Below are 68,896 nucleotides of genomic sequence, written 5' to 3'. Positions count from 1 at the left end.
CTCTCTCTCTCTCTATGTCTATCATAAATAAATAAATCTTTTTTAAAAATTGAAGGGCAAACAATTGAAATGCACAACAGCTTAGATGAATCTCAAAATAATTATGCTCAAAGAACAGGTGTGTGGTTGCCAGCAGCCTGGGTGAGAGGAAGGAATGGGGGTAAAGTGGTCAAAACGTATAAACATCCAATTAAAAGGTAAATAAGTCCGGGAGGTATAATGTACAGCTTGGAAACCACAGTTAATAATATGGTATTGTAGATCTGAAAGCTGCTAAGAGAGTAGGTCTTAAGAGTTCTCATCACAAGAAAAAAATCATAATGATGTGAGGTGATGGATGTTAACTTATTGTAGTCATCATTTTGCAATATATGTGTATCAAACAATTGGTTGTGTACCTTAAAGTACAATCTTATATGTCAGTTGTACCTCAGTAAAACCGTGGTGGGGGAGGGGTTGTAGTCTCTATCCACAAGCTACACACACACACACACACAAAAATTATGCTGAGTGACAAAAGCCAGTCTCAAAAGGTTACATACTATATGATTCCTTTAATATAATATTTTCCAAGTGACAAACCATACTCAAGAGAGGACAGATCAGTGGTTTCTGAGAGGATTAGGGAAGAATGTTACTATAAAGAGGGTAGCACAAGGGAACTTTCTGGGGTGATGTTCTGTACCTGGATTATAGGACGTGTTAAAATTCATTGAAATGTACACTAAAAAACAAAATCTGTTTTAAAGTGTGATATTTTTAAATTTAGGGCCCTGGGTGGCTCAATCAGTCGAGCATCCGACTCTTGGTTTCAGCTCTGGTTGTGATCTTGGGGTCGTGGGATCCCGTGTTTGGCTCCTCACTCAACCAGAATCTACTGGAGATTCTCTCCTACTCTTTCTGTCCCTTCCCACTCTCTCTTTCTCTAAAAATAAATAAATATTTTTAAAAATATAAATTATACATATAATTTCATACATGTGTGTATATGGATATTATACATACACAATGTAAATAATTTTTAAAGATACACTAGCAGAAATAAGACTAAGACAAATACCATCTGATTTCACTTACAGGTGGAATCTGAAAAACAAAAATGAAGAAACAAACAGAAAGCAGAATCAGAACTATAAGCAAACCAATAGTTGCTAGAGAGAAGGGGGATACGAAGATGGGCAAAATGGGTGAAGGTACATGCTTCCAGCTACAAAATGAATAAACCACAGAAATAAAGGGTATGGTATTGGGAATACAGTCAGTGATATTGTAATATTGTTGTACAATGATAGTAGTTACATATGCAGTGTGGATAGCATAAGGTATAGAAATGTGGAATCACAGTGTTGTACACCTGAACTAATATTGCATGTCATACTCAAATTTTTTTAATGTAAAAAATAAATAAAAGATCCCCTAGCATCAAATTGAATTTTTTTCCTTGAAGAGAGAATTAGGAAAAGGATTGCATTTCTGCCTGGGTAATGCAAAGTTTTCTTTAATGCCATATGCAGGAACCATTACTGTTATGTGCTTCACATTTTGGGAAACAATGACATTGCCAGACCTTCATATTCTTTTTTTTTTTTTTAGACCTTCATATTCTCATCAAGCCTCATATTTATGAGTTCCAGAAACAGTATAGGGTCTGAAAATGTCACAGGGAGAAGAGATATCAGTGTCAATTCCTCCATGTAGTGATCTCTGAGACATGGAGAAGGGGAGGGACCTTCCAATGCCCCCATGAGTGGTTCAGAGGTAAACTGGCACCCAGATCTCCAGCTTCTGGTTCAGGGAACAGTGTTTCTTTCTTTTTTTTTTTTTTAAGATTTTCTTTATTTGAAAGAGTGAGAGAGCACCAGCAGGATGAGGGGCAGAGGGAGACGTAGACTCCTTACTGAGCAGGGAGCCCAATGTGGGGCTCGATTCTGGGACCCTGGGATCATGACCTGAGCCCAAGGCAGACACTTAACCAACTAAGCCACCCAGGCACCCCAGGGAACACCCCAGTGTTTATAAATGCCTATACAGCCTTTGAGAAGGAGCACAAGGTGCCCAGAGCTCCTTCTAAAGTGATGGAATACTCCAAGCCTTGCTTCCATCTGATTGAGCCAGAAGCAACACCACCAGGCCCTCCAACCATCCTCAGGAGGTGTGAGTCATACCTGGCCCCACGCCTGCACTAAATGCCTAATAAGGAGGGGAGAACCCACACTTTCATCCACCCAAGCAGAGAAATGAAAGCCAGTCTCAGTCCTCAACACTGGAAAAAATAAAAAGTCCACAGAAACCACAAAAACAGGCACGCCTCAGGCATATTCCAGATTCGATTCCAGACCACCACAATAAAGCTAGTCAAAGGCATTTTTTTTGGTTTCTCAATGCATATAAAAGTGATGTTTACACTATACTGTAGTCTAATGGCATTGTGTTTGAAATAACAGTGTACATAATTTTTAAATATTTTATTGCTAAAAAAATGCTAACCATCATCTGAGCTTTCAGCAAATCATAATCTTTTTGCTGATGGAATGTCCTGCCTCCATGCTCATAGCTGCTGACCAAACAGGGTGGTGGCAGCTGACGGCTGGGGTGGCCATGGCCATTTCATAAAATAAGACAGTAATGAAGTTTGCCACATTGATTGGCTCTTCCTTTCACAAATGATATCTCTGTAGCATGAGATGCTGTGTGATGGTATTTTACCCACAGCAGGACTTCTTTCAAAATTAGACTAAGTCCTCTCAAACCCTACTGCTGCTTTATCAACTTAGTTTATGTGATACTCTAAATCCCTTGTGGTCATTTCAACGATCTTCACAGCATCTTCACCAGGAGTAGATTCCATCTCAAGAAACCACACTGTTTACTCCTCCATAAGAAGCAACTCCTCATCCATTCAAGTTTTAGCATGAGATTGGAGCAATCCAGTCCCATCCTCATGCTCCACTTCTGATTCTAGCTCTCTTGCTGTTTCTATCACACCTGTGGTTACTTCCCCCACAGAGGTCTTGAAACTCTCAAAGTCATCCATGAGGGTTGGAATCCACTTCTTCAGATTCCTGTTCATGTTGACATTTTGACCTCTTTCCCTGAGTCAGGGGTATTCTTTTTTTTTTTTTTTATAAATTAATTTTTATTGGTGTTCAATTTACCAACATACAGAATAACACCCAGTGCTCATCCCGTCAAGTGTCCCCCTCCGTGCCCGTCACCCATTCACCCCCACCCCCCGCCCTCCTCCCCTTCCACCACCCCTAGTTCATTTCCCAGAGTTAGGAGTCTCTATGTTCTGTGTCCCTTTCTGATATCTCCCACACATTTCTTCTCCCTTCCCTTATATTCCCCTTCACTATTATTCATATTCGAGTCAGGGGTATTCTTAATGGCATCTAGATGCTGAGTCCTTTCCAGAAGGTTTTCTTTTTTTTTTTTAATCTTTTATTTATTTATGATAGTCACACAGACAGAGAGAGAGAGAGAGAGAGAGAGAGGCAGAGACACAGGCAGAGGGAGAAGCAGGCTCCATGCACCGGGAGCCCGACGTGGGATTCGATCCCGGGTCCCCAGGATCACGCCCTGGGCCAAAGGCAGGCGCCAAACCGCTGTGCCACCCAGGGATCCCTCCAGAAGGTTTTCAATTTACTTTACCCAGATCCATCAGGGGAATCACTATCTATGGTGGCTATAGCCTTACAAAATGTATTTCTTTCTTTCTTTTTTTTTTTTTTTTACAAAATGTATTTCTTAAAGAATAAGCTTGAGAGTCAAAATTACTCCTTGGTCCATGGGCTGCAGAATGGATGTTGTGTCAGCAGGAATGAGAACATTAATCTCATTTCGTGTCACCATCAGAGCTCTCGGGTAACCATGTGCATTGTCAACAAGCAGTAATATTTTGAAAGGAGTCTTTCTCTCCTTTCTTTCTTCCTTCCTTCCTTACTTCCCTTCTTTTCTTTTAAGCAATAGGTCTCAAACAGTGGACTCAAAATATTTAGTAAGCCATACTATAAACAGATGTGCTGTCATCTAGGCTTTGTTGTTCCCATTTCTAAAGCACAAATAGTAGATTTAGCATAATTCTTAAAGGCCCTAGGACTTTTGGAATGTTAAATAAGCACTGGCTTCAACTTCAGGTCAGCAGCTGCCTTAGCACCTAATAGGAGAGCCAGCCTGTCCTTTGAAGCTTTGAAGCCAGGCATTGACTTCTCCTCTCTAGCTATGAAAGTCCTGGACTGCAGCTTCTTCCAATAGAAGATATTTGGTCTACATTGAAAATCTGTTGTTGGATGTAGCCACCTTTATCAATTATCTCAGCTACATCTTCTGGATCTGTTGCTGTGGCTTCTACAACAGCACCTTCTGCTTCATGTTGCACTTTTAGGTTATGAAGTTGGCTTCTTTCCTTAAACCTCATGAGCCAACCTTCACTAGTCTCCAACTTTTCTTCTGTAGCTTCCCCACCTGTGACCCTTCATAGAATTGAAGAGAGTTAGAGCTTTGCTCTGGATTAGACTTTGGCTTAAAGAAATGTTGTGGTGGTTTGATCTTCTATCCAGACCACTCAAACTTAGTCCACATCAGCAATAAGGTGGTCAGTTTTGCCCTCTGATCACTCATGTCTGTTCACTGGAATAGCACTTTAATTTCCTTTGCAACCACAAGTTGACTGACTGGCACAGGAGACTTCACCTCCAGCCTCTCTCTACCTGAAGCCTGCCTTCCTCACTAAGCTTGATCATCCCCAGCTTTTTATTTGAAGTGACAGATGTGTGACTCTTCTTTCAGTTGAATACCTAGAGGTTATTGTAGGGTTATTAATTGCCCTAATTTCAATATTGTTGTGTCACAAGGAAGAGAGGCCTGAGGAGAGGAGAGAGATAGGGGACCAGTGGTCAGTGGAGCCATGAGAACACACACATTTATTGCTCAAGTTCACCTACTTATACAGGTGCAGTTTGTGGCACCCCAAAACAATTACAGTAGTAGCATCAAAGACCACAGACCACAGATAACAAATATGATAATGAAAAAGTTTGAAATACTGCCAGAACTACCAAAAGGTGACACAGAAATGTGAAGTGAGCAAACGCTGCTGGAAAACTGGTGCCAGGGCAGCCCTGGTGGCGCAACGGTTTAGCACCGCCTGCAGCCCAGGGTGTGATCCTGGAGACCCGGGATCAAGTCCTGCGTCAGGCTCCCTGCATGGAGCCTGCTTCTCCCTCTGCTTGTGTCTCTGCCTCTGCGTGTGTGTGTCTCTCATGAATAAATAAATAAAATCTTTAAAAAAAAAAACTGGTGCCAGTAGACTTGCTTGACACAGGATTGCCACACACCTTCAATTTGTAAAAATCACTGTGTGCACAGCACAGGAGAGGGAAGAGAGGAAAGCTACATGCAACCAAATGAGGCATGTCTGTGCTAAGTTTTTAGTACATTTTAGTAATTTATGAGTCATCCAGTTCCCAAATCTAAAAGAAAAATGGAAGCATCATACAAAAATTTTAATGTGCTTAATAGGACCTTTAAAATACAAATTGAAAAAGAAAAATTGAAACTGAAATCAAGCATCCTAAGGTCAGCTTTATTTGTAATAGTCAAAAACTCAAAAAGCAAGACATAACAAAATGTCCCCCACCAGGTAAAGGGCTGGACTATGCTACAACCGTACTATGGAATACTGTCACTGATGTAGTAGGCTTTGTTAGACATGCATATTATATTATATCTCATGTATTATAAAATGGAAGGCAATTATTATTGAAAATGCACCCCACTCAAATGTGTCCCTTCTTTCATCAAACCCAGAGGCTGGAGGGAATAAAAGAACTTTCCATTCCCAGAAGGGAAGTTTTAAGAGTAAATAATCATGAACACACAGTATCTAGCAATTTGTCCAAATTTTATTATTCTCTTGAATCACCCATCAAATCATCTGAGATGGAAATCTGGGAATGTCTCTGCTCTACTCTCGCTTTCTCTCCTCATCCCACATTTCCTTGGGGTTATGTGTAATCTCTCGGTTCCACAGGGTCCCGTCTCCCAGTGAACTGGTGAAGGTTGCTAAGAGCACACACCACTTAGGGCTGGATCCTGGCTTGGCTCTTCAGTAGCTGTGTGATACAGGGCAAGTTTTTTAAACTCTCTGAGCTCCAGTGTTCCTCAACAATACAATGGAAATAGTAATCTTGATTCATGGGAGGATACAAGTAATGTGTTGCTATTTGTCCACCGGAAATTATTCTCACCTTCCTCCTTTAAAAATAGAACCCCTCAGGGACACCAGACTGGCTCAGTCAGTAGAGCATGTGACTTCATCTCAGGGTTGTGAATTCAAGTCCCATGTTGGATGTAGAGCTTACCTTAAAAAAAAAAAAGTAATAAAAAAAATAGGACTCCAAAGGTGTGGCCTGGAACCTGGTAATCCACCCAAAAAGCATGTGTCCAAACACCCTTGCTGCCTGCTATGGGGTCATAGTTCCAGCCAATGGGACATGAACAGATGTGATGACTACCACATCCACACCGTGCCCTTAAGAGGAAAGGGCATGTGCTCCTTTGAGCCTCATACCCTTTCCTATATCCTGGGATGTAGAAACAATGGTTGGAGGTAAAGAAGTTACTTTAGACTCAAGGATTGAAGACATGGTTTATAAGGAGAACAGAACTACTTTACCAGCCCCAAACCAACCACCACCTCTAGACTGCTATATCCAGTTTCAGCTACTGTGTTTTGGAGCCTCTTTGTTATAGCAGCTCACACTATACAATAACTAATATAAGAATTAATGCCAGGGACACCTGGATGTTGCAGTCAGTTAAGCATTCAACTCTTACTTTTGGCTCAGGTCATGATCTCAGGGTCCTGAGATCGAGCTCCACATCAGGCTCTCTGCACTCAGCAGAGATTCTACTTGAGCTTCTCTCTCCCTCTCGTCTTGTCCCTCTCCACCCCAAATAAATAAATACATATTTTTTATTTTTTTAATAAATTAATTTTTTATTGGTGTTCAATTTACCAACATACAGAATGACACCCAGTGCTCATCCCATCAAGTGTCCCCCTCAGTGCCCGTCACCCACTCACCCCCACCCCCCGCCCTCCTCCCCTTCCACCACCCCTACTTCGTTTCCCAGAGTTAGGAGTCTTTATGTTCTGTCTCCCTTTCTGATATTTCCCACACATTTCTTCTCCCTTCCCTTATATAAATACATATTTTTAAAAGAGAATTAATGCCAGAAATGTCATTCTGCTATAATAAAAAACCCAAACTATGAGTCATTACCTTAACAATCAGGTAGTAGGTCATAAGGACACAGATACAAGGTGGGAAGTTGGTGATGCATGTTATGTTATAGCAAACCATCAGGTAAACTGTGATGTCTTGCATGACAGCCTGTATGCCTGTTGAGTCTATAGCCCTCTTGGGATGGTTAGAGAAGCCAGACTATTTGTGTGTGTTTCCTACTTCTTGCCACTGTTAAGAAAAAGACAGAGGTACTGAGGCAAGCCAAGATGGAAGGGACTATGGTACTATTAAAGTAGTGTCTCTCCATGCAGTTATAATTTAAATAGACTGAGTCTGGTAATTCGGGGCCTCACAGGGAAGCAGTGATACAAAGTCACCCGGAGAAGTCAGTGATAGCAAGAGACTGGCCCTTTCTCAGCAGCCTCAAGAAAGTGCCAAGGTCCAAGGCAAGGAGATAAATGAAGGCAGCATTCAGGTTTAAGACCATGTCAGGGGTAGTGGAAAGGGAGGTGGGCAGGGGGTTGGGGTGACTGGGTGATGGGCACTGAGGAGGGCACTTCGCGGGATGAGCACTGAGTGTTATACTACATGTTAGCAAATTCAACTCCAATTTTAAAAAAAATTTTTTTAAAAGACCATGCCAGATGGGAGTGCCTGGGTGGCTCAGTCGGTTGAGAGTCCAATTCATGGTTTCCACTGGATCCATGGTCTCAAGAGTCCTGGGATCAAGCCCTTTGTCAGGCTCCACCCTCAACAAGGAGTCTGCTTTAAGATTCTCTCTCTCTCTCCCCCCTCTTCCTCTGTCCCTTCTCCCCAATTGCCTGTGTGTGCTAGTGCTCACTCTCTCTTAAATAAATAATTTTTAAAAACTATCTCAGGGGCACCTGGGTAGCTCAGCGGTTGAGCATCTGCCTTTGGCTCAGGGTGTGATCCCGAACGGGATCAAGTCCCACATTGGGCTCCCTGCATGGAGCCTGCTTCTCCCTCTGCCTATGTCTCTGCCTCTGTGTGTGTGTCTCTCATGAATAAATAAATAAATAAAATCTTTAAAAAAACTATCTCAGATGGATGAAACATTTTTAAAAAGATTTTATTTATTCATGAGAGACAGAGAGAGAGAGAGAGGCAGAGACACAGGCAGAGGGAGAAGCAGGCTCCACGCAGGGAGCCCAACGTGGGACTCAATCCTGGGACTCCAGGATCACACCCTGAGCCAAAGGCAGGCACTAAACCTGAACCACCCAGGCTGAGCCACCTAGACAACTGATCTCAGATGGATAAAACTTCAGGACATAATGCTAAGTGAAATAAGGCAGTCACAAAAAGACAAATGTGGCATGATTCTATTCACATGTGATCCTTAGAGTAGTCAAAGTCATAAAGACAGGAGATAGAACTGTGGCTGTTAGGGCTGGTAGGGAGGGGGGAATGTTTAACTGGGACAGAGTTCCAGTTTTATAAGATGAAGAGTTCTGGAGATGGGTGGTGGGGATAGCTGTGTAACATTCTGAATGTATTTAATGCCACTGAACTGTACACTTAAAAATGGTTAAGACAGTCAATTTTATGTTATGTGTATTTTACAACAATAAATAAATGGAAACAAAAAAGGAACCGTGTGAGAGGAAATCTTTGTGCTTGCTTGTACTTGGAACTGTCTGGAGACACAAAGATGGACCATCTAGCTAATTTTTTAGAGAAACTAGGAGCCTGTAAAAGATTGTTGACTAGTTGGCTCATAAAACAATGCCCCAGGGTTGTACCACGAGGTCCCCAAAACCATAGCAGCAGGGAATGCACCGAGAAAGCTTCAGAAGTAGTGATGAGGGACAGGGGACAGTGAGGAGCCTCACAGAGGGCAGAGCCCAGAACCACAGAAGACAAGGGACAAAGAACTGGCTAAAAGCAAGGGGAGGAGTCTTCACCAGCGCTGCCTAACACAAATTTTAAGTTGCTAAGTTCAGTGACCTGTGTGTTTCCCATGCTTCTGCTTATCCTGAGGTTTATTGTTTGTTTTGTTGTTGTTATTGTTCACTGTGGTTTTAACATTTATTTCTCATTGAGATTGGATTTTTTTCTTAGGTTTATAGGTCACCAGAATGCAAGAAGCCACTGCAGGGTGTGAAGGACAGACTTCAAACACTACTTCAAATACTATGCAGCAAACAGATGACTTGTTAGACTACATCCCCAGGCAGGGGTGCTGGATGTATGAGAAGGAGGGGTGTGTGCATATTATATGATACTGAGTACAGTGGTACCAGTCCTTCTGGTTCTGCTTGTCTAGGGAGGTGACTTCAGATCTTTCAGTACCAAGACATCTGCAAGACAAACAAATCTTTCTCTTGCTAATATTGACTGCCTCTCATAGCATAACTGTTTCTTTTCCTGCCCCCCCCAAGGATCTTTTATTGGATGTTAATTCTGAATTACAGTATGAAAGAATTCAAGGGTGCCAGACAAAGATTATGGGCAGGAATGCCAAATGTACTTCCACACTGGGCCCTCCTCGGTGGTAGTTGTGTAGCTGCTCATGTTTGAGTTCCTTGTGACGACAGTAGTTGAAAAGCGCATAAGCTGCCAGCACCATACAAATCCCAGCAATGTCCCCTGTTTATTAACGGGGGGACGGGGGGGGGCATGAAATGCTCCAGCAGTGCTCTTAGGGGTGAAATCCCACATCAGTGTCCAGATTGGCATCTCTCTTAGTTTCACATCCTTGAGATTCTTGTCCTTCACCAGTAAAAAAAAAAAAAAAAAAAAGGAATCTGAGCAAGGGTTAGGAGGGACCTCTGTAACACAGCCTTTCACAGGCTGTGATAAGAATGTTGGCCAGGACTGAGATCTCATCTGAAGACTCAGGTGGGGAAGGATACTTTTCCTCACTCACTTATTTGGTCTCACACTGGATTGGGCTCTTCAAGACCTGTTGAACTCAGGACCTCAGGACCTCACTGTTGTCTGGAGGCTACTCTCAGTGGGCTTCTCTAACTCTTGCATGCAATTTGCTTCATCAAAACCAGTAAGGGAAAGAGTCTGATAGCAAAATAGAAGTCAAAGCCTTAATAACCTGACCATGGATGTGACATACCCTCAATATTTTCATATTTTGCTGGTTAGAACAAGTTACTCAAGGGGAGGCAATTACGTGAGGTTATAAGTACCAGAGATAGGATCATTGGGGAAAATCTTCAAAGCTACCTGCCATACTGTACCTTCTTCTGGATTTCCAGACTCCGGTACTTGGCCATTTGTTTCCCCCAATTTCTACCTGCACCCTCTCTCCTTCTCTTCTCCTGGTCCTGGAAAGGCATTCTCCCTCCAATACCTTTCTGAAGTAGGCATCACCCTCTTTTTTAAGATTTATTTATCCATGAGACACACACAGAGAGAGGCAGAGACGCAGGCAGAGGGAGAAGCAGGCTCCATGCAGGGAGCCCGACACAGGACTCGATCCTGGGACCCTAGGATCATGCCCTGAGATGAAGGCAGATGCTCAACCACTGAGCCACCCAGGTGTCCCAGCACCACCGCCTTTTTTCTGTGGAACCACAATGGCAAAATCCCTCCAGGGAATGCCGAGGATTTCAGTAAACATATCTGTTTGGCATTTTTAGAATCTTATCTCTCAAAGAGTCATATAATCATGTACAAAGTTAAATACACAGAACGAATAGCAGAGTAAGAAAACAGAAGAGCAAGGAGAGGCATCTCAGAGGCAAGGCACAGAGGTCTACATGAGAAGTCAGGGTTGTTGAAGATGGTGGCTTGGTTTCCCCAGGACAATCAGAGGTACATAGATATGGGAAGTTTCCTAAGGTGTTTTCTTCTTTTTTAAGGGATTCCACCTGTAAGTGTATCAGTAGGATATACTAAGAAATGGGTGATGCACTCTTGCTGAGTACTACAGGGGTAATTTTTAAAGGGGGCTGTTTGTAAAGGTGTGAGCAGAGTTAGGGGCTGGAGCAGCACCCCAGAGCTAGCAGCCCTGGAGAGCTGTTAGCACCTGCATATCTGAGGGCACAAAGAAGACCATGGTTATTGCCACCAGAAAGAGTGGTTGTGTGGAATGCACTGTAGCCTCTGAATAAAAAAGCAGCCAGCCATGGGTGCATGTAGAGAGAGATTAGGGAGAGAAATACCTTGGCCTTTCTTTCCTCCTGCCCTCCATCTCCTGACAGTACCTCCCACTGGCCAAACCCAACCAGAAGCCAGAGAGCAGAGAACCCATCAATGTGATCCATACCAGTTGATCTCCTGAGACAGAGATGAGTGCAAAGGGTAGACTTGCTCTGGTAAATGGAAGATATAGCATATTATGCACAGCCCATATTTTTCTGGAGACTCTCATGGTGGAAAGCCCATCCTCAGTATTTACCTTGTTTTTTTGTTTCTAGTTCCTTGAGGTGTATAGTCAGGCTGTTGATTATGCATTTTTCTTCCTTTTTTAAAAAAAATATATTTTATTTATTTATTCATGAGAGACAGAGAGAGAGGCAGAGACACAGGCAGAGGGAAAATCAGGCTCCATGAAGGGAGCCCGGCACAGGACTCAATCCTGGTCTCCAGGATCAGGCCCTGGCCTGAAGGCAGACATTCAACCACCAAGCCACCCAGGCTGCCCTTTTTCTTCCTTTTTTAATGGAAGCACCTATAGCTATGAATTTTCCTCTAAGCACTGCTTTTGCTATATCTCATAAGTTTGGGTATGTTTTCATGTTCATCTCAAACTATTTTCCAATCTAACTTGTAATTTCTTCTTTGACCCCATTGTTTAAGAGTGTATTGCTTAATTTCTAAATATTTGGGAAGTGCCTAGTTTTCCTTTCATCACTGCTTTCTTATTTCATTCCTCAGTGGTCAGACAGGATGCTTGGGATGATCTCAATCCATCATCAGTGTTTAGTCAGACAAAAGTGAACTACTACTATTTCACTTCTAAGGATGGCTATAATGTTTAAAAATGGAAAATTAAAAAATTAAAAAATAAAAATGGAAAATAAGTTTCGGCAGGAATGAAAAGAAACTGGAACCCTTGTTCTCTGCAGGTGGGGATGTCAAATGGATGCAGCCTCAATGGAAAACAATTTGGTAATTCCTCCAGAAGTCTCACATAGAATTACCTTATGATCTAGCAATTCCAGTTCTAGATGCATACCCAAAGGGATTGAAAACAAGGACTCAAACAGATACTTATAGAAGAATGTTCATAGCAGCACCGTTCACAATAGCTGAAAGATAGAAACAAACCAAATATCCATTAACAAATGAATAGATGGAGGATCCCTGGGTGGCGCACAGTTTAGCGCCTGCCTTTGGCCCAGGGCGCAATCCTGGAGGCCCGGGATCGAATCCCACATTGGGCTCCCCGGTGCATGGAGCCTGCTTCTCCCTCTGCCTGTGTCTCTGCCTCTCTCTCTCTCTCTCTCTCTCTCTCTCTCTCTCTGTGTGTGACTATCATAAATAAATTTAAAAAAATGAATAGATGAACAAAGGGTGATCCATCCATACAGTAAAACATTATTCAGCCATGGAAAGGAATGAACACACTGTATGTTCTGGCATATGCTACAATATGGAAGGATCTCCAGAACATTATGCTAGGGGTGCCTGGGTAACTCCAATGGTCCAATGGTTAAGCCTGTGCCTTCAGCTCAGGTCATGATCCCAGGGTCCTGGGATCCAGCCCCACATTGGACTCCCTACTCAGTGGGGAGTCTGCTTCTCCCTCTCTCTCTGTACCTCCCCTCAACTCTGTTCTCTCTTTCTTTCTCTCAAATAAATGAATAAAGTATTTAAAAACACATTATGCTCAATGAGGGGCACTTGAGTGTCTCAATCAGTTAAGCACCCAACTCTTGATTTTGGCTGGGGTTATGATCTCAGGGTTGTGGGATAGAGCCCCACCTTACGCTCCTCGCTCAGGGGGAGTTTACTTGGGGTTCTCTCTCTTCCTCTTCCTCTTCCTCTGCCGCTCCCTCCTCTAAAATAAATTTTAAAAATCTTTAAAACATTGTGCTAAATGAATAAGCCAGACACAAAAGTACAAATATTATATTATTATACTTAAATGAAATATCTAGAATAGGCAAATTCATAGAGACAAAGTAGATTTGAGGTTACCAGAGACTGGGAGTTTGGGGACTGGAGAGTCATTGGCTAAAAGGTACAGAGTTTCAGGTTAGAATGATGGAAAAAATTTTTTGAAAATAGTAGTGACAGTTGCACAAAATTGTGAACATAATTAATGCCAGGGAATTTCACTCTTTTAAAATAGTTCAATAGTGGAAATTCGTTTTTCACACAATTGTGACTATTAGGGAGATAGAACCTGAGAGACTCCTAACTCTGGGAAATGAGTGGGGGGGGAGGTGGGCGGGGGGCGGGGGTGACTGGGTGATGGGCACTGAGGGGGGCACTTGATGGGATGAGCACTGGGTGTTATTCTATATGTTGGCAAATTGAACACCAATAAAAAATAAATTTCTAAAAAAAAAACAGAAAAAAGCAATTGTGACTATTATTAGTTTTGAAGATTAAAATAGTGATAATGTGAAAGTCAGTCAAAAAAATGGAAAAGGGGGGCAGCCATGGTGACCAGCAGTTTAGTGCTGCCTTTGGCCCAGGGCGTGATCCTGGAAGCCTGGGATATTGAGTCCCACGTCAGGCTCCCTGCGTGGAGCATGCATCTCCCCCTGCCTGTGTCTCTGCCTCTCTCTCTCTCTCTCATGAATAAATAAATAAATCTTTTTTAAAAAATGGAAAAGTGGTGCATGGGTGGTTCAGTCGGTTAAACATCTACCCTCCACTCAGGTCATGATCTCAGAATCCTGGGATTGAGCCCCACATGCAGCTCCCTGCTCAGCGAAGAGTCTCCTCCCTCTCCCTCTGCTCTTCCCCATCACTTTTGCTCTCTCACACCCTCACACACTCTCTTTCTCAAATAAATAAATAAAAAAAACCTTTTTTTTAAAAATGGAAGAGTTTAAATCAGCTTAATGCCATTTTCACTAAGAATAAAACAAACTAAAAGTGTTATGAGTTATTCATTCATTCATTCACTCAACAAATATTTTTCAGGTGCATCCAAGATACCAGGCACCATACTATGCACTGCAAGTACAGCAGAGAAGAAAACAGAAAGGTTCTCTGTAGACCTTACATTGTAGTGGGAGGAGAAAAACAATAAACAATAAGATCATCTTAGTGAGTGATAAATATTTGGGAAAAATTAAGTGTCAAGAGAATGAGAAGACAAGCCACAGACTAAAAGAAAATATTTACAAAGGACATACCTGTTACTATGGAAGCAGCCCAAGTGTCCATCAATTGATGAATGGATAAAGAAGAGGTGGTATATATATATATATATATATACACACAAATATACGTTTATATATATACACACAAATATACAATGCAATATTACTCAGCCATAAAAAGGAATTAAATCTTTTTTATGATTTTATTTATTCATGAGAGATACAGAGAGAGAGGCAGAGACAACAGGCAGACGGAGAAGCAGGCTACATGCAGGGAGCCCAACATGGGACTCGATCCCAGGACTTCAGGGTCATGACCTGAGCCAAAGGCAGACGCTCAACTGCTGAGCCACCCAGGCATCCTTTTTTATTTTTTTTAAGATTTTATTAAAAAAAAAAAAGAATGAAATCTTACCATTTGCAATGACGTGGATGGAACCAGAGAGTATAAAGCTAAGTGAAATGAGTGAGTCATTAATAGGGAAATAGCATATAATTTCATTTATGCAGAATTTAAGAAGGAAAACAAACAAGAAGAAAAATAAGAAACAGACTCTTAATTACACAAAACAAATCAGGTGGTTGCCAGAGGGGAGGTGGGTGGTAGGATGGGTTAAGGAGGTGACGGGGATTAAGGAGTGCACCTGTCTGATGAGCACCAGGTGATGTACAGAAGTATTAACTCACTATATTGTACACCTGAAACTACTGTAACACTGTATGTTAACTAACTGGAAATTAAATGAAAACTTTAAAAAACAAATCTGATAAAGGACTGTCAACCAAAACATACAAAGAACGCATAAAACTTATTAATAAGAAAAATCTTAATCATTAAAATGACAAAATTTTATGTTATATAAGTTTTATCGCAGTGACTTATTAAATCCCCCCTTCTTTTCTTTCCCCCATCATACATCAAAGAAATAAAGGATCCAAAGGGAAGAGAGCTAGAGAATCACCATGAAAACAACTGCATTTAAGATGCGACTCTGAGTGGGAAATATCAGAAAGGGAGACAGAACATGAGAGACTCCTAACTCTGGGAAACGAACTAGGGGTGGGGGAAGGGGAGGTGGGTGGGGGATTAGGGTGACTGGGTGATGGGCACTGAGGGGGGCACTTGATGGGATGAGCACTGGGTGTTATTCTGTATGTTGGCGAATTGAACACCAATGAAATCTTTTTTTTTAAGATTTTATTTATTTATTCATAGAGACAGAGAGAGAGGCAGAGACACAGGCAGAGGGAGAAGCAGGCATCATACAGAGAGCCTGATGTGGGACTCGATCCAGGGTCCCCAGGATCACGCCCCGGGCTGCAGGCGGCGCTAAACCGCTGCGCCACCAGGGCTGCCCCCAATGAAATCTTTTTTAAAGAAAAATAAATAAATTTACAAATAAATAAATAAATAAATTTTTAAAAAGATGCGACTCTGAAGAAAAAAAGGACAGCCTAGGGCTGGTTCAAGGCCGCGGAAAAGAAAACCAGGGCTCCCCGGCAGAGGGGAACTGTGGGTCTCCTGCTCCCCGAGGACCACAGGGGATGCCAGATGGCTACATAGCCGTCCCAGCCCAGCGGGATAGGGAGGAAGCAGCCCCCCCCCAAAAAAAAGTGGAAAAAAAGTTTCTGGGTGAGACTAAGCCAAGCGATGCTGGACCCGGTGCCAATCCCTGCTCACTGCCAACCCTACCCTGCGCCGCTCGCCGAGGCTTGGCGGGGTTCGTGGCGCCATCTGCTGGTGACCATCCCGCACTGCAGACGGCATCCCCTCCAAAGTCAAGGACAAAAAGACAAAATCCAGAAAACAGCCTTCATGGACTTGATGGTGGGTCTTAGCTGCCGTCAACTGCCTCGGTGAAGAGGCTATTTTACTCAAGGTTATGGGAGCGGCCTCTGTTTTCCAAACGGAGAACCTGGCTGTCAGCTAGCAAAAGCTAGAAGGGGGATGTGGATCAAGTGTGCGTGCGTTTATTTATTTATTTATTTTTTATTTTTTTGATCAAGCGTTTATTTAAAATCCCCGCGGCTCCGCGCCAGCGCCCTCCTCAGAGCCACCCTGACCTCCTTGTTGCGCAGGGTGTACACCACGGGGTTGAGCAGCGGCGTCACCACCGTGTAGAACACAGCCACCAGGCGGTCCCGGCCAGGCTCGCCCCCGGACTCGGACTCGGGCCGCAGGTAGATGATGGAGGCGCAGCCAAAATGCACAATGACCAGGGTGAGGTGCGCGGCGCAGGTGGAGAAGGCCTTGCGCCGGCCGGCTGCTGAGGGCATCCTCACGATGGTGGCCACGATGAAGGCGTAGGAGAGGAGGATGAGGAGGAAGGAGACCAGCACCACGAGGATGCTGAGGAAGAAGATGGCCAGCGCTTTGCCCGCGCTCTCGGAGCAGCTGAGCTTCAGGACCGGGGCGATGTCACAGAAAAAGTGCTCCACGCGGTCGCTGCCGCAGAAAGGGGAGGAGAAGATCATGCTGGTCTCGATCGAGGCCACCGAGAAGCCAGAGCAGAAAACCAGGGCTCCCAGGCACAGGCATACTGTGGGTCTCATGATCACCAAGTACCGCAGGGGGTGGCAGATGGCTACGTAGCGGTCATAACCCATCAGGGTGAGGAGGAAGCAGTGGCTGCATCCCAGACCCAGGAAGAAGAACATCTGAGCCCGACAGCCAGGGATGGAGATGGCCTGGCTCTCCGTGAGCAGACGAGCCAGCATGTTCGGGATGGTGACCAGTGTGTAGGAGGTCTCGGAGAGGGACAGCACCGCCAGGAAGCGGTACATGGGAGTGTGGAGGGTCCGATCCGCATGGATGATGGTGATGATGGTGACGTTGCCACTGAGGGTGACCAGGTATGTGAGGAAGAACAACACGAAGAGGGTAGTTCGCAGGTCTGGGAGGTTGGAGAAACCCACCAGCACAAACTCGGTCACCAGCCAGGTGCCATTGTCCTGCTGCTTCTCAGAAGCCTGAGAGGAAAGGACAGAGTAAATGGAATGGGACAATTTCATGACGACTGCCAATGCACCTCGTATCGGTTGGGTGGGAAATCACCCGTTTTACGAAAAAGGAAAGAGACTCAGAAATGATGTCACTTGTTTTCCTGAATATCACTCAGCCAGCAAGCCTCTCAATAGACAAGAAAATCACCGATATGGAAACAATGGATGAATGGATAAAAGATGTGATGTAGGGGTCCCTGGCTGGCTCGCTGGGTAGGGCATGCAACTCTTGATCTTGGGGCGGTGAGCTCAACCCCATATTTGGTGTAGAAATTACTTAAAAAGAGCAAGAAGGATGAGGAAGAGGAGAAGAGGAGGGAGAAGAAGGGCTATATACACACAATGGGATATTAATCAGCCAAGGGAAGGAAGCAAATCCTGCCATGGACAACATGACTGGAACTTGAGGACATTATGCTAAATGAGGTGGTCAGATAAGGAAAGACAAACACAGTATGATATCACTCATAGGTGGAATCTAAAAGAGCCAAACTCAAAACACAGAGAGTAAAATGGTCATTGCTTAAGAGTTTCTACTAGAAGGAGTGTGCCTGGCTGGCTCAGTCAGTAGAGCATGCAACTCTTAATCTCAGGGTCATGAGTTCAAGCCCCATGTTGGGCATGGAGCCTACTTAAAATAAATAAAAACATTAAAAAGAGAGAGAGAGAGTGTGTGTGTGTGTGTTTCTACCAGAAGGCATGAATTTCCCGGTAATTCTCGCCTGACATGTATGGGGAATTCAAAGTCCCTATTGGATAAGAAAAAACATACAAGAGTCAAGGGGATGTGGAAGAGGAATTTACAGGGTCTGCTACAGTCTGTGTGAAAAGAACACCCCAGAAAGACAAAGCCTGTAACACTGACACTTGCAATGGACAGAATAATACCTTCAGGAATCTAGGCGCACCTGGGTGGCTCAGCAGGTGAGCATCTGCCTTCAACTCAGGGCGTGATCCCAGGGTCCTGAGATCAAGTCCTGCATCAGGCTCCCTGTGAGAAGCCTACTTCTCCCTCTGGCTATGTCTCTGCCTCTCTCTGCATCTCTTGTGAGTAAATAAATAATCTTTTTTTTTTAAGTTAGGGATAAAGTTAACACACAGTTAGATGAAATATGTTCTAACTCCTTACACTGAAAAACAGACCTTCATAATGGCCTGGGAAACCAGACTTGAATTTGGAATTCCTGGGCTCTTTAGGGTCCCACACTGGAATGGGGTGGTAGGTAGAGTGCCCTGGCCCTGGCCCTGGCCTGTGGACTATCCCCTTCTTCCACCCCAGGCTCCACCCAGCACTTCCAGGGACCTCACACATAGAAGTATGGATCCCCCAGCCATGCAAGTTCAAGCTGTACCTACACCCCTCAGCAGCTGCCACTCCCTGACCAGCCCCCAGCAGTAAGGTCTGTGTCAGAGGGATGGACCCAGAAAAGGGACACTCTCAGGCTCTGCTGGTGACTTGGAGACACCCAGACAGGGCTATCTGGGATCTCATAGAGCATTGTCTACAGTGGGATTGCTCAGCATGGAGCCTGCTTAGGATCCTCTCTTTCCCTCTCTCCCTCAATATACACTCAGTGTAGGAGCCTCCTCTGCTACAATTATACAGCATCCACTCCCATGCCTCCAGCGATGGGGAGGTCACTATCTGACCCCTCCCAAAAAAAATCCCCATTATGTAGGGCAGAAATCATGTGCTCAAGGCAGCCCTTTAGCGACCTGCGGGAACAACAGGGATGAGCCCCAGAATCAGAGAAGCCTGAATTTGAATGTTGGTGCCTTCACCCACTAGAGTGAAGGTGACCAAGGGTGGCTGGGTTTGTGCCTCTGAGCCTCATCCATGAAAGTTGAGATTGATCCTGTGAGCTCACGGATAATAGTCCGTTAAGATTCCCAGAACAGTGCTATGAATTTGCTGGTCTTAGACTCCTTGCACCCCTAAGAAAATAGAGGTGGGGGGATAATCTGCTCACATTCTTGGGGTCCTGGGACCAGGATGTGAAATGAAACCAGAGGTCTGTCTCTGGACGTTTGGGGCTATTTTACAAGCTCCCCTTTCATCCTGCTCATATTCACTGAGTATCTGCTCTGTGCCAGGTGCTGCTGTGGGCACTGGGGACACACAGCAGGGAGCTCAACAGGAGGCAGAGACCCCAGCCTTGGAGGACCAGGAGGTTCTAGAGGGAGGGTGTCGGGCGATAAGCCAGGAAGGTGCTAACTAAACAAATGAGCCTGTGAGTTAAGAGAAGTGCCACAGGAAAGAAAAAGTAGAGTACTTGGGGCTCATTGAGGGGAAGGGCTACAGTTCCATGTAGGATAGTCAGGAAAGTGCTCGTTGAGGTTTAATGCTCAGTCTCTCAGGAATGTTCCCGTTTCTTCATTTTCAGATCTCATCTCTAGGGCTGGGAATGGGCCAGGGTGGCTTCACCAGAGTGACAAAGACCCCACATTCACACTTGAAAGAAATTTTAGGGCAGCCCAGGTGGCTCCGCAGTTTAGCGCCACCTTCAGCCCAGGGCCTGATGCTGGAGACCCGGGATCGAGTCCCATGTCGGCCTCCCTGCATGGAGCCTGCTTCTCCCTCTGCCCGTCTCTGCCTCTCTCTCTCCGTGTGTTCTCATGAATAAATAAATAAAATCTTGAAAGAAGAAAGAAGAAAGAAAAGAAAGAAAGAAAGAAAGAAAGAAAGAAAGAAAGAAAGAGAAAGAAAGAAAAGAAAGAAAGAAAAGAAAGAAAGAAAGAGAAAGAAAGAAAGAAAGAAAGAAAGAAAGAAAGAAAGAAAGAAAGAAAGAAAAGAAAGAAAGAAAATTTGAAAGCCAGCCCAGAGGACACATGAAGGAAGACCAGGGAGAGGCATCAGCCGGGGTAAAGGCTCTGGGGCTGGGCTGGGCCTGGAACAGGAAATCCAGGAGGAACAGAGGGGCAAAGGGAGCAAGAGTGCGAAAGGAGGTGAAGCCACAGGAGTGACGGGGCACACTGTTTGGGTCTTGTGGGTCACAGGGAGGACTTTAGCTCTTAGGCCAAGTGGTGTGGGGCCGATGGAGGATTCTGAGCAGAGGAGAGATGCGACCTGACTCAGGTATTCCGAGGCACCCCCTGGCCATTGAGGGAGAACAGAGTGTGAGGACATGGGAGACACAGGTGAAAGTTGGGAGACCAAAGCAGAGGTGGCTGAGCTGGTCCAGGTGAGGGATGATGGGAGCTGGACCAGGGTCAGGGCCATGGAGATGGTGAGAGGTGGCCAATTCTGGACAGGCTGTGCAGATGAGCCCCCGGGCTTCCTGACGGGTTGGATGCAGGTGTGAGAGAAAGAGCAGGCTATGGGAGCTGGCGGAGCTGCCTCAGGGGGCAGGGTAAGACCCGTCCAGCCAGGGGTCACAGGGGACTGTCATCCAGGGAATGCTGGGGGCAGACACATGCTGGGTGGGAGACTCATACAGACGGGAGGCCCCTCCATCGGCCGCAGCCCCCAGCACCCAACCAGGAGAGGGGAAAGAAGAAAGCCAGAAACCTTGAACCTGGCTGAAATTTAAGCCCACAACAGCAGAGAAGATGTGACTTTTTGCCTCAACATGTCCAAATTCCGCTTTCCAACTGTGAGGGGTGAGGGTGCTTAATAAGATGAAACCAGGTTGCTGGCAGGACTGGAAACTGCCTTATTTCCATACCCAGATCCCAGGAAAATTGCAGCCACAGGGAGATCCCCAGCCCAGCTGCTTCTTGGTTGGGGGAGCCAGTGGGTGGTGAGTTCTGGGGCTCTGCCCAGTGCCACCTTCGGTGAAGGTGAGAGAGAGAAGCACATGGGATTAGGATCTAGAGTCTTTCCCCTTCCTCTTTCTTCTCTTCAGGATTCCCCCCTAAAAACAGGAGGCCCCTCCCCCACCACCTTTGAGACCTCACCGCTTCATAAACCTGTGTGCATTTGTGCCCAGGAAACTCCAGGGTACAGGTGTGTGCATGTGTGTGTGTTGCTTGCAGCACACACGTGTGCATTTCACACCTCGTGCTCAGACCACACATGACCACCTCTGTGTCCCACAGTCTGCTAGCACACCTGTACATGCCAGTGTTCTGTGTGCCGGTGAGCACCTGTGGCTTTGGAGGGGTCTCCTTGAGGTTCCCCCAGAGGTCCCTGCTTCCCTTCCTGGGCAGGTGTCATATTCTCCTCCACTCTACTATCTGTCATCCACGGAAAACAGAACTGAACACCTTCCAGGCAAATGCCATCCAAGCCCATCACCTTCGGCTGTTTCCAGGTTAACACTCTCTGGCATTCCTCTCCCCCGACCCATTTTCACCCCTAGGGTCAGGGATGGGCCGGAGTGGCTTCTCCAGCCTTGAAAGGCTCTAAATCCACACTCACCATGGCCAAGGGAGGTTCCCACCACACCTGCCAGCATCACTCTCTGCTTACTGCCGAGAAGGGAGGGGCTGAGGACCCAGGTCCTGTTATGCAGGGGGTCCCCGGAGCTCCCATCCCAGGGGCTCCCCAGCCACTAACAAGCACCCCAGGGCTCAGGCTGGTGACTCCCTGCAGATTTCCTCCCTACTGGAAACTAGAGACCTCAGAGTCTGCTTCCCCAGCCCCCAGGCTCTGATTGCAAAAGGTGGGGGAAGAACTAATTATGATTTATTTCTGTGGTGGACAAAATGCACTCCTCACTCAATCAATGCTCCCCAGTGCCCATCAGTGCCCATGGCTTGCTGGGTAAGGCTGCTGCCCGAGGAAGATGTGCGTGCGAGCACACACACACTCTGCTCCCAGAATGGGGAGGGAGAAGTGGATCACTTGCTGTTATACAAATGTTGCCCAGGCTTAGCTTCTCTTGATGACCCCAGCCCCCTTGATCCCTTTCCCTACTCTCCCCAGAATTAATTAGTTGTCAGATGCTCCCTCTATTCTTCCTCCTTTCCTATACTTCCCTGCACGCCCCCCCATCCCCTCAGCCCCACCCTAACTCAAGTGCATCATTCTCACCTGGCAAAAGCCCGCCGCACCACCTCCCTCTGGTCCGTCCTCTCTATGGCCACCAGAACAGAAGGCTCTGGCTGTGTCCCGTCTCTACTCAGAGACCTCCATGGCCCCCCGTTGCCCCCAGAGTAAAGTTTTAAATTCCCCATGTCCACATTCAAGAGCCTTGTGATCTGGCCCCTGCTACCTTGTCTAGTTCCAAATCCAGCCGTTGTTCCATGCAAACTGACACACATCCATTCACTCCATTGATAATAAAGTGAGATATGGACCCAGCCATTCCAACTTGCTGACACTTCCTCTGAAATTTCCACACTGTTCCACATCATTTTGCCCCTCCCTGTGCTATTCTCTCAGGAATTTCTTTTCCCCTCCTCCTAGCCTCCTGGCAAATGCTCACTCCTCCTGAAAGACACATCTCCACATCACCACTTCTAGGAAGCTTTCCCTGATCACCTGTGGCATCTGTACTCCCAGATACCCTGGGTTTCCTCTTCATATTATCTGTGTCCTTGTGTGTCTCTCCCTAGCCTGAAATTTAAGCCCACAACAGCAGAGAACATGTGACTTTTTGCCTCAACATGTCCAAATTCCGCTTTCCAACTGTGAGAGGTGAGGGTGCTTAATCAGATGAAATCAGGTTTCTGGCAGGACTGAAAGTGCCTTATTTCTATACCCAGATCCCAGGGAAATTGCAGCCACGGGGAGATCCCCAGGCCAGCTGCTTCTTGGTTGAGCCAGTAGGTGGTGAGTTCTGGGGAACTCTGAAATTATCCCCACGCTTCTCCACCTTCCAGGAGCTTTAAACCCAAATGATGAGTTCCCTCCTTGCCACGGCCATCTCTCTTGCTTTCCATGGCATCTGCTTTTTCTCCACCTCCATACACCACCTTTTCTCAGATCCTAAAATTAGAACTCCCTAGAATTCAGTCCTAGACCCTCTTCTCTCTCCCTGAGAAATTTGTTTATTTTACCCAGCTTTAGTGCTCGCTTCGACAGCACATATACCTCACCCAGCTTTATTGAGATATAACTGACATATAACACTGTGTAAGTATAAGGTGTGTTGATTTAATACATTTATATATTGCAAAATGATTGCCACCAAAGCGTTAGCCAACACCTCCATCCCAACACATGATTACCATTTCTTTTTGGGGGTGGGACGATTTAAGATCTATTCTCTTAGCAAGTTTCAAGTATGTAATACAGTATTATGAACTATAATCACCATGCTGTATGTTAGATCCCCAGAAATTGTTAATCTTACAACTGGAAGTTTGTACCCTTTGACCGATATCTCCCCATGTCCCCCAACCTCCAACACTTGGTAACCACTACTCTATTCTCTGTTTTTCTGAGTTTGGCTTCTTTCGAGTCCACATACAAGTGATATTATACAGTATTTGTCTTTATCTGAGTTATCTCACTTAGCATGGAGGTTCATCCAAGTTATGACAAAGGGCACGACTTCCTTCTTTCTTGTGGCAAATAACATCCCATTTTGTGTGAGTGTGCATACAATGACAGTGAGTGTGCATACAATATATACAATGTATATATACATACACACACATCTTTATCCATTCATTTATTTTTTAAGATTTATTTATTTATGATAGAGAGAGAGAAGCTGAGACACAGGCCGAGGGAGAAGCAGGCTCCATGCCAGGAGCCCGACGCAGGACTCGATCCCGGGACTCCAGGATCACGCCCTGGGCCAAAGGCAGGCGCCAAACTGCTGAGCCACCCAGGGATCCCCTATCCATTCATTTATTGATTGACATTAGGTTACTTCCATATTTTGGCTATTGTGAATAGAGTGCAGTGACTATGGGAGTCCTAGTGAGACATTTAATCTCATGAGTTAAATTTCATAGGTGTACATGAGCACAGTCTCATGATTTTGCGTGCCTGCTCTAGACCAACAACCTCTGCCATAGTTCAGGCTCCCCTAGAAGCAGACCCCATGACAAGGATTGCAGTGGAGGTAAGTTAATTTGGGAGGTGACCCAGAAAACACAAGTAGGGTAGTGGAGAAAGGAGAAAAGAAGCTAATAAAGCCTGTGTTATCAAGCAAGCCATCCCTGTGGCAGTTGGGGTTCACTCCCTCTGTGAGTACAGCCTATAACATTCAGTTCAGAGGAGTGAGGGAGCAAAGTTCCAGTGCTTTTGTATGGGAGTTGGTATTCAAACCCTACGCGCTTGACTCCAGGTCAGAAATGTTTCCCTACACCATGTTTAGTAATGAAGCCCACACTATTGATTGTTTCCTAACACCTTCTTTGCTAATAAAACTTAAACCATGTTCAGATGGCACTTTACTTTCTCTTTCTTGGAGCTCTGAGAATTTCTGGTAAATCAAGAACTTTCTATACCTATGTCTGTATCTGCATCAATCTACAGAGAATTGTCATCCTTATAATATTGAGTCATCCTAGCAAATGCACATCCTCTTAAATTCTTTAACAGAGTTTAAAAATTTTTAAATTTAATTTAAAAAATTTTTTTTAATTTCCCCATGGAGGTATCCAATGTTTTATAAAGTCAATTCCTAGATGCTTTGTGATTTTTGCTGATATTGTAGATGTGATTATATTTTTTAATTGATTATTGCTGGTATACCTAAATGTTTTTTTGTTGTTGTTGGCAGAAATCTGGCAACTTTGTTGAACTATTTTATACTAAGAGATTAATTTTTAATAGCTCTATTGAAGTGTAGTTGATATACAATAAACTGCACATATTTAAAATGTAAAAAGAAGAAGAAGAAGAAGAAGAAGAAGAAGAAGAAGAAGAAGAAGAAGAAGAAGAAGAAGAAGAGGGGTGAGGGAGCTGAGGAATGTATGCACCAACCAGAGCTAGTCACTGTTGAGCGCTGATCCTGGGGGCATTAATTCCCTAGTATTCCTGGCCAACTGCACATGTGAGTAGAATCAGCTTTCCCAGCAGAGAAAGCCCTTATGCAAACAAATGTGAGCAATAGCTGTTGGACATCAGGCTGCTGTGCACTGAAGTGGTCAGAGCAAGGAGATATGGATGGGGGATACTGGTGGCGTCTGCTACACCTGGTTTTTCCCCTTCATCTCTGACCGCCCCTTCTTGGTCTCCTTCTCTTCCCCAACCCTAATCCTGGAGCTGTCCAAGACTTCAGGCTTCACTCTCTCTGTCTTCCTAGCTGATCAGTACAATTATATGGAGGTAAATACCATCCTCATCCCAGTACTCCCCAAATCTACTCCCTAGAACAGTAGATTTCTACTCCCCTGGACTCCAGACTCATAATACCAACAATCAAAAATCAATCAACATGGGACACCTGGAAGGTCCTATTGGTTAAGCATCTGCCCTAGGCTTAGGTCATGATCCCAGGGTCCTGGGATTGAGCCCTGCATTGGGCTTCTGCTCAGTGGGGTGTCTGCTTCTCGCTCTCCCTCCTGCTTGTGCTCTCTCACTGTCTCTCTCAAATAAACAAGTAAAAAAATTTTTAAACAACCCTTGAAGATGGCTTTTTTTTTAAGGATTTTAATTATTTATTCATGAGAGACCAGAACGAGAGAGAGGCAGAGGGAGAAGCAGGCGCCATGCAGGAAGCCGGAGGCAGGACTCGATCCCGGGTCTCCAGGATCACGCCCTGGGCTGAAGGCGGGGCCAAACCACTGAGCCACCAGGGCTGCCCCAAATAAATTTTTTTTTAATCAATCAACATGAGGAGTGATGTCAGTAAAAATTTCAGGGTGATGATCTCCAAAAATTCTTTCCTCATAAAGCAATGAGAAAACTGGAATTTGACAATGGTGGTGAGTGCACAAACCATGTGAATATACTATAATCCACCAAAATGTACATGTTTAAATAGTGAATGTATGAATTTATTTTAAATGGTGAATTTTATAGTATGTCTCAATTTAAAAATCAGTCAATGTGGAGTGCCTGGCTGGCTAAGTTGGTAGAGCATGGAACTCTTGATCTCAGGGTCATGAGTTTGAGCCCCACGTTGGGTGTAGAGATTACTTAAAATCTTAAAGGGGCACCAGGGTGGCTCAATTGGTTGAGTGTCTGACTCTTGGTTTCAACACAGGTCATGATCGCAGGGTTGTGGGATGAAACCCCAAGTCAGACTCTATGCACAACATGGAGTCTACCTGAGATTCTCTTTCTCTCCCTCTCCCTCTGCCACTCCCACCCATTCACACACTATATATAAATAGATAAGTAAATAAATAAAAATCTTTTAAATTTTTTAATAAAATAAAATATTATAAATAAATAAATACCAATCAGTGTAATCCACCATATTAACAAGCAGGTAAAAAGAAAGAAAATTATAGAACTGTATCAACTGACACAGAAAAAGCACCTGACAAAATCTGACACCCATGCATGATAAAAATTATTAGCAACCTGGGGCACCTGGGTGGCTCAGCAGTTGAGCGTCTGCCTTCAGTCTGGGGTGTGATCCTGGAGACCTGGGATTGAGTCCCACATCGGGCTCCCTGCATGAGTGCTCGCTTCGGCAGCACATATACTAAAATCGGGCTCCCTGCATGGAGTCTGCTTCTCTCTCTGCCTGTCTCTGTCTCTCTCTGTCTCTCTCTCTCTGTGTGTGCCTCTCATTAATAAATAAACAAAATCCTAAAAAAAAAATATTAGCAACCTAGAAATAGAACAGACTGCCACAACTTGATGTGCTGCTTCTACAAAAACCTACAGCTAACGTTCTACTTAATGGCGAAAGACTAAATGTTTCCCTTAAGATGTAAAACAAGGCAAAGGTGTCTCCTTTCGCCACTACTATTCTATATCATCCTGAGGTCCTGACCCATGTAAAAAGGCAAGAAGTTCCTAGTCATGACACCAAAAGCTAGGAGACGAAAACCTGTGTCCACTCAAGAGCCTGTACAAAAAATGTTTATAACAGCTCTACTCATAATCTCCAAAACTTGGAAACAATGCAAAAGTCCGTCAATGCGTAAATGGTTGAGTAAACTGCAACACATCCTTATGATGGAATATTATTCAGCAAGAGAAAGAGGAAATTATTGGAATACACAACACCACCGATGAATCTCAAAGACCATTATGCTGAGTGAAAAAAAGCAAACTTCAAAAGATTACAGAATGTATGATTCCACTTTTTGTGTTTTTTGGGTTTTGTTTTGAAAAGGCAAAACCGGGATCCCTGGGTGGCGCAGCGGTTTGGCGCCTGCCTTTGGCCCAGGGCGCGATCCTGGAGACCCGGGATCGAATCCCACATCGGGCTCCCGGTGCATGGAGCCTGCTTCTCCCTCTGCCTATGTTTCTGTCTCTCTCTCTGTGTGTGTGTGTAACTATCATAAATAAATAAAAATTTTAAAAAAATGAAAAGGCAAAACCAGTGATGAAGAGCACATCAGTGGTTACCAAGGGTTAGGACTGATGGGAACGCATAACCACAAAAATGCAGAGTGAGGAAGTTTCTTGGAGTAGTAGGGCTATTCTGTTCTGTATCCTGGAAGTGGTGGTAGTTATGTAAATCTACATATCTGTTAAAACACAGATCTGTATACACACACAAAGTAAACTTTATAGTATGTTATTTTGAAAAATAAATCTGGGAACGCCTAGCTGGCTCAGTGGTTGAGCATCTGCTTTCAGCTCAGGGTGTGATCCTGGAGTCCCAGGATCGAGTCCCACATTGGGCTCCCTGCATGGAGCCTGCTTCTCTCTCTCTGCCTATGTCTCTGCCTCTCTCTGTGTGTGTCGCTCATGAATAAATAAGTAAAATATTTTTTTAAATGAAAAATAAAAAATATTTAAATGGGAAAATGATCTGAACACATACTTCACCAAAGATGACATGAATCTCAAATGAGCTCATGAAGAGACGCACTCATTTTCAAATTAGACACAAATGAAAAGCACAGTGAAATACCACTATATCACCAGAATAGCTAACATTAAAAAGACTGACAATACCAAGTGTTGACAAAGGTGTGAAGCCCCTGGAACTCTCACACATTGCCAGTGGGAATGCAAAATGGCACAGCCACTTGGGAAAACAGTTTGACAGTTTCTTAGAAAGTTGACAAACACCATAAAACCTAGCTATCTCACCCCTAAGAAAATACCTAAGAGAAATGCAAACACGTCCACACAATGAATGTTTATAGCAAATTTATTCATAACACTAAAAACTGAATGTTTATAGCAAATTCATTCATAACACCCAAAAGTGAAAATTACCAAAATGTCCCTAAACTGACAAATGGACAAACCAATTGTGGCATATCTGTAGCACACATCATGCATACAGTTGTCAGCAATAAAAAGGAATACACATGATACACATAATGATTGACAAATCTAATAACACGGGTGAATCTCAAAAGCATTATGTTGAGTTTTAAAAGCCAGATTCAAAAGGCAACACACTGCATGATTCCATTTGTATGAAACTCTAGAAAAGGCAAAACTAAGTGACAGACAGCAGCTCTATGACTGCTAGGGCCAGAGGTGTGGGAGGGGATTACCTACACAGGGTGTGAGGAAACGTGATTGTGATAGTGGTTTTATGACTCTGCATTTGTCCAAACTCATCATTCTGTACACTTAAAATTTATTATATGTTAGTAATACCTCATGAAGCTGATCAAAAATGAATAGATGATATAGATAGATGATAGATAGATAGACAGATAGATAGATAGATGATAGATGATGATAGATGATAGACGATAGTGTGGGCAGGATGTAGGCAAGGCATGCTGGTGTACCTTGGAATTTGCAATGGTAGAGAGACTTTACCACCCCTAAGCCAGAAGGGCCAAGGAGAGGGAGAGGGAATAATTACTCAGACTCACAAAGGGCACCTGGATGGAGAGCACCACAGCTACCCTGCAGGAGAGGAACCAGGGAAATAAATACATTCTGTTCTCTAATCTTCCACTTCCTTGGCCAAACTCAAGTGGAAGCCAGAGGATAAAGGAGCCCAATGATGCCATCTACTTGGTTATCCTCCCAAGCACAGAAGAGAGTGGAGAAGGGTGGAGAAGGGAAATAAATACATTCTGTTCTCTAATCTTCCACTTCCTTGGCCAAACTCAAGTGGAAGCCAGAGGATAAAGGAGCCCAATGATGCCATCTACTTGGTTATCCTCCCAAGCACAGAAGAGAGTGGAGAAGGGTGAGAGTAGATCTAGAGGGACAGGCACACAGCTGTTCAGTCACTGTCATTTCAGTCAACAAGTCAACTAGGACAGGGGCCCCTGGGTGGCTTAGTTGGTTAAGCATCCAACTTAATTTCAGCTCAGGTCATGATCTCAAGGTCATAGGATCAAGGTCCACATCAGGCTCCATGCCCAGGAGGAGAGATTCTCATTCTCTCTCTCTCTCTCTCTCTCTCTCTCTCTCTCTCTCTCTCCCTCTCTCCCTCTCTCTCCCTCTCTCTCCCTCTCTCTCCCTCTCTCTTTCTCTCTCTCAAATAAATAAATACATCCTTTAGAAAGAAAGAAAGAAAGAAAGAAAGAAAGAAAGAAAGAAAGAAAGAAAGAAAGAAAGAAAAGAGAATAATGAATCCAAATATCTCTGAATCGGGATCCCTGGGTGGCGCAGCGGTTTGGCGCCTGCCTTTGGCCCAGGGCGCGATCCTGGAAACCCGGGATCGAATCCCACATTGGGCTCCCGGTGCATGGAGCCTGCTTCTCCCTCTGCCTGTGTCCCTGCCTCTCTCTCTCTCTCTGTGTGTGTGACTATCATAAATTAAAAAAAAACAAAACAAAAAAAAAAAAACAAATATCTCTGAATCTTGTGAGTACCAGTGAAGTCACATGGACATGAATCTTTGAATCCCACTAGCGCATTGAGTCAGTGAGCAGACTTCCTGTTCTCCCACGTGTCACCTTTCCCCCAACTATTCCAGGGAGCCCCCAGAGCAGAGAATTCTCACATATACTTACAAAAAGTTGGCTCCACAAGACATGCAAGTATGTTCCCCCTTGTGGGACAAGCATCTCCGGTGCCCTGTTTATATAAAGTCAAGACTGCATGATAAAGTAGGTAAAGTGGGTGGAGAGAATGACTTTCCTTTGAAAGTCCTTTGAGTAGCACTCAAGAAGGATACCCAAACTTGCTTGCACCCCAACAGGTATTTTGGTCCCTCTCCCTAAGTAAACTCATACACTCAGCTAAGATGGACCTCTCTTGAGCCAAGGATTCCAGTGTAAAGAATGTATTTGAAAGATTATTCCAGAAAGATCCAGTATGAATATTCCAAAAAGAAACATCCCAGAAAGTCCCAGTGAGGAAGAGTAAGTTGCTGCCATGGGCAATGGGGCTCAATCCTAATGGACATCCTCTGAATCTGTGGAACACACCTCTGAATTTCTCCCACAGAGGAGCAAGGAAACTGGGGTATTTATCCATCAACTCCCATCCACCCCTTATTCTTGAGGTCCATTATTCCTGCCTACATAAGAGAAAGCCTCCAGGTAAAGAGCTTTAGGGGTTCTGAGACTCTGTCAACATCTGGAATGGTACGATCCAAAGGGACATAGTGGCATACCCACTATACATCCCCTAACTCACCTGAAATTCCGTAAGAGCAGAGAGTGAGCCATGTAATTTACCATTCTACTCCCAAAAACTAGTCCAGAATTTGGCGTGCAATAGGTGCCCAACAAGCACATGGAGGAGAGATGAACATACGTAAAATAAATTTAAAGCAACAATGAAATAGGGGAATCTGGGTGGCTTAGATAGTTAAGTGTCTGCCTTGAGCTCAGGCCACGATTCCAGGGTCTTGGGATTGAGCCCCACATCAGGCTCCCTGCTCAGTGGGGAGTCTGCTTCTTTCTCTTTCCCTCTGCCCCTCTCCCTGCTTGTGCCCTCTCTCTCTGTCAAATAATTTTTTTTAAAAAAAAGACAACAATGAAAGAGATTGTTCCATCTCCAAAGACTTAGTCAAAGGAGAGGAGGTGGAGTGAATATTTATTAGTTGCTTCCACAAGAAGGCCTACTTCTACAAACCTGAATGTCCCTAAATTTACCCCCCCCCACCCACCTCCCACTTTCAGAGCAGAGACTGATTGTTTTAAGAAATCAGCACATCCCCGATCCCATTGCCATAGTGACCGGTTAGTGCAGTGGTGCTCAAGAGCAATTCCCTCCACTCCCAGGGGACAACTGGCCATGCCTGGAGACATTTTCCATTGTCCCAGTGGAAGAAGGGGTGCTGCTGGCATCTAGTGGTGGAGAATGGGGTGCTGTTAAACATTTTGTAATGCACAGGACAGCCCCCATTGCAAAGAATGATCTGGCCCCAAACGTCAATACTGCCAATGTTGAGAAACTCTAAGTCAGAGGACAGACATATGATCCAATTGGGGCCAATACAAAATCAACCTCAAAACTAGAGATTTTCTCGGGGTGCCTGGGTGGTTCAGTCAGTTAAGCACTTGCCTTTGGCTCAGATCATGATCTCTGGGTCCTGGGGCAGAACCCCAAGTCAGGTCCCCTTCTCAGCAGCTAGTCGGCTTTCCTCTCTCCCTCTGACCCTCCAGCCCCCCAACTGTGCTCTTTTTCTCTCTCAAATAAATAAATAAATAAATAAAATCTGTTTAAAAACTAGAAGCTTCTCAATTCTCTGGAAAGTGCAATATGGTCTCTGATCTTTGCACTTGTTTTGCTAACACAGGAGGGGAGAAGCTGTGTGGGGTGGAAGAGAGGTTAGGTTGGGTCCTATGTTGGAGCCTGAGGGTGAAACTGATGCCCGAGAAGAAGCTGGAGAGATAAGAGAAATTCAGCCCTTGTTCACTTCATTTGAGCTACTAGATCAAATCTCCCCTGAAGCTGGTCCTCTTTAGTTATATGAGCTGATAAAATTCCTTTTCTCTTTAAGCCAATTGAGTAGGTTTTTGTGTCACTTGCAACCAAGAGCACGCCAAATTGATAGAGTAAGCAGTTAGCTAGATGTGAGCAGGGAACAAATGCTTTCCAAGTGATCAAAAGGGCGAAACCAAGTCCCAAACAGCAGAGAAAGCCTGGTTGGGGGGGGGGGGAGCGGGCAGGGTGCTGTGGAGGGGATACACTTGTGCGTGCAGTCTTCCCTACAACTGCTGCCCTCCAGTAACCTCTAGCTTCATTATAATACATTTACATTGCAGTTTGGACCCCTGCAGGGAGGGGAGGGCTGCCTGGACAGTTCCGAAAGGACCACAAGGGGCCTGCAAACTCCCCCTCCTGATCACTAGGAGGAGGCCCTCACATGATGGGAGGCAACCCCAGTCAGAGACCGCCCTAGCTGTGTGCCATGTTTTAATCTTATAAAATTGATGAGAGCAAAGGGGAAAGAAACTTATTATAAAGCAGGTAAGCGGAGAAGCTTCTTGTATCCCGGTGTGTCTTCCTCCACGGACCAAGCCTCAATGTAGTATTGACAGAGCCTCCACTTCAGTGATGTCTCCAGATGGCTCCAAATGATTTCTGTACTGTAAAATAGAGCCAAACTCTGGAAACCAGAGAGAGAAAGAGAGGAAGATGCCCCAGCGACAACCCATAACTAATGCAAGTATAAAAAGCAAGACAACCCTCACACACACACACACACACACACACACACACACACACACAGAGTTGCCACCTCTGGACCTGCCAGCGCCCCCATCTTGAGAGCATATTTTCTAAAACTATCAAACTCTTGCTTGAGAGCTTAGCTCTGAATTCTTTCTCGGCCAAATTCAAGAACCAACAAACAAGATCAGCGTGGAGACAGGGAAGGGACCTGGCCAATGACAAAATGACAGGAGAAATCATTAAACATTATCCCATCCTCCTTTCCTGGAGGGTCCCGGTGTAAGCACAATCTTGTTTGGGGACACAGTTGGTTGCAAGACCCAGAAACCCATCCATGCTGGTATGTGTAAGGAAGTATTTATTTATTCCACGGTGCAGCCTTGTCTCCAGAACCCTAAGGAAGCATGAGGTAGAGGTGAGATTCATGCAGAACCAGCATTGGGCACTTAGGAGGCAATAAATACCTGGTGACGTCAATGGAATCCATGCTCAATTAACCGGAATTGACACTCCATCTGGAACTGAGATTCCGCCTCCAAATCGCTGGAGCCATCTCAGCACTCATCTCTGGTTTTCCCTGCATATCAGCTCCTTTCTTCTGCTGTTTACACATCAGTACCCACCACCCCATACTGGCCACCCATACTTCTCCATCTGCCCTTGGCCTTAGAAGTTCCAACAACCCACAGCTTTCTTAGCATCTCTGAAAGAACTTCTGGAGCAAGGGACTCTGATTGGCTCACCTTGAGTCAGGTGGCCACCTTTGAGCCAATCAGTGGAGTCATCTGCCAAAAGAGGAGGCAGGAGTGGGCTGGCAAGCTAAATGGGTTCACCCCAGGATGGGAGCTCACACGTTGGCCCTGGAGATATAGGGAAAGGCCACCAGTAGCAACCCCACCTTACCTAGACACAGGCCAATGACACTGAGTGTTAACTATTCCTTTATTAGGTGGTGAGGGGAGTGGGGACTGTACAATGCAAGGCTGGGGAATTTAGCTACACAGGGATTGTGACCAGAAGCCACATTACAAAAATAGCCTAAAAATAACTTCTATTCTGCCCCGGGGCTGGGCCAGGGGAATACCAGGAGGAGGGGTGCCACCCAGGCAGCTCCCTCTCTCCCTGCAGTCCCATATTTACAGGGAGACAAAGTGAACCGCACACATCTCCCCTGGTCCTCGTGTTCTCACCAGCCATCCCCACCCAGTTCCCCCAAAGGGAGTAGCCCAGGCTCTAGGGTGGGGGAACAACCTGGGGTGGGCTCTCTGGGCCAAAAGGGCCCTTTCCCCAGCAAAGCTATAGAACAAGTTCCATCTGGAATGCAGTGAAGTGAGGGAGGTGGGATAGGAAAGAGGCTCCCAAGTCTCACCCAACCCCTGCCCCGGAGGGTGCGCCCAAGGGTGCCTACTTGGTACACACCAGGGTTGTGTACTCGGTACACAGGATCCTGGTCATGCCTGTGTACTCGGTACACAGAATCCAGCTTGGCCGAATGGGCCCACAGACTCAGCCCCACGGGGGCACTGGGGAGTTTGCAGGGGCAGGGAGTGTCTCCATATATATATTTTGTAAAAAATAATAATAATAATAAGTTTGCTTAAATGAATTTGTTTCTATACAAAATGTAAAAAAAAAAAATAATAATAATCCACTCGTGTCAGAGTGTAAGGAGAGAGACCAGAGGAGGCAGGAAGGAAGGAAGAATAGGGAAGGGGGGTGGGGGTGCAGGAGGAGGTCCCAGGCTCATCACAAGGCCCAGAGGGTGGGGTCAGCCCACACCCCTATAAATAAAGGAGAACTGAACGCCTAGGCTGGTGACCTATCTCAGTCAGCTTGGGGGCGGGGAGGGAGAAGAGGATGGAAAGGTCTAATAAGAAAAGGGGAGAGAGTCAGGATGTGATGTCTGTTCAGCCCCCCGAAATCCAGGGACTGAAGAGCTTTCAGGCCAACACCTGCCTCTTGGGGGTGACTTCGGGCTGGGGCCCCAGCTGGGTCTGGGCCTGAGCTAGGGGGCCCGGGACGGCCAGGGGGAGCGGCTGGGCCGCCAGCGCCCCTGCGGCTGCGGCCGCGGGCCCGGTGGTGGTGGCTGGGCTGGGCGTGGAGTCCGACCAGTCCGACAGGGACGGGGGCGAGGGGCTGGCCCAGTGCTCGGGGGACTCGGGGGACGGGGTCAGGTAAGGGTGCTCGCTCGGGACCCTCAGGAAGCGGGCCTTGGGGGGGCTGCCGTGGGCGCCGGCCGCCGGGTACTCCTCGCCGGGCCCCGGGGCCGCCAGGTATGGCGGGGGCCGCTCCTGGGGGGACACGGGGGTCCCGGGGTTCAGCAGCTGGGGGCCCGGCGCCAGCGGCAGCAGGAACGAGGGGCCCGGAGGGGCAGGCGGAGGCAGCCGGGCCCAGTCGAGGGGAACGGCCACAGGGTTCAGCAGACCCAAGCTAAGCACGCAGCCCCCCGGCGGCTGGCGCCCTAGACCCCCCCGGGCCGCGCCGCCCAGCTGCGCCAGGGACACGGCCGTGGCGGTGGCCGCCGCGTAGGGCCCCTCGAGGGAGAAGCCGCCGGGAGACGCAGGGGGGCCCCCAAAGGGCCGCGGGGAGTCCAGCGAGTCCACGGGGGACAGCGTGACGGAGCTCTCGGCCAGGGGACCCGGGCAGGCCAGGGTCAGCTTTTTGCCCCGGCCCCGGGCGCCCTGTGGCCCCAGCCCCGCTTTTCCCGGTGGCCTCCGGCTCTTCTTGCCTCCGGACTGTGCCACCTTGAGGCCGGGGAGGAAGGCCCCAGGTGGGCAGAGGAGGGGCCCCAGGCCATGCGGGCCGTGAGGGCTACGGGGCCCACTGGGCTGGTCCAGCAGGCGCACGATGTCCTGGTGCAGCCGCTCCTGGGCCACATCCCGTGGCAGCCTGTCCAGGTGGTCTGTGATCTCACGGTTGGCAAAGTGGTCCAGAAGCAGCTTGGCAGCCTCGTAGCTGCCCTCTCGGGCGGCCAGAAACAGTGGAGTTTCCTCCTGACGGGGAAGAGGGCACAGAACCCACCAGGTGTCAGCATGGCAAGAGCCAGGACCAAGTCCTGGCCAGGGTCTCAGAGGCCCCTAGCCTCTGCTGGACCCTAAAAGCTAAGAATTCATACCCTCCAGCCCAACAGACTTGGTTGGAATCCCAGCTCTGCTGAGGGAAACCGAGCAAGTTCTTTCTTTTAAAGCACTTTCATCCAGTACCTACTAAGCACCATGCCCCAGAGACAGGACTCGAGTAAGGAAAGTGAGGCATTCGCCTTAGGCACAAAACGGAAGGGGCATCAAAAGCCAATCACCAAAATAAATGATATTTTAATGCATTACTTTTTAAATTGTGATTATTGCCAAAAAATCCATAATGAATAAAATACCAGAATATGAGATAAGGATGAGAATCCACTCCTGTGCCCCTCTGAGCCTCACTCTTCCCATTTATAAAATGAAGAGAGTAATTTCATCTTGCAAGGGTTTTAAAACAAAGATCCTAACAGTTACCTTCTGCTACAGATTTGCTAAGCATTTTTCAAATGCATGATCTCACTGAATCCTCAGGTGACAAAAGTGAGGTGGGTACTGGTGCTTTCCCATTTCACAAATAAGGACACTGAGGTTCAGAGACGTTAAGCAATTTGCCCGAAGTCACATAGCAACTACCACATACTGCACGCTTTCTCCTCTGATCCACAATTGGAGGCTGTTCAGTCCAAATCCTACCCCTGAAACCTGCCTGCAGGCAGGATGAATGCCCCCACTAACCTACCCCACCCTGCTCTTTGCCACATTTAGGGGGTGTGCCAGGGCTGACTGTCTGGTGGGTCAAGGGCTGGGGCTTACCTTGCTATCCTGCATGTCTTTGTTGGCTCCATTTTTGAGCAGGGCCAAGGTGGCCTCCACATTGTTGACAGCTGCTGCCCAGTGTAAGGCTGATTTCCCTGGGTGGGAAAGCGGGGAGGCCAGGGTTAGGACCACGTTCATTTGCTAGGGTCCCATGGCAGGGGGACAGGAAGTATCTAGAATATGGCCTGGGACGGGGGTGGGGGGTTGGGAGGGTGAACTGCCACAAGCCTCTGAATATGTGTTTGGGTCCATGTATGGTGCAGACCTGTGGAATGCCTCTCTCTGTCAAAGGGACCTACAGTGTGTGACTGTCCATACACGGGGTACCATGTAGGATACTGATTGTAGCTAGACCTGTGCTTGTCCAGTGCAGTAGCCACCAGTCCCATATTGCTCTTTAGATTTAAATTAATTTAAACTAAACAACATAGGTGCCAAGACCAGTTAATGGGGAAAGCATAGACTTCTCAACAAATGGTGCTGAGACAACTGGATCTCCACATGCAAAAGAATGAAGTTAGATCCCTACTTCACATCAAAGACAAAAATTAACTCAGGATGAATCAGAGACCTAAATGTAAAAGCTCAAACTATAAAACTTTCAGAGGAAAATGTAGGAGTAAAACTTCATGACCTTGAATTAGGCAAAGGATTCTCAGATATGATACCAAAAAACAAGCAGCAATAACAACAGAAATAGATAAATTGGATATCATCAAAATTAAAATGTTTGTACTTCTAAGTGAAAAGAAATCCTACAAAATGGGAGAACTAATTATAAACTATATATCGGGATCCCTGGGTGGCTCAGCGGTTTAGCGCCTGCCTCCAGCCCAAGGCGTGACCCTGGAGTCCCGGGATCGAGTCCCACATTAGGCTCCCCACATGGAGCCTGCTTCTCCCTCTGCCTGTGTCTCTGCCTCTCTCTCTTTGTCTCTCATGAATAAGTAAATAAAATCTTCAAAAATATAAAAATAAAATAAACCATGTATCTACTAAGAGACTTATACCTAGCTTATATAAGGAACCCTCATAACTCAATATAAAAAGACAAAAACCCACCACATTAACTATACTGGAAATAAAGTTTAAAAAATAATAAAATTAGGGACGTCTGGATGGCTCAGCAGTTGAGCATCTGCCTTTGGCTCAGGGCATAATCCCAGGGTCCTGAGATTGAGTCCCACATGGGGCTCCCGGCATGGAGCCTGCTTCTCCCTCTGCCTGTGTCTCTGCCTCTCTCTGTGTCTCTCATGAATAAATAAAATCTTTAAACATGTTCAATATCATTAGCCATCAGGGAAATAAAAATCAAAACCACGAGATACCAATTCACACCCACTAGGAAGGCTCTAACAAACAACAGACGGTAACAACTGGGAGGACATGGCGAAACTGCAACAACCGGAACCCTCATGCATTGCTGACAAGAATGTAAAACAGAGGCAGGCACTGCAGAAAACAGTCTGACTGCTCCTCATAAGGTTAAACGTAGAGTGGTCATATTACCATGTGACCCAGACCCAGCACTTACTTCTGCTCCCCTAGATGTAAACCCAAGAGAAATTAAAACATATGTCTACGCCAAAACTTGTAGAGGAATGTTCACAGCAGCAGTAGCCAAAAAAGTAGAAACAGCCCTAATGTCCACCAGTGAAGAAACTGATAAACAAAATGTGCATCCATACAATGGACTATTATTTGATCATTAAAAAGTTAGAAATAGGGGCGCCTGGGTGGCTTCGTTGGTTAAGGTCTGCCTTCAGCTCAGGTCATGATCCCAGGGTCCTGGGATCAAGCCCCACGTTGGGCTCCCTGCTCAGCAGGGAGCCTGCTTCTCCCTCTCCCTGCCACTCTGCTTACTTGTGTGTGTGCTCTCTGTCGAATAAATAAATAATCTTTTTAAAAACTTTTTTTAATTTTTAAAAAGTTAAAAACAAATTAAAAGTACTGATACCTGCTACCACATTCCATAAGCCTTAAAAAAAAAATTATGCTGTGCAAAAGAAGGCAGTCAAAAAAAGGCCACATATTATTTGATACCACTTATGGGAAATATTCAGAGTAGGCAAATCCACAGAGAGAGAAAGTATGTTCGTTAGTGGTTGCCCAGGGCTGAAAACATGAGATCGAAGGGGGTCAGCTAAAGGTGAGGACTTGTTTTTCAAGTGAGGAAAATGTTCTAAAATGTATTACTATGATAGTGGCACAATTATGTGATTATACTAAAAGCCATAGATTTGGATTTTGGGACACCTGGGTTGAGTGTCTGCCTGTGGCTCAGGGCGTGATCCCAGGGTCCTGGGGTTCTCCCCAGCTCCTCAGGGAGCTGGCTTCTCCCTCTGCCTATGTCTCTGCCCCTCTCTCTGTGTGTGTGTCTTTCACGAATAAATAAAATCTTTTTTTAAAATAAATTTAAAAAATAAGTACCATTGGATTTTATATTTTTATGGCTAAATTGCATATTATGTGAATTATACCTAAATAAAACTTTTTTTTAAGATTTATTTATTTATTTATTTATTTATTTATTTATTTATTCAAGATAGATCTAGAGAGAGAAAGAGAGAGGCAGAGACACAGAAGGAGGGAGAAGCAGGCTCCATGCCGGGAGCCCGACGTGGGACTCGATCCCGGGACTCCAGGACTGCGCCCTGGGCCAAAGGCAGGCGCCAAACCGCTGAGCCACCCAGGGATCCCCCTAAATAAAGCTTTTTAACAAAAAAGCAGGCAAAACAAAAATCAAGCAAGACATTTAGCTCTCCATTCCCCCTAGCCACGTTTCAAGTGCTCAAAAGCCACCACGTGTGGCCAGCAGCCACAACATTGGGCAACACAGACCAAGAATATTTCCATCATCAAGGAACATTCTATTGGACAGCGGTCACCAGAGCCACATTTCTCAACTGGGGTGATCCCCTTACCCAGGGGCATTTGCCAGTGTCTAAAGACATTTTGGGTTGTCACAACTAGGGAATGGGGCACTGATAGCGTCTAGTGAGTCAGAGTCAGGGATGCTACTAAATATCCTACATTGCAAGGACAGCCCTCCACACAAAGAATCATCCATCCCCAAGTGTACATGGTACAGAGACTGGGAACACCTGCCTCATGAGATGGAGCATCTGAGTGTGCCTGCAGCTACGTGATGTCCTCTGGAGATGAGTGCAGGTTGCTGTGAATCTGCGCGGGCCGGGACCTGGGCAAGCAAGCCACCTCCAGAGGGAAGTAGATCACATGTGGATTTGGCCAATTTGCAAACATATTATGCCAGCTGTCCAGCAGACGGCAGCAGAGTAAGTTCTTCTAACAAAGTAGATGGAAATGAAGCGTCTTGGGGAGGGCCACCCTTTTCTAAGTCACTGAGGTGTCATACGGGCTAGTGGATGCCATAAAATAAAACTTTAAAGAAGTATGTGAGTATAAGTCCATGTCGAAGTCCGGGCCTGTTACATGTGCGTGAGTTTCAGTGATTGGGTCTCAAGATAATTCACATAATTCTCATACCATACGAGATAGATGGGGCCCGCTCTCTCAGCCTCCACCCACTGCTACTCCCCACAGCTTACCAAGCTCATCCACAGCATTAACATCAGCATGGCTGGCAATGAGCTCTTCCACCATGCCCTCCACTGCCAGGCGGGCTGCCAGGATTAACGCCGTTGAGCCATCCGCCATGCGGGCATCCAGGTCTGTGGAGCGGTTCCGGATGAGAATCTAGAAGAGAAGGCATGCAGAAGAGAGGGTCATGGCAAAAACAGAGGGACCAGGAGCATCTCTAAATCCCCTGAGTTCCCCAACCCCCCACATCCCCTAGACTTCATGAAGTTCAGGAAGCAGCTACCTGCCAGCCCATTTAACAAATAAGAAAAATAAAGCTCTATTTTGCAGGACCAGGGCTCAAACCTAGGTCTGTGTGATGCCCGTGCCAGCTCCAAAGTCCAAAGAGGCAGATCCATCTCACCTGGAACACACCCTGGGCATCCGCGGTGACAGCAGTGTGCAAAGGAGTGCGCCCTGAGTGGTCCTGGGCATTGGTGTCTGCTCCAGCATCCAGCAGCCGCTTGGCTGCATCGGCCCGGGCGTAGCGGGCAGCCAGGTGCAGGGCCGTCTCGCCTGTGCGGTCTGTCCGTGCCCCGAGCTGGGCTCCCTGGCAGATCAGGTCTGAGATGATGCTGGCTGACGTGTCCTCCGCCTCGTCCTCCTCAGTGGGCATTGGTTCCAGGGCCCCCCCACAGAAGGAGGCCAGCATCAGTGGGGTGAAGCCATCTGCAGGGAACCAGGAGCATGTCACAAGGGGGCATGGGCAGGGACCTGTCCAGGGAATACACACACACACACACAGACACACGCACGCACACACATCTGGTTAGGAAGCCCAGAAGCCAACCCAGGATGAGGGTTCATGGGCAGGTGATTTGTCACAGAAGAGCTCCTAAGGCAACATGAAATACAGGACAAGGGAGGAAGGAGCAAGGGTTCAAGCTCAGGCAAATTCCCAGGCTGTTCCTGAAGGGGGACTCTGGAGGCTGAGCTGTGCCTTTCACACTGGTTAAGAGCCACCTCTGGGAGATAAGATCCCAGACCCAGGGACCCTGAGGAATGTCAAATGAGAATCACAGATGCAGGCCATTTGGAACAAAAGCAAAGTGAGCTGGGGGAGGAATATCCTGAAATGTGACAAAGACGGATCCAGGAGGATCCAAATAATGTGATCCACTACTCTTGGGTGAGCATTTGCCCTTGTTTCCTTAGGAAGTCACATGCACCCCATTCCCCATCCTCAAGCCCAGGTAAAGTGAAACCCAGTCCCTGGCTCGAGGAAAGGCCGTAGACGGAGCCCTGGCCTACAGTCAGTCTGCATATTCCAGCCCCCAGGTCACACTGATTAGTTGGGGGATGGGCATGTGATTCTAGTCCATTCAATCAGAACTCATCCTGAGACTTCTGCTGGCGCAGCCGGTAATGAAGGTTTTATAAGGCTGGGCAGGCCTGTGCTATCGGACCCAGGAGAAAGCCTCCCTCAGCTGGAGCCACGAGGCGGGGAGTCCCAGACCCAACTATCCATGATCGTTCCAGCTACAAGAGCCACTAAATCCCTTGTTTTACTTCAACGAGTTTGAGTTGGGCTATTATCACTTACAACCAAGAGTCCTGATTGACACACAGCCCCACAGGACAGATGGACACACCCAACCCTCCCTAGAACACAGACCCAGATGCAACCTTTCACAAGTAGGACAGGGAAGGGACATCCTTGGCAGGGAGGCACCATCACTGACCTGGGCCGCGCACATTGACATCCATGCCATCAGCATCTACGTCGCCCTGTGGAGGTGTCAATGCCATGGCTGGTGCCACACGGATGTCGGCAGCAACCAGGTGGTGCTGAGTCCACTGGCGGCAATCCACAGCATCCTCGGCCCCCACGCTGGGCTCCTCCACCTGGAGACACAAGAACCAGGGTTCTCACAAAGGGCCGTGAGAAAGACAGAGGGACAGTCTGGCCACCCTCACAGGTTCCTCTCATGGAGATACATTCACAGCCTCCAAGAAACCATGAATATCCTGCTTCTCTTATACATGTGGAAACAGGAAATTGATATACTGGAACTCAGAGAATTCATAAAAGGAAGAACTGGGATTTTAATCTGGGCTGGAAGTGGGGAGGGCTAGGAACCCACAGTGGGTGATCAAGGAAGAGACACAGAGCAGAGCACCTGTCAGCACACACCTGTCTACACACTAGACATAACACACCAAAAATGAAATTTAAAAAAACAATCCCATGACAATAGTATCAAGAAGAATAAAACATTTAGAATTAAATTTAACAGGGGCAGCCCCGGTGGCTCAGCGGTTCAGCGCCACCTTCAGCCCAGGGCCTGATCCTGGAGACCCGAGATCGAGTCCCACATCTGGCTCCCTGCATGGAGCCTGCTTCTCCCTCTGCCTGTGTCTCTGCCTCTCTCTGTGTGTGTGTCTCCCATGAATAAATAAATAAAATCTTTTAAAAAAAAAGAATTAAATTTAACAGAAGGATTGCAAAACTTGTATTTTGGAAACTATAGATCAGTGGTAAAAGAAATGTGGGCGTGGGGGAGCAGGAGGGTCCCTCGTGGATCAATTTTAATCTGAGACAAGAGTTTGAATGTGTGAGAGGGAGAGAAAGAAGCAGGGAGATGCTCTGGGTATCTTGTGGGACTCCTATCCAGGACCGTGAACGTGAACACAAGGCATCAGGACAGAGGAGTCAAACACAAATGGATCCGTTTACCTTCACATAGCACCTGGGCCCCTGGCAGGAGCTTGATAAATTTCAGGCTCACAGTCCAAAAGGCACAGTGATGTTGTGGAAATAGGACAGGGTATCCTTAACTAGCCTGCCAGGACATTTAAGAGCCTTCAGGCACCAAACACAGCCTGATCAAGCCAGACCTGAGTTTAAGGACCCAGGAAGAGAATAGAATTTCATGAAAGGGGAGAGCCAGGTGATGGGACAGCTGTCCCAGCCTCCCTGACCCTCCTGGTTAGCTGTCCATCAGCTGGCAAATCACACTAGAGCTCTGAGCCCCTCATTAGCAAAACCAGGATAATGCTGTCATCCCTCAATGCTAAAATGCCATCAAAAACATATTTCGCTATCTACTTAATACCCACTTCGGGATGAGAAAGAGAAAGAAAAGCCTGAAGTGAACAGATTTCTTCAGGTGTCCATTGTAATAGATGTCTCCATTTCAAAAACATTAAAATCTAGGCGGGGGGGGGGAGGGGGTGGCACAGGCAGGAGGCACCTGGGTGGCTCAGTGGGTTAAGTGTCAGATTCTTGGTTTCGGCTCAGGTCATAACCTCAAGGTGGTGAGACTGAGCCCCAGGCAGGCTCCACGTTCAGTGTGGGTATATGGACAATATATCCTCTGCTCCTCCCTCACTTACACTCTCTCTCTCTCCCTCTAATAAATAAAGGGGAGAGGCAGGCTGAGAACTGCCTCTAGGCAGGGAGAGGCAGCTGAGAACTGAGGTGGTTATTAATAGCTGCTTTATAAGGTCATCATAAAGATGAAATAAGATGCTCGTGTGTGTTCAAGACATGTAGCAAATATAAAGGAATGCTAGCAGGAACCTGTTACGGACAGAACTGTGCTCCCCCAAGTCATACGTTGAAGCCCTAACCCTCCAACATGACTATACTTGGACACAGGATTTTTAAGGAGGTAATTAAGGTGAAACTAGGGCGTAAGGGTGAGGCCCTAATGCAACTGGACTGATATCCTTGTAAGCAAAGGAAGAAACACCAGAGCTCTCCCCCTGCAGGCACACGGAGGAATGCCCTGTGAGGACACATGGACAAGGTGGCTGTCAGCAAGCCAGGGAGAGTGCCCTCACCAAGAACCTACCCTGCCACCATGTCAATCTTGGCCTTCCAGCCCACAGAACTGTGAGAAAATAAGTAGCTGTTGTTAAAATCCCCCCAGCCTGTGGTATTTCATAATGGCAGTCCAAGCTGATGAAGACAGAGCCCAGGGGTGGGGCCCCAGCAGAGGACATGGGGTTTAAAAACAGCTAGTTGGGGCACCTGGATGGCTCAGTGGTTGAGCATCTGCCCTTGGCTCAGGTCGTGATCCCCAGTCCTGGGATTGAGTCCCACATCGGGCTCCCCACGGGGAGCCTGTTTCTCCCACTGCCTGTGTCTCTGCCTCTCTCTGTGTCTCTCAGGAATAAATAAATAAATCTTGAGACGCCTGGGTGGCTCAGCAGTTGAGCATCTGCCTTCAGCTCAGGGTGTGATCCTGGGATCCGGGATCAAGCACCACCTCAGGCTCCCTGTGGGGAACCTGCTTCTCCTTCTGCCTATGTCTCTGCCTCTCTCTGTGTGTCTCTCATAAATAAATCTTCAAAAAAAATCTTTTTAAATAAAAGATAAAAGCAGCTAGGAGCACTTTCAGCCCAGGGACACAGAACCGAGGGGGACCCAGCAGAGAGAAAGCAGAGTCACTGTCTGGGCCACAGGCTCCCCTCCAGGAAGACTTCCCCCTGGCCTAGGAGCAGGGGCCCGGTTAGAGAGGGGCAGGATGGAGTGGGTGCCATGACTATTCCCCAGAGCCAGGGAGAACAGATTTCCCCTGACTCTCCCACTGACCATCGGGGCTCCCACCCAGGACCCTGAGGGCACAGGTCAGAGAAAGGGGCACAACCTTTAGCCGCTTAGCCTCTGGGCACTCCGTGTCCATCCAGTCTGTGGCCACATCCCCCATCAGACTCTCGCTCTTGGCCATGTTCCTGTGAAGACAGTGGGAAGGGGGGCAGGGGAAGGGAGACAATAAAGCTGTGCAGCCTGGAAGGAGGATGTGGGGTGGGGTCAGAGAAGAGCTCCCAGAGGCCAGGTCCGGGTGTGGGGTTGGGTTCTGGGGTCCTAGGTCAGTAGGCACAGGGGACAGGGTTAAGCCACAGGATCCAATAAGGGGGTGGGGGATGAAGTCAAGGTCAGAGGGAGCATAGTCAAAGGTTATGATGGGTGGCAGCCAGGGTCTGAAGGTAGAATTGCAGAAGGGACAGTGATGGGGTCAGTGGTCAGCATAGTGGGCTATGGGATAGATGAGGGTCATAGGCATATAGCAGGGATTCTAGGAGATGACATCAGGAGTCAGGTGGACGGTGAGAGATGCAGCCAGGATCAAGGAGGTTGTGTTGAGGGGTTGGGAAGTCATGGGGTCGCAGGAGAGGGGTAAATTCAGGGGTTAGGTCAGGGTGGGGTTGGGAGTCTTGCAGGACACGTCAGGGAGTTGGAGATGAGGCCCAGGGCCAGGGCCAGAATTGAGGATCATGGAGAATGAACACTGAGTAGGGGTGGAAAGAAGGTCAGAGTTGGGTCAAAGGTCAGGGTGAGTTAGAGCCAGAGGTGGTGCCAGGGGGTCAGAGAGGATAGGGTCAGGGGTGGTCAGTGAGGGGCTGAGGTGCAGACCATGAGGCCAACAGTCATGTGGGAACAAATGTATCATGGTGAAGTCGGAGAGGCCAGGATCGGGGCAGGGGCAGGGTGGGGTCAGAGTAGGATTTGAGTCAGGGGAACGAAGAAACAGGAAATGGGGTCAGGGGGGTCACGAGTCCGGGGTGCTCCCCGGGGGTCATGGAGTCAGTCAGTGGTCAAAGGGATGAGCACTGGGGGCCGGGCTGGAGCGTGAAGGTAGGGTCTGCTCGGGATGAGAGGTCGGAGTCTGGTCAAAGTGGGCTCAAGGGCTCCCGAGGCCCCCCCAGTCAGGCACGGGGAGCGCAGGGTCCTTACTTCATGCCCAGCGCATCCTGGCCCACGGGCTCCCGCCGGCCCTTGTGACCAGCAGCCACGTCCTTGTGGAGCGCGAAGCCCTCGGGGAACCAGAGGGTGCTGTGCTCCCGCTTGCGCCGGGCCACCATGACCCCCAGGACGAGGATGACCAGCAGGAAGACGGCGCTCGCAGCCAGCAGGGGAAGCAACGGCACGCTGGGCTCCGGCGGCTCCAGGGGCTCCCCTGCGGGCGGGAAGCCAGGGGGGCTTCAACCACAGGCCAGGGCGCCCTCCGACGCGGAGCCCCCGCTCCACCCTCGTCACCCACCGGGCCAGGCCTCACCGCGCACAGCCCGCAGCGGGTACGGGAAGTCAAGGCGCTCCACGGCCGACAGCGCTCCCAGGTAGTCGGCCGCGCTCTGGGCATCGGGGAAGCAGTGGTCATTCTCCGGCGACTGCAGGCACAGCCGGTTGTCAATCTCCAGCATCACCACGGAGCTTCAGGGACACGAGGGAAGGGCAGGCAGGTTCAATGGGGCGCACCTGCTGAGAGCCAGGCACGGAGCCCCATCCCAGGGGCTCAGAAAAGCCACCTCCACTCACCAAGTTGTCAGGGTCCCGGCACCCTCAGGCTGGCATCCAAACCCATCATGCCCCAAAACCAGTCTTGCTGTGGCCACCAGGGCCCCCCCAGCCATGAATCCAGGGGCCACTGTCTTCATGCCAACATCTCTAGTGGATGCCCCTGGCGCCCACCCAGGTCTCCAGCTTCTAACAGCTGACACCACCTCTTCTCCAGAAAACTGACCTCAGTTCTTCAGTTGGGAGGTGACAGCCCTTAGGCTGATACAGGGTGTACAAAGGTGGCCCTCCTGTCTCAAGGCGGGGACTGACTCTGGGGTGCTATTCGCACTCTAGAGCTCCCTGAGGGATCACAGTGAGGCCAGACTGAGCCTATATCCTGCCTCAGCTGCTCCCCGCGCCATCCTGCTTCCTTCATTCCCTCTCTCCCCAGAGCGCCCCTTCCACATGGCACATATAGCTGAATCCCCATCTCTGGCTCTCCAAACTCCCTTTTTTTTTTTTTAAGATTTTATTTATTTATTCATGAGAAACACATCGAGGGAGGCAGAGACACAGGCAGAGGGAGAAGCAGGCTCCCTTTGGGGATCCCGATGCCGGACTCAATCCCAGGACCCTAGGATCACAACCAGAGCCGAAGACAGGCACCCCACTCCTGAGCCACCCAGGCACCCCTGCAAACTCCCTCTTGCCTTGAGATCTCTAGCATCACATGTCCCGGTTCTCCTCCTATCTCTCTGGCTGTTCCATCTCCTCTTTTCTGACCTGATCTCCCTCAACCAATCCTGAGATCTCAGTGTCCCCAGATCCTTCTGTCCCCATTTCTTTGAGTCCCTCCCATGGCTTCAACATCCTTTTGTCTTTCCTGTCCGAGTCTTCAGCCTCTGGCTGTCTCCTGGAGTGGGTGGGGGCTCCACGATACCCCCCAGACTCCTCAGATTCTGCAAGCCTGAAAGTGACCCCTGTTTATCACCTTGTGTCCTTATCTCGATTGAGACACCACCCACCCCTCCACCCCAGCGACTCCATCACTGCACCCAGGGACTGGCACAGCAGCCACCGGACTCCACGTCCCCTGTCCCAGCTGCATCCAGTCAGAGCCCCCCCTCCATCCCTGGAATCCAGTCCTCCTCTGTCAGGGGCCCCCTCCCTGCTCAGAGGCCACGCCTCCCTTCTGGCCTCTCTCCCAGGCCACCATCAGGAAAGTTCTGTTTTCCATTTTTAAAAAAACAAAAAACAAGGGCACCTGGGTGGCTCAGTTGATCCTTTGGCTCAGGTCATGAGCCTGGGATCAAGCCCCGCCATCAGATCCCTACTCATCAGGGAGTCTGCTTCTCCCTCTCTCTCTGCCGCTCCCCCTGCTTGTGCTCTCTCACTCTCTCTCAAATAAATAAGTAAAATCTTAAAAAACAGAAAACAAAAGCTACACATGCCCTTAACCACTCTGCTAACAAAGGACCTTTGCCAGTATCTGGAGGCATTTTTGGTTGTCACATATTGAGGTGGGGGGTGAGTGGGGAGGCTAGTGTACATACAGTGGGTATGCAGGTAGCCAGGCCAAGCATGCTGCTGCTGAGCATCCTACAGTGCACAAGCCAACCGCCCACCGCAAAGAATGACCCAGCCCCAAACTGTCAAAGGCACTGGAGCTGGGATGTGCTGGTCTGTGCTGGTCGCATCGCCAAGCAGGCTCTCCAAGAGGTTAAGGGAAGTGAGACACACAAAACCTGAGCGACAGTGCCCCTCGCCTCCCAGATTAGCGCCTCAAGGACCATCGGGGCTCCTCCAGGGCAGAGCACTCACCCGATCACCTCCGGGGCCAGCTCCCGCCGGTTCCGGGACTCGGAGCCAGGACCCGGCCGGTGGTAAGGGAAGACCATGGCCTGGCCGTGCTCATCCAGGCGGAAGCGCAGCGACGTGCGCAGGATGCTGCTGAGCCGCTGCAGGAAGTCAGCGCTGGACCGCAGCAGCTCCTCAGGCGGCAGCAGCACGGTGACCACCAGCACCCCGCGGGCCAGCAGGGCCGGCACCTCGCCCGCACAGTCCAGTCCATCCCAGCCGCACTCCTCGGTATTGCAGCCCTGGTCGCAGCGGCCATCCGCAAAGTGGTCTGCACAGTACTTCTCGTACACTGGGCTGGGGGAGGAGAGGAGTAGGCTCAGGGTTCATCCAACACCTCTGCGCGCGCGCGCACACACACACACACACACACACACACACACGAGAGCACCCAGACTTCAGGGACACAAGAGGGACAGGCGGTGAGGGCACAGAGGGCTAGAATGTGTCCGACAGGTGTCAGGCTTTCTGCAAATCCAGCCATTCCTTCAGTAACTATCAATAAATAAATACAGACAGATGCGTGCTATGTGTTGGATGCTGCCGTAGGCATCCAGGAGATGGCTCAGACACAAATCCTCGCCCAGGCCTTCCGGGGGGCAGAGACAGACCTTAAAAGAGATGAATGAGCAGAATACACAGCGTTCCATTACACGTCAGTAGAAGCTAAGTATAAACACACACGGAGCTATGCAGAATTAAATGCTAAGGAGAAAAATAAAGCAGGTGCAGTACTGGGGGTGGCCAAGGAGGAGCTCGCTGAGGAGCCGCTGTTTGAGCAAAGGCTTGAAGGGGGGGAGGGAGGAGCCATGTGGCTTCCTGAGGGAAGAGGATTCCAGGCAGAGGGAACAGCCAGTGCAGTGTTAAGACCCTGAGGTGCTGCCAGGCATAGGGTATCTGAAAAGTGGCAGAAGCCAGGGTGTTTGGAGCAGAGTGAGTGAGGAGGAGAGTGCAGGTAATAAAGACAGGGAGTTGACGGTGAGGGAAGACTTCTAGGCAGACAGAGGGACAGAAGAGGCGGAGCACAGAGATGGGCAGATGGAATTCATGGGACAGAAAGACAGCACTCATGAATACATGGAGAGGGGCAGGAGAGGGGCAGGAATAGGCGGGCAGGGACATGGACAGATGAACGGGCACACAGAGAGGCAGAAGGGGTGAGGAGACAGAAGGATGGAAGAGGCACGTGGATGAACACGGACGAAGAGGTACAGAGGAATGGACAGATGAGGCTCACAGACAGACCAGCATACAGATAGACAGGTGGATGGACAGATGAGGTCCAAGGATGGACCAGAAGAGATGCAGACAGTGATGCCTGGGTGGCTCAGTAGGTTAAGCGTCTGTCTTTGGCTCAGGTCATGATCTCAGGGTCCTGGGATTGAGCCCCAAGTCATGCTCCCCACTCAGCAGGGAGCCTGCTTCTCCCTCTCCCTCTGCCCCTCCCCTAGCCCGTGCTCTCTCGCTCTCTCTCCCTTTTCAAATGAATGGACAAAATCTTTAAAAGGGAGGGGGCGGTGCCTGACTGGCTCAGTTGGTTATGCATCTGTCTTCAGCTCAGGTCACGATCCCAGGGTCTTGAGATCCAGCCTCGAGTTGGGCTCCCTGCTCAACAGGGAAGCTGCTTCTCCCTCTCCCTCTCCCTCTCCCTCTCCCTCTCCCTCTCCCTCTCCCTCTCCCTCTGCACCTTCCCCTGCTTGTGTCCTCTCTCTCAAATAAATAAATAATTTTTAATTTTTTTATTTAAAAAAAAATTTTTTAAGATTTTATTTATTCATTCATGAAAGACCCAGAGAGAGAGGCAGAGACCCAGGCAGAGGGAGAAGCAGGCTCCACGCAGGGAACCCGATGTGGGACTCGATCCCGGGTCTCCAGGATCAGGCCCTGGGCGGAAGGAGGCGCTAAACCGCTGAGCCACCCAGGCTGCCCTATTTTTTAAAATTTTTAAAGATTTTATTTATCTATTTGAAAGGGGCAGAGGGAGAGGGAGAAGCAGACTCCCTGCTGAGCAGGAGGCTGGATTCAGAGTTCGAATCTGAGGAGCGGAGGATCCTGACCTGAGCCGAAGGCAGCCGCTTAACCAACTGAAACCCCACCCCCACCCCCCCACCCCCCGCCAGGCGCTCCTAAAAAAAATTTTTTTTAAAGAAGTGTAGACAGACGTTTGGGTGTATGGAGGGTCGAAAGCTATCCATGCATGGACAGAACAAAGTCCAGAGTTGGACAAACAGGACATAGGGATAGGCCGATGGGGTGCACAGGCAGAAAGACAGGCAGGACCCGTGGATGGACACACAGGCGGTGTGCGGGCGGACGGACAGACAGCCGGCAGGGGCACGTGGATGGGCAGACAGGGCGCACGCACGGAAGCGGACGGGCCGAAAGAGCGGGCGCGCGACCCCCAGACTAAGGGTGACAGCGGACGCGCCGGGGAGAGGCGGGGCCCACGGATGGGCAGGTGTGGCGCACGGGTGGAGCGGACACAGACCGGCCACGGCCACGGCCACGGCCACGGCCACGGCCACGGTCACGGACGAGGGGCTCACTTGCAGGCGCGCTCGCGGCCACCGGCGCGGCAGTCGAAGTTGTCGTAGAGGCAGGCGGGCGAGCTGCAGGCGGGGTCGCAGCGGCTGTTGTTGAAGAGGCGCCAGCACTGCAGCGCCGCGCACTGCCGCCAGGGGTCGCCCACGCTCAGCGAGCAGTCGCCGCCGTCCCAGCCGCAGCCCGGGCTGTTGCACTCGCGGTCGCAGCGCCGGTCCCCGCTCTTGGCCTCGCAGGCGGCGCTCGGGCACAGCGGCTCCTCGGGGGCCTCCGGCGCCGCCGCGGGCGCCTCGCAGCGCGGTCCGGCCCAGCCCGGCGCGCACGCGCAGCGGAAGAAGGGGGCGAGAGGCGCGGGGCGGCAGGAGCCCCCGTGGAGGCACGGCGAGGCCACGCAGCTGGCGTTGGCGGCCCCGGGCGGCGACCCCCGCGCGCCCCGGCAGGCGGGCCCCGACAGGCCCGGGGGACAGGCGCAGCGCGGCCCGCGCACCGTCTGCTGGCAGGGGACGCCCGCCGGGCACTGCAGCTCGCGGCAGGAGCGCGCCACCCGCTCGCAGCGCGCGCCCCAGAACGGCTGGTCCGGTTGGGCAAAGAGAGGGGGGTTAGGGGGTCAAGGCTTGAGAAGGCTGAGCCTGCCTCTCCCTCTCCCTCTCCCTCTCCCTCTCCCGGTCCCGGGTCCCCCCAACCCCTCCCCCGCCCGCTGGAGGCCCCCCCCTGCAAATAAGCCCTGCCTTCCCCGGGAGGCCCAGCCTCCCAACTGCACTGCGCCCCCCCACCCCCCAACCCACTCTCTCTCCAGGCATTTTCAGTATTTCTCAGGAACCCCTTTCCCTTCCACCTCGTCTCCCCCAAAGCCACATCCTCCAACAAGGCCACGCTCCCAACGCCTCTCCCAGAGACACTCACACTCGTGTGACCTACCGGAATGCAGTGACAGGTAAACGTCAGCACACCCCCAGGGCCTGGGCTGGGACGGCACTGGCCTCCGTGCTGGCAGGGCTGGGACTCGCAGGGAGACAGGACGGTCTGACAGCGGGGACCTAGACAAGCAGGAGCGGGAGGGTCAGCCACAAGGCGGGAACACAGGCAGGATCCCCGCGCAGCCGCCTCTCCGGTGCTTACCTGTGAAGCCTGTACGACAAATGCAGCGGAAGCCCCCACCTGGGTCCTGCAGACAGTCCCGAGTGTGTGCGTCATGGCAGGCACCCGGGCGACACTCATTGATGTCTGCCTCACAGCGCAGACCGGTGTATCCCGGGGGACAGGTGCAGCGGAAGCCACCCACTAGGTCTACACAGGTACCGTTGTGCAGACACCGGGGGCCACCGTCCAGGGGTGGGCCTGGGCCACAGTCGTCCTCATTAATCTCACAGAGCACTCCTTTGGGGAGGGGACGATGGGGGAGCAGTCAGGAGGGGATCGGGACCCAGCCTCCCATCCTGTCCCCCACCCTGGCTCTGGCATACCCAGTGTTCCTGGGGGGCAGGAGCAGAGATAGCGGGCCACAAGGTCAATGCAGAAGCCCCCGTGCTGGCAAGGCTGGGAGGCACATTCATCCACATCATCCTCACAGTTGTCCCCAGTGTAGCCAGCTGGACACTGTAGTGATGTGAGACAGAGACTTCTAAGCCCAGAGGGACACAGATACTCCCCAGGAAGACACAGAGATCGCAGTACAAAAGGACAGAGAGTCATCCAACACACAGAGGCCTGCACATCCAGTCACAGGGGGTCGCAGACATGCCGGGTGCAGAGAGACACAGATACACAAATGCACAGGACAGGAGAAACATCAGGTACCCAGATACACCCAAGAAACATACAACCAGAGATGCACTCAGACACCAGCACGTGCATTCCTCCCCAAAAAGTCAGGGCGCACAAAGGGATAGAGACACATCCAGGAAACAACCGAAGACAGAGGCACACCCGGACAGGCAGAAAATCCCTCAGATCAACCAAGAAATATACCCACAAGATTATACCCAGAGACACAAAAGCAAAAACCCAGACATGCCTAGAGAGCGACACACCCATACCAGGTCACAGACACACAGAAGTGTGTGTACAGACACACCCAGCATGACTAGCTCCCGTCTCCGACTCTGGGCGCCCCTTACCTCACACACATAACCCCCCATGTAGCCTTGACAGGTGCCCCCATGCTGGCAGGGCTGGGCCAAGCAGGGGTCCACCTCCTGCTCACAGTGGCTGCCCGTGCGGCCTTCGGGGCACACGCAGTAGTGAGAATTGTCTTTGTCCACGCACTGCCCACCTGTCTGACACAGCTCTTCCAGCCGCACCCCTGCACAGAGGAGGGCGGTGTCAGGCACATATTCCCATCACTCTCAGCATCACCAAACAGTCCTGCTGGCATCAGTCACCAGGGTCTCATGCACACTCCATCAGCTTGTCACACGGCCCCCCAAACTGGCACAGTCTCAGTCACTGGCACGCACATACACACGCCTCTACTGCCCACACTAGCTCAGTCACACACAGCGTCACAGACGTCATCCCAGATACCTCATGGTGACAGAGGCAAGCGCCCTCCTGGCCCTGACCAGCTGTCCCACGGTTACACTTCCACAGACGCTCACCCATACACCCCATTCTGCCCGATAGTCTCGCCTTATTCAGCTCACAGTAGCACAAAGCTCAGGCGCACACACCCTCCTGAGCCCCACACCCCGACTCTGCGCTCCGCCTGCCTCACCCATCTGGGCTGCGGCCTCCCTGCAGGGCACGCTCCGGAGGTCACAGAGGCGGCCGCTCCACCCCGGAGGGCAAAGGCAGTAGAAGGAGGCCCCGGTCCGGGCACAGCGACCCCCGTTCTGGCAGGGCGCACGGCTGCACCAGTCTACCAGCGTCTGCAGGGGAAGCGGTCAGCATCAGTGCTGGAGGACCCGCGAGGAGTCGCACCCCGGCTTCTCCAGGGCCCCAGGGCAGTCCCCTACCCCGGAGCAGCCCTCCAAATTCCTCTCCCCGCCACCCCCCCCGCGACCCCGCCCACCTGGCACTGCGCGCCAGTGAAGCCCTCTGGGCAGGTGCAGCGGTAGCCAGGGTGGGCAGCGGTGCAGACTCCCCCGTGCAGGCAGGGCCGAGAGAGGCAGGGGTCGGCCTCGTGTTGGCAGTGCGCGCCCGTGTAGCCAGGGCGGCACTGGCAGCTGAACGAGTTCACGCCATCCACGCAGGTCCCGCCGTGGAAGCAGGAGCTGGAGGGGAAGCGAGGAAGTGAGGGGTGGGTCAGGCTCCACACCCATGCAGGCCCCGCCTTCTGGCCCAGCCTCCCGTCAAGAGGGCCCTCTCTCAGACCCCTACCCCTACCTTTAGGGACCAGTGTCCTCAAGGTGACCTCCAAACAAATGCCCTGACCCTTCCTGGACACTCCTCCATCACGGATCAGAGTTGTGAGGTGGAGTAAGAGTGAGAGTCCCCACTCTCTCTCACATTCCACACCCCATCCATTACCAGGGTCCCTGAGCTCCCAGGAGCAGCCCCACACACCTGGGGCTGCAGTCGGGCAGGTCCTGCTCACAGTGGAAGCCTCCATAACCAGGTGGGCAGGTGCAGGTAAAGGAGGCCACGTGGTCCGTGCAGGTGCCTGGGCCACAGGGGCTGCTCAGGCACTCATCCACATCTCGGGCACAGCGAGGACCAGCAAAGCCAGGGAGGCAGGAGCACGAAAAGGAGCCCACGCCATCCTGACAGGAGCCACCATTCAGGCAGGGGTCTAAGGTCCGAAGGGAGAAGGCCTGGTCATACACCTGGCCGCCCCCCCATCAGCCCAAACTGACCCAGCCATGCCTTTCATAGAAGGGAATCGGGAAGAAACCAGCCTTAATGGGCAGGGGCATATTTGGTCAGCGGAATCCAATTCTGTCCCCTCTGTGGCCCTATCCCCTCCCTTAGCTGGAAACCTCACCTATGTGCAAGGAGGGTGGAGACAGAGGAGCCAAAGGCCCCCTGAGCTGCCAAGCCCATGCGGTTAAGTTATGTCTATTTATTCCTGGGCACAGCACAGAAGGCCTCCTCCAGACCCAGGCTGGCCAGAATAGTGGCCACGGGCCACATGGGGCTCTTAAGCCCTTGATATGTGGCTGGTCCAAAATGGGACGTGCTGAAGTGTAAAATAAACACTAGATTTCTGATTTTGAAAACTTAGTATGGAAAGAAAATGAATGTAAAATATCTCAAATAATTTTATATTGATTACATGTCAAAATAAGTTTTATATATTAAATAAAATATATTATTAAATTAAATATATATCTTTTTTTTAACTTTTCTGTGGCTACTAGAAAGTTTTCAAGTGTATAAGTGGCTTGCATTATGGGTCTATCAGTGCTCCTTGAGGACTCACTGGGGCCCTATTATGTCATATTTGACACATAATGTTAACTTATGGCTTGTTGCCAGAGGCAGTTATGGTTTCAGGCAGACCTGTGCTCCAATCCCACCTCATCCCTCTTGCTTTGTGACCTTGGGCAAGTCACTTAACCTCTTTGGGGCCGTGGTTTTCAAGAATAAAATGGGGGAGGTAAGAGAACAGTGAAGATGAAAGCACAGTGATGTGCACACAGTATGGGCTTGATGAACATGTGGTCTCAAGCAGCACCCCCGGAGAGCTCCCCTCAACTCACTGGGGTCACAGTCGTCGATGTCCTGATCACAGGAAGGACCACTATACCCCCTGTGGCAGGTACAGCTGAAACTTCCCTCCAGGTTGGTGCAGGTACCGTGGGAACCACAGGGTGAGGGACCAGCACATTCATCCACATCCTGCTGGCATCGTGGACCTGGGAATGGGGACCAAGGTAACATCTAGGGTTAGAGGGTACAGGGTAAGGCCTGAGCGGACCTGGCTCTCAGGGGGAACCGGAAGGCTGAGGTGGGTAAATACGAGGACAAGCTATGCTGTCATTTACCTCTGGGTGTTTTGCACATGGCACACACTGTTCCAAAACTGCCTTCCCCTTATAGCATTCTGATTGAGGTCCGCCCCTCAAGGAAGCTGTCCCCGAACCCTCTGCCTGGGTCCTAGCTTCCCCACCCCCATATCCCTTCTTCTCCAGAACCAACCACACGGGCTGCAAGTGTCTGTCCAGCTCAGGTCCCTTCCTAAAAAGAAGCCCCCTCAAAAGGCAGAGCCAGGGCGGCCCGGGTGGCTCAGTGGTTTAGCGCTGCCTTCAGCCCAGGGCGTGATCCTGAAGACCCGGGATCGAGTCCCATGTCAGGCTCCCTGCATGGAGCCTGCTTCTCCCTCTGCCTGTGTCTCTGCCTCTCTCTCCGTGTCTCTCATGAATAAATAAATAAAATCTTAAAAAAAAAAAAAGGCAGAGCCAAGGGTAGGTTTCCCTCTGGGGACCCAGCACCAGCCAGTATACAGCGGGGTGCAGAGGAGGTGAAGGAGAGGAAGAAGAGGAAGAGGCAGATGGTGTACCTTGCCAGCCGGGGGAGCAGGAACAGACAGGCAGCTGGCCGGGGGAAGCCTCGCAGTGGCCCCCATGCTCACAGGGGTTCGGGGCACAGGGAGACGGCAGCTCACACTGGCGGCCTGTAGCAGGCAGGCAGAATGAGACAGTCTTGACAGATTCCTGGTATCTCCCCCAGGGTCCCCACCTTGATACCCACCTCCAAAGCTCCTGGGCAGGCGGAGGTGGGGAGGAGGCAAATGCAGAGGAAGGAGAGTGGAGCAGAAAGGAAACAAGCAAAAGAAGTGGGGCGGGAGAGCCTGGGGTGGGAACGTGGGGGCACACACCCTGGACACCAGGGGGACAGGTGCAGTGGAAGCCCATCCCGTCACTGGTGCAGGTGCCGCCAGACCGGCAGGGCTGGGATTCACAGGCATCGGGAGCAAGGCTCTGGCTGCATCGGGGGTCACTCCAGCCAGGCTCACACACGCAGCGGAACCTGGAGGGGACGGCAGTCAGGGAACGTCCGTGGGCGGGGAGGCAGCAGGGGTCAGGGGGCTGGGGAGAGGCCTCACCCTCCGGGCGCGTCATGGCAGACACCGTGACTGCAAGGTTCTTGGGCACAGGGATGGCTCGGGGGGAGGCAGAGCGGGGGCAGGGAGCCGGGAGGGCAGAGGCAGCGGAATCCATTTTCCCCATCCACGCAGGAGCCTCCATCACCGCACGGGCTGGACGCACACTCGTTGATCTCCACGTTGCAAAGGGGCCCTGAAGAGCATGAAGGCAACCTCATCCCAGGACAACGGCCATGGTGCCGACAGGGAAGGGCAACCTTGCCCCGTTTGGCCACACCCTTGGGCGAAAACCATCTCATCTTCATAACACATCAGCTCTTGTCCACATTAAGACAGCCACCTCCTCAAGCAAGCTGCGTCACCCCAGATCATACTCATCCCCAAACTTACAAGAAGTCACCTTCATTTTCACCAAGGATTACTTTGGCCCTATGCAGAAACACCCCCCTCCTTGAGACTGCGGTCAACCTCAGGCCAACGAGAGAGCTCAAACTCAAGGCTACGTGTGGTCAATCTCATTGGACAAGTGAATGCAAAGAGAGGGGCAAACTCGGCCAAGAATAGGGTGATTTCATCCTCGTCCTCTCCCCCTATAATGGCCCTCTTCCCACAACAGCCACTTGCCCACCTGTGAAGCCAGGCTGGCAGACACAGTCATAGCGGTTGATGCCATCCCGGCAGACTCCGAAGGTGCAGGGGTTGCTGGCACAATCATCAATGTTCACCTCGCAGTTCACTCCTGGGGAAGGGGATCACAGCAGGGGGAGCCACCACTGAGCCCCACCAGGGGCACCATTCCCAAACCCTCTGTGCCCTTCCAGGTTTCTGGCCCAGCCCAGCCTCCGGCCCCACCTGTAGTGCCAGGAGGGCAGCGGCACAGATACTTGTCCACCAAGTCTAAACATTTGCCTCCGTGGCGGCAGGGCTGGCTGCGGCACTCGTCCACCTGGCTCTCACAGCGTGTGCCCGTGTATCCCGGGGCGCAGGCGCACGAGAAGCTGGCGATACCATCCACACAGCGCCCATGGTGGCACGGATCCGGGGAGCAGTCATCCACGTTGCGCTCACACAGGGTGCCCTCGAAGCCTGGAGGATGGGGGGGGGGGTCAGGCTCCACCCACTAGCCAAAGTCCTGCCCACTCCTGGCCCCCCCACCCCAGGCCCTGCGCATCCAGCCAGCGGGAGGTGGGCTCGGCCCAGGCCCCGCACCCTAACTCTAGCCAGCTACAAGCTCCAGGACTAGCCCCCCCAAGACACCTCCGCAGATACATCCCGTCCCCAGCCGTAACCCCGCCCCCAGTCCTTACACTAGCAACCCTGCTCCCCCTCACTCTCCACTCTGGACTTGGAAATGCCTACACGTGGGACTCTACCTCAGCGCACCCAGTCTGGGCCAGACCTGTTGGCCCCGCCCCTAGGCTCACCTCCATCACTGGTCCCACCTTGCTGCAGCCCCCTGCCCCCACATTTTCCTCAGGGCTGTTTTTTGCCTTCCCCCTCCCCTGCCCTGCCTCCAGACGCTAGGCCGCCCAGCCCTCTCACCCTCTGCGCAGCGGCATTCATAGCCATCGGGCTGGTCTACACACTTGGCTCCGTTCCGGCAGGGTGTGCTTGCACACTCGTCCACATCCAGCTGACACATGGCCCCGCTGAAGCCTTAGGGTGGGGAGTGGGATGGACAGAGGCTCAGATAGGGTCAGAGAAGTCACCCCTTGCCAGCCCTGTCTTGTTCGGGTGAGATGAGTAGGATCATCATTTACTTAGTTTTTGTGTGGGTTTTTTTGTTTTTGTTTTTTTGCCTGTTTGTTTTTTAAGTAGGCTCGGCACCCAGCGTGGAGCCCAACGCAGGGCTTGAACTCACCACCCTGAGATCAAGACCTGGGCCGAGATCAAGAATCAGATGCTTAACCGACTGACGCACCCAGGCACCCTAATTTAGTTTTAAATTTAATTTCAATGTTTTTCATAGCATGTGGTTTCTTTCGTGATAGTTATCCACTAACATGGTCTTATAGGTGCCCCTAGAGCCTTTGCCTCTGCGGGGACCTGTCTTTTTCAGGCTCCCTGGCCCAGGGTCCTCACCTGAGGGGCAGGTGCAGCTGAAGCCGTTGACTCTGTCTTTGCAGATCCCACCGTTGACACATGGGCTACTCTGACACTCATCCATGTCCACCTCACAGTAGGTGCCTGTAAAGCCTAGCGAGTGAGGGAGGGTATTAGGGCGGTGGGGGTTAGCCTCTGTCCAAAGGGAGAACACGCGGGAGAGGATTCCCTTTCTTACTCAGAGATAGTCCCCCAGAGCTTTGCTTGGCCTTGTCGCCCAGCCCAACGCCAAATTCAGCTTTTGACCTCACGGTGGACGCTCATGTGGGCCTGACTGGCCCAAGGATTCTAAGATTCCACATGGGCCTTGCCTTCAGGCCACTCTATTCCCTCTGCAGTAGTCACACTGTACCGGGTTCTCAGCTACCAGCCCCAGGCCCCCCCCACAGTCTTGGGCCCGGCCTCAATCCCACCCCAGTGTTAGTGCCAGGCTGTCTACAGGTTCCTCTTTGACCCACTCCAGCCCCTGCTCGCGCCCTCATATCATCCCCAGCCCCCCAGTGGGTCCTGAGGCACACACTCTACTCCCAGCCCATCTGAGATTCTATGGACTCCATTTGACTATGGCCCTAGCCTCCCACAAAGAATCTGCTCTGGCCTAGCCTCCATCTCATCCCAGGCTTCAGTCCCTGGGGGTCACGTTCCAGACACAGTTTCACCCAGGTGGGAGGGACCCTCGTTGTGGCCTGCAGTCTTCCCTGGCCTTGGCCACAGCCTCAGGCTCTGCCCTGGCCACACCCACCACACACCTGCCATGCAGATACAGGTGAACTGGCCAATACGGTCGAGGCACGTGGCCTGGTTGCGGCAGGGCCCGGATAGGCACTCGTTGACATCAGTTTCGCAGCGCGGGCCAGTGTAGCCACGGCCGCACTGGCACAGGAATGAGCCCTGTGTGTTCACGCACCGGCCCAGGTGCTCACATGGGTTGGCGCCTGCAGGAATAGGCCCCCCCAGCATGAGCATGGGTGGCTAAGGACCTGCCCCTCACCTCCCTCCCAACTCTCAGATGGCGCTCCCCTCACCAATGGAGCACTCATCCACATCCTGGTCACATGCCCCGCCAGTAAAGCCTGGTGGACAGGTGCAGATGGCCCGGCCATTCACAGGGTTCGTGTCGCAGATAGCATCCTCGTGACAGGGGTTGCTGACGCAGGCATCATCCAGATGACACAGAAGTCCTGGAAAGGGGTAGGCAGAGTTCAAGAGCAGACCCTCCAGGGGATCCCTGGGTGGCTCAGCGGTTTAGCACCTGCCTTCGGCCCAGGGCGTGATCCTGGAGACCTGGGATCAAGTCCCACATCGGGTTCCCTGCACGGAGCCTGCTTCTCCCTCTGCCTGTGTCTGCCTCTCTCTCTCTCTGTGTCTCTCATGAATAAATCAATAAAATCTTTAAAAAAAAAAAAGTGCGGACTCTCCAGCTCTGCCCAAAGTCCCACATCCCCCACACGTTGTTTTGTGTTTTGTTTTTATTAACCTGCAGTGTATTCAGTAGCTATTTTTCCCAATCGTTTATTATGAAAATTTTCAAATGTAACACAAAGTTGATGCATACACCTACCACTTAGACTCAACTACTGTAAGCTTTATGTATTTTTTTCTGAATCATTTGAAAATGAGTTGGAAATATCCACATATTGTTTTAAAATCTGTTGACAGGGGATCACTGGGTGGCGCAGCGGTTTGGCGCCTGCCTTTGGCCCAGGGCGCGATCCCGGAGACCCGGGATCGAATCCCACATCGGGCTCCCGGTGCATGGAGCCTGCTTCTGTCTCTGCCTGTGTCTCTGCCTCTCTGTCTTTCTCTCTCTGTGACTATCATAAATAAATAAAAAATTAAAAAAAATTAAAAAAAAAATCTGTTGACTCCCTTTTCTGATTATATACCTTTAAGCCTTTGCTTCTGCAGTATCCTCTGCCTGACAATGACCTGTTGTCCATATCCAAGTCCCCCTCCCAAACACCTTCCCTGACTTTTGCCACTTGCAAAGGTCCCATCTCCTTCTCAGTCACAGGATAGCTCTCTATTTTGAGGGCTACTGCCCTGGACTGTGGGCCAGCCTCTACTTAGGCCTCTCCCAGGCTCAGCCTGCACCCCAAATCTGGCCTCCGGCATAACCATTCTCACACTCAAGTCAGACTCCATCTCCGCCCCCACTATAGAACCATCAATGGCTCCCTGCTGCCTATGAGGAAAATGGCCACTCACCAGTCTTGCCCATGGGACAGGCACAGTAGAACGAGGCCACACGGTCATGGCAGGTGGCCCCGTGGAAGCACACAGCCGTGGCACAGTCATCGATATTCTGACTGCAGCTCTCGCCTGTCCAGCCATTGACACACACACAGCTGTGGCCACCCAGAGTGTTGAAGCAGGTGCCCCCATTGTGGCAAGCGTTGGGCTGCAGCTGGCATTCATCCACGTCCTCCGTGCAGAATTGGCCTGTGGCATACAGACACACCAGTCCATACCCGCTGCATGCCCTCCCAACGTCTGCCACCTGGCTGTCTTCAGCCCTGGTGCTCACCTGTCCATTCAGGAGGACACTGGCAGTTGTAGGTGTTGACGCCATCCACACACGTCCCCCCATTTAGACATCGGTGCCCTGGACAGTCATCCACATTCACTTCACAGTTCTGGCCCTCGAACCCTGGCATGAGAGGAGGAGGCAAAGATGGTCACTGCCAGGCTGGCCAGCTGTCCCTGTGCTCCTGCTGCGCCCCCCCCCCCCCAGGGCACAGCTCCCTCACCAGGAAGGCAGGCGCAGTCATAGGTGAGATCGCCACTCTGTCTGCATGTGCCCCCGTTACGGCACGGCGAGGGGGCACAGGGCACGGCAGGATTCTCACACAGTGGCCCCGTGTAGCCAGCTGGGCACTGGCAGCGGAAGGAACCGGGCGTGTTGAGGCAGGTGCCGCCGTGGCGGCAGGGCCCTGGCACCCGGCACTCATCCACGTCACTTCGGCAGCTGCGGCCCTGGTAGCCAGGCGGGCAGGAGCAGATGTAGCGGCCATCGGGCCCCACCGAGCAGCGGGCCCCATGGGTACAGGGGCTGCTGAGACAGGGGTCCGGCAGGGAGCAGTCGGGACCTGGAGGGACCAGGAGAGGGTGAGCTTGGGCTCTTCACACCCTTGCCTGCCCCTGGCTCCCCTCCAGACCATCCCTTACCTCGGAAGCCACGGGGGCACCGGCAGGAGAAGCGGGCGGCACCTGCCACCACGGAACTCTGGCAGACGCCACGGCCAGCGCAGGGGCCCGAATGGCAGGGGTCCTCCAGCTGGCACCGCTCGCCCACCCATCCCGGCGGGCACCTGTGGGCAGAGACAGCTTAGTACAGAGCAGTACTAGGATGGTACTGGGCAGGAGCATGCCAGACCCCAAGATTCACACACGTGAAAGGCAAGAAACACACAAGCAAACAGCCCAACAAATGGGCACACGCCTCGTTCATTCGTGCAACCAATATTCCCTGAGTACCTACTATGCTCTTAGCAATAGGAATACAGTCGCAGACACAATAAAAGTCATCCCCACCCTCTTTATGCTCACAGCCAAGTTGGGCCAAGAGAAGATACACAAATAACGATATAACATGCCGGCATGGGATGGTAAAGGCCGTGAAGAGTTCAATGGGTTTGCACGATGGCCCCAGAAGAGAAACGCCCATGTCCCAGAACCTGTGACTCTGACCTTATTTGGAAAAAAGAGTCTTTGCGGTTGTAACTAAGTGAAAGATATCACAGATGAGATCATCCTGGATTTTCAAAATGGGCCCTAAATCCATTGGCAGAGGGAGGCTTGGGAGAAAGAGGAGACCATGTGATGACAGAAGCAGACATCGGAGTGTTGCACCCACAAGCCAAGGAGCGCCTGAAGTTGCTAGAAGGTGGAAGAGGCCAGGAAGGACTCTCCTGTGAGGTCGCTGGAGACGACGTGGCTGCCAGCACCTTGATTTCAGACCTCTGGCCTCCAGAACTGTGAGAATAAATGTCTGTTGTTTTAAACCACCCAGCTTTGGGTGGCCTGTTACGGCAGCCAGGAAACCACGACCCAGAATAAAGGAGATGAGTGACAACGGACGGCAAACCTGGTATCTTCAGCCCGAGGAAGGTGAGCGAGGGGGCCGTGGGGCTGTGTGAGGAAGGGCCTTCCGGGCAGAGGGAACAGTGAACGCAAAGTCTCAGATGCCAGGAGACAACCACTCAAGCACGCAGACAGACTCAGAAACATACAGACGACACGGCGGGACAGCCGGTTCCACATACTGGCCTGGCACACATTCAGACCCAAATCCACAGGGCAGTTCACAGACGGCATCTCGGACAGAGAGGGGAAGTCTCACAAATCCTCCACCCCTTTCCTGGAGGCACCTACAACCCTTCCTGCCATTGGGAGGAGGAGGGGGACACCAATGCTGGCGCCCTCTTACTGGGATGGAGTCCTTGGCCTCCGGCCCCTTCCCCAAGCCCACCAAGGCAACCTTGAGTATGAGGGGAATCGAGCCCTTGGTCTCGAGACTGGAAACCTCGAGAGGGGCACGGTGGTGGCGGTGGCGGTGCGGGAGGGAAGGGTTTGGACTCGCCAGAGGGTCCAAGGCCCCGCCCCCGACGCTGCCCACCCCCGGCGCGGTGCCTCCCTCTAAGCTCAGAGATGACTCAGTCCCTAGCGTCACCCACAGGACTCCCCCCACCCCGGCCACCCGCGAAACAGGCCGGAGCACGGCACGGCAGGGGGGCCGATGGTGCTAAGCAGGGGGGCCCAGGCTCCGAGCCCCTCCCCAAAGGGATCCCCTCGACCCGCAGGGCTAGGACGTGCGTCGCGACTGTGCGCCGGGAGGGGGCGCGCTGCGCCGGGCGCCGGGGACTGGCGGTCCCACCGCCGGGCAGGGCGCGGCCGCGCGGCCCCCTCCCGACGCCCCGGGCGGGTTCCCACGCTCTGCGCCCCGCTCCCCTGCCGACCGGTCGGGCCGGTTCCAGCCTCCGCCCGCGCCCCGCCTCACAGCCTGGCTTTGGGGGAAACCGACAGGGGGAGCGCAGACTGGGCTGGGGGTCGGCGGGAGGGGAGGGGAGGGGAGGGGACGGGACGGGACGGGAGGGGAGGGGGGAGGGGGTGCGGTGAAGATTGGGAGGCAGAGATGAGGGCTTGGGAGGCTACTTTGAGGAAGAGGCTGGGGGGGGTGCACGGAAGCCTGACATATTGGGGCGTTCCTAAAAAGACCCCAATATTTAGAATCTGGAAGGAGATGGGGGGCCCGTGGGGAGTGGTTCCCCCGGCCCAGCTCTGGGGACAGGCCGCTCCACTCCGGGTAATCCGGGCTCCGGGCGGCCGCGCGCGCTGGTGATTCACCTGTTAAGGGGCGGGGCAGCGGCTGCAGCATTCACCTGTCGGCTGAATTCCAGGTGCAGAGCTCCACTGAGCAGGCGCCCGGCCCCGCGGCTCCGCCTCCCAGGTGAGTAGCTCCAGATAAGGTCACACTTCCCCCACCCCCACCATCGCGCACTCCCAACCTGAGGAACCCGCTCAGCCAGGCTAAGCCCCCACCTGGGTGAGCCCAAGTGGGACTCCAGTCAAAGTGCAGTGTGTGACTTCAAAGGGGCTCTCCAGGATCAAAAGTCACCCCGGACCCGTCCAGCTTGGCACACATGTTGTTGAATAAACGAATATATTAGTGAATCAGTCAAAGGCTACGATTACTAATGACAATATTATAAAAGGAACCAAGCATTTCCCCAAAACCTTGGGACGTTCCCCTTTATTGCATGTATTCCTGTGCCCCTGCCATTATTATTAATAATCATCATCTTCATCATCCTCCCAATTTATGGAGCACTTGCACTTTACGTAATTACGCTGAGCACTTTGCTGAGTTCATCATATGAAGTGTCTCTCGATCTTTACAATCAACCCCGTAAAGGAGGAACTATAATTGCCCCCATTTTCCAGATGCAAAAACAGAGTCAGAGAGCTCAAAGCACTTGCTCAAGGTATCCCAGAGCCCAGAATTCAAATGGACTTCTGTCTCCCTCTGCTCAGTGCTTTCCCTGCCTCTGCTCTGCTACTCCCAACCCTCTGTCTTTCCTTACATTATCCAACAACTGCATTCTTGAACCCCTTCATGGTCACATGCCAGAGAAAAGCACTCCTATGTCACAGATGCAATGAGATCCAGAAAGAAGTGACTAACCCAAGGTCACACAGCAAGAAAGTGACAGAGCAGGGCTGGATTACAGGCCTCTGTACCCCCAACACTAAATATTGAGATATAGGAGGATGTAATTGGTATTGCCAAGCCACTGCCATTGGTCCCTGAAGATCTGTTGATTGAATAATAACTACCTCCATCAGAGTCTTTACATGTGACCTCAGGCAGCCAAGAACTCTGTGAAGTGGGGGTTAGTGCACCTGTTTTCCAGACCACAACACTGAAACTTTAAGAGTTTAAGTCCCAGGCAGTCAGCAACACCATGTGGGATCTGAACCCAGGCCAGGCAGACTGCAGAGCCCCTGCTCTCAACCTTCCTCAGTTCTTAACCCCATTCTAGAGGTTCCCCAAAACATACACATGTAGGAAGTGGCAGAGGCATCCACGGTGCACAGAGGCCAAGGGAGAACACAGACCACCTCCCCACACAGGACCCACTGATGGCTCAGAGCCAGGCACTCACAGGCAGGCAGCCTCCCGGGAGGGCAACTGGGTGCAGCGACCTCCATTCATACACGGGCTTCCGTCCAGGCAAGGGGGTGCTGTGTGGGAGCAAAAGGAAAATGGGGGGTCAGCCAGGCACCCAAGAACCCCAGCTCAGAGTGACAGAGCCCATCCTTCCCTCCCCCAGGCAACAGCTGCAACGGGCTGGGGGTGTCTGTGTGGGTGCATGGAGCCCCTGCATCCACAGTTCCCACGGCCCCCCGCCCTGGCCCCAGCTGTTGGGGCTGCAGCTGTCCCTGCCAGCTCAAGCCCTGGGAACCACAAGGCAGGGGCAGGCAGGAGGAGGTGCTGACTTGTGCCAGATGTGGGGACTCAGGAAGCTGCCAGAATGGGGGGTGTGTGTGTGCAGAGGCAGGAAGTGAGGGGTGCTGAGTGTTGAAGGGAGGTCTGGGGCTGTGTGCCCAGATCCCAGGGTAATGGAGAGGGCAGAGGCAAGGAGGCCTGGGGCCATGGGTCTCCCTTGTCCTGAGGTTGGGCATCTACTCCAGGTGGGAAGACCTGCATGGTGCTCTGGTGAGAGAGGCCAAGGCCTGTAGCCCCTGCACAGCCAGCACTGGGTGTTGTAGGGATGGGGTGTGGGTTGAAGGGAGGAGCAGCTGGCACTAGGCATGTGCTGCCCTGTCCAGCGTCCCCATCCCTGAGGGCTGTGTCCCTCGGGGGCGTGGCAGTCTAACTCTCCTGCCAGACTGGTCGGGGTGTGGCTGGGTGTGAGCTGGTGGAGAATCGAGTGTGCTGACAGGTGTAGGACCTCTGTGTGTGTGTGCGCGTGTGTCACAGATAGAGAGCTGGGAAGAGAGAGATGGAGGGAGATAGAGAAAAACGGAGACACACAAAAAAGGCAACGAGAAGCAGGACAACACAGAGAGGGGACAGATGTACAGAGATGCAGAGGAGACAGAACAAGTTGAGCTGGACAGGAGAATAGGACCACATGGCATGTGTCCCCTTCCTCAGTGGACAGAGACAGGATGTTACCACCCCAGACAGGGGCCTCGAAATGCAGACTGTGGGACTTGCCAAACTGCGGGCCAAGGGAGCCACGTGTGTATTCTTAGAGTGCACGCGTGTCCACATGCCTGTACCTTCCGTGTGCAGGCTGGAGCTGCTGTGGGCCCGAGCACGTGAGCGGTTATCTGGGCACAGAGCTGTGCGTGTGTGTGGGACCAGCGCGTTCGTTCCCAGGTGTGTCTGTGCGTGGGTGAGGTGTGCCTGTCTGTCTGCGTGTATAAACCGGGTGTAGGCGTGCCTTGAATCTGCGTCCGTGTGTGTCTGAATGTGTGCAGGCGACGTGCACGAAGCCTTGGGCCGGCGATCAGCGGTGCGCACAACAGCGGTAGTTGTGTGCAAGCGTGTCAGGGCGCGAGCAGCGTGTCCACCCCGCGGGCCTGGTGTGCGTGCGTGTGTGTGCGCACGTCTCCATCCGCAGGTGTGACCCGGCGCTGTGTGTGCGGGCGAGTGTGACAGGCCAGGCCGTGCGCGCGCCGGGCCCGCGGGGGCGGCGGCTCCTGCCCGGTCCTGCCCGGTCGGTCGGTCGTCGGGCTCCGGGCTGGGCGGTGCGGGCGCTCCCTCCCTCCCCGCGCCGGGCCCCACGGCGGCTCCCCGGGACCCCGGGCCGGCCGGGCCTCCCTTGGGGGTGCGCGCCCCCGCAGCCCCCGCAGCCCCCGCAGCCCCCGCAGCACCCGCAGCCCCCGCCCCGGCCCCGCCGCCCGTCCCGCTTTGTCTGGCAAAGAAAGCGCGAGGCCGGGCCGGGGGGAGGGGGTGTCTAGACGGCGCGGCCATTGTCCCGAGCGGGGGAAGGGAGAGCGGGGCGGGGGAGGGGCGGGAGGGGCGGGAGGGGCGGGGGGCCCGGCCCGCGGGGGAGGGGCTCGGCCGGAGCCGACCGGCGCCCGAGCCCGAGGAGCACGTGGGCTCGCGCCCCCCGCCCCCGCTTTCCCTCCCCTCGCGGGGGCGGCGTCCAGGGCCGCCCGGTGCCGGCGGCCAGGGAGGGAGCGGGGCCGCGGGCGGCGAGAGGGGCGCGGGCGCCGCTGGGGCTCGGGCTCGGGCTCCGGCTCCGGCTCCGGCTCCGGCTCCGGGTCTTGCGGCGCTCCGGCCTGAGAAGTTTTTCCCCGAGTTCGGAGCTCCGAGAACTTCGCGCCCCCTTCGCGTCCCCCGCCCGGCCAGGCCAGCCCTGGGGGTGTAGGGGGGCTTTTGTGCGAGGGGTCCCCAGCCTGGGGGGTCCTGGGGCTCCAGTCGTGACCTTCCCAGGACTCCAGGCGGACGTGCGTTGGGGGCGAGCCCCAGACTCTTGGTGCCCCCGATCTTGCGCCCTTGATCCCCGCACCTCAAACTCCGGGTCCCTCATTTCTGGGTCCCTCGTCCCCAACCCCGATCGCTCCTGCGCCCCTCTTCTGCGGACCTCGGGACCCGGCCCCCCTCCCCCCATGGAGCCCCCGCCCCCCCCCGAGGCTGGCACGCAGCCCCCGGGCTCCTGCGCTCCCTGCCCCTGCTCTGCTCCTTGGCTCCTAGGCCAAACCCCCAGCCCCAGACTCGGGGGGGCTTCAGCTGCTCTTACCCTCCCCCACCCACCCACCCAGTCCCGCCCGCCGGGTCCCAGTCCCTCACCTGCAGCCCCGGGCCCCGCTAGCAGTAGCAAGAGGGGCAGCGCCCGCACGGGCGGCAGTGGCGGCGGCGGCGACATCGGGCGACGGCGGCGGCGGCGACCCCGGGTCCCCGGCCCCATGGCGGCCAGCCGCGACCCTCCCTCCTCCCTCCTCCCTCCTTCCCTGGGCTCCGGGCGCGTCCCGGGCCAGCCTCCGCGCCGCCAACTTCGCCGAAGTGAGGCTGCCGGGCCGCCCCGCCCCCAGTCCTGGGCTGCTCGCCCCGCCCCGGGGCCGGCCCAGAGCTCCCCGGCACCCCCCCTACGGGCCTCCCGGGGTCCCTGCCCACCCTCCACCCACGCAGCCTGGGACCCGCAGACCCGCAGAAATTCAGGCGGGCGGTGCAGTGAAGCATGGGCTGACCCCG

At 51.3% G+C, this 68,896-nt stretch overlaps 2 protein-coding genes across 2 annotated transcripts; both read right to left on the bottom strand.

Moving 5' to 3' along the window:
• Positions 1 to 16,522: 16,522 nt before the first annotated feature.
• Positions 16,523 to 17,524, bottom strand: LOC129522165 (olfactory receptor 10T2-like). Its single transcript, XM_055344311.1, has one exon. It carries the CDS (start codon positions 17,522 to 17,524, stop codon positions 16,523 to 16,525), a length of 1,002 nt encoding a protein of 333 aa, XP_055200286.1.
• Positions 17,525 to 33,959: 16,435 nt separating this feature from the next.
• NOTCH3 (notch receptor 3) lies at positions 33,960 to 68,679 on the bottom strand. The gene is made up of 33 exons (XM_055342979.1): positions 68,495 to 68,679; positions 65,853 to 65,931; positions 62,356 to 62,498; positions 61,938 to 62,276; positions 61,715 to 61,837; positions 61,396 to 61,629; positions 60,213 to 60,368; positions 59,937 to 60,122; positions 59,167 to 59,280; positions 58,627 to 58,740; positions 57,937 to 58,170; positions 57,713 to 57,823; positions 57,085 to 57,277; positions 56,857 to 57,008; positions 56,539 to 56,652; positions 55,739 to 55,894; positions 54,603 to 54,828; positions 54,109 to 54,310; positions 53,812 to 53,965; positions 53,216 to 53,400; positions 52,562 to 52,694; positions 52,218 to 52,475; positions 52,017 to 52,135; positions 51,104 to 51,669; positions 48,522 to 48,854; positions 46,480 to 46,634; positions 46,158 to 46,380; positions 45,070 to 45,154; positions 42,157 to 42,319; positions 40,839 to 41,143; positions 40,444 to 40,591; positions 36,872 to 36,969; positions 33,960 to 36,028 (listed from the first exon to the last, which is right to left on the bottom strand). Exons 1-33 carry the CDS (start codon positions 68,610 to 68,612, stop codon positions 34,976 to 34,978), a joined length of 6,972 nt encoding a protein of 2,323 aa, XP_055198954.1. The 5' UTR covers positions 68,613 to 68,679; the 3' UTR covers positions 33,960 to 34,975.
• Positions 68,680 to 68,896: the final 217 nt, after the last annotated feature.

Source organism: Nyctereutes procyonoides, unplaced genomic scaffold, assembly GCF_905146905.1.
Source record: "Nyctereutes procyonoides isolate TBG_1078 unplaced genomic scaffold, NYPRO_anot_genome, whole genome shotgun sequence".
NCBI lineage: Eukaryota > Metazoa > Chordata > Mammalia > Carnivora > Canidae > Nyctereutes > Nyctereutes procyonoides.
Note: the sequence above shows the minus strand (reverse complement) of the source record. Positions and strands in the feature narration are given on the sequence as shown.

Bases quoted from the DNA above. Each gene is read 5' to 3' on its own strand.
- NOTCH3 (XM_055342979.1), bottom strand. From the start codon at position 68,612: ATGGGGCCGGGGACCCGGGGTCGCCGCCGCCGCCGTCGCCCGATGTCG. The intron at 65,932-68,494 runs GTGAGGGACTGG...GCTCCCACACAG, and splicing joins AGCGGGGCCCGGGGCTGCAG to CACCCCCTTGCCTGGACGGA. The intron at 56,653-56,856 runs GTGTGTGCCCCC...TGCCTGCTACAG, and splicing joins CTGTCCCCCTGGTGTCCAGG to GCCGCCAGTGTGAGCTGCCG.
- LOC129522165 (XM_055344311.1), bottom strand. From the start codon at position 17,524: ATGAAATTGTCCCATTCCATTTACTCTGTCCTTTCCTCTCAGGCTTCT.